This window comes from Nicotiana attenuata, unplaced genomic scaffold (genome assembly GCF_001879085.1).
Source record: "Nicotiana attenuata strain UT unplaced genomic scaffold, NIATTr2, whole genome shotgun sequence".
Lineage (NCBI taxonomy): Eukaryota > Viridiplantae > Streptophyta > Magnoliopsida > Solanales > Solanaceae > Nicotiana > Nicotiana attenuata.
The window spans coordinates 2,203-74,291 of NW_017672692.1; the positions used below are offsets into that span (position 1 = coordinate 2,203).

General features: G+C 40.1%; 2 protein-coding genes across 2 annotated transcripts; one reads left to right on the plus strand and one right to left on the minus strand.

Moving 5' to 3' along the window:
* Positions 1 to 18,998: 18,998 nt before the first annotated feature.
* On the plus strand, positions 18,999 to 19,475 carry LOC109214136. Its single transcript, XM_019378023.1, has one exon. It carries the CDS (start codon positions 18,999 to 19,001, stop codon positions 19,473 to 19,475), a length of 477 nt encoding a protein of 158 aa, XP_019233568.1.
* A 12,698-nt stretch (positions 19,476 to 32,173) lies between these two features.
* LOC109214139 (beta-glucosidase 12-like) lies at positions 32,174 to 38,903 on the minus strand. The gene is made up of 13 exons (XM_019378026.1): positions 38,567 to 38,903; positions 38,366 to 38,435; positions 36,435 to 36,493; positions 36,239 to 36,314; positions 35,909 to 35,986; positions 35,706 to 35,793; positions 34,891 to 35,146; positions 34,641 to 34,756; positions 34,336 to 34,556; positions 34,130 to 34,161; positions 33,766 to 33,868; positions 33,543 to 33,645; positions 32,174 to 32,710 (listed from the first exon to the last, which is right to left on the minus strand). Exons 1-13 carry the CDS (start codon positions 38,726 to 38,728, stop codon positions 32,542 to 32,544), a joined length of 1,533 nt encoding a protein of 510 aa, XP_019233571.1. The 5' UTR covers positions 38,729 to 38,903; the 3' UTR covers positions 32,174 to 32,541.
* Positions 38,904 to 72,089: the final 33,186 nt, after the last annotated feature.

A 72,089-nucleotide genomic window follows, 5' to 3' on the forward strand; every position in this document is an offset into this window, starting at 1 on the left:
GAGTATGAATTTTATTGCAATACTTGGTGCCTATTTGTTTTGGAGAAATTTGCTCGGGTTTTGCGGCCGGACTCGTTAATTACATGAGAGTGGCAATACGAATGTTTGCTTTTGTTGTGTGCGCGATTTCGTCAATAGAACTAGGGATATATTGAAGTTGATCCCTAAGGTTTTATTCTATTAACTGTTCAAGCATAATATACGTATAGTGGCCATAGTTTTGTGATAAATTGTTTGAGGGAGAAAGATTACTGAAACTTTGGTCATGAACTAAATTAATGTCCAGAATTTTTCCATGTAAGGAGGCTATTTGGTATGATTTGGATAATAAAGGTCTTTCATCTCGTCAGCCTTCATAGGAAATTCAACATATTTGACTTTGCATCAGTTATAATAGTTATATCACTAGGATAGTGGAACTGTGTAAGTAATTTCAAAGAATAAGTAAAAACCAACCAAGCCTTTTACGTTTTATTCCTATTGGTTTTGCAATGTAACACTGCCTATAATCTTCATATAACCAGTTCAGGTATGCATTTCATCATAGTTGCGGGTACGGTTCCCGTGGCGTAGTTGTGGTACTTAATTAGTCTTAAACATGAATATCAGTAGTTCATTTAGTTGAATGTTTTTCCTTCAATAATTCGAGGTGTGCCATTTAGCAAATTTCATGGCCCCCGCAAAGTTAAGACGTGTAGTTGCTTTAGGCGCGTATTTAATAATCTACTTTCCTAAACTCCAGTGCACATTTATGTGACCCAAATTCAAATCCCAACGAAGTTAAAATATGTCAAAAATCACGGGTGCATTTATGTGACGTGGTTCGAGACGTGTTTTAACGACGTTGCAATTCTCTTTAAAAATATGAATAAAAGCGGTTAAAAAGTTAAAATTTGCACATAGGTTCATAATTGTTTTAAATAAGATAATTAAGCCAAATATGGCAGTTGAGCAACCGTTCTAGAACCACGGAACCCGGGAATGCCTAACACCTTCTCCCGGGTTAACAGAATTCCTTACTCGGATTTCTGGTTCGCGGACTGTTAAACAGAGTCAAACCTTTCCTCGATTCGGGATTCAACCGGTGACTTGGGACACCATAAATCTCCCAAGTGGCGACTCTAAATCTTTTATAATAAATCCCGTTTCGATTGTCACTTCAAGTTGGAAATAACTCCCTTTATTATACCATCTTCCGGGGGTGTAGTAGAAAAAAGGAGGTGTGACACTAATCTAGTACAATATTACTCAAACAGTAAAGAAAAACGGATCAGGTGCTCTACACTAATACAACATAACCTAAAAATGACAAAAAGTTCTATTTATACTAAGCTGAAAATATCTGACAAAAATACCCATGCGGAGGTTTTGCGGCCGCACAATTCTGTGTGCGGTCCACAATCTGAGCTTGACTGGTCAACTAGGCCTTCTGTCGTCGCATAAAAGTGGGATGCGGTGGCACTCATTTGATTGTGCAGACCACACAATTCTGTGTGCGGCCGTACACTTGAACCTGGATTGGAATATCGCTCTCTGATTCTTCTCTTCTGCGGACCGCATAGTGCGGCTGCACAATTATTTGTGCGGTCCGCATACTCTAAAGGAAGTCTGACATTGCACTTTCCTTGTTTGCGGTCGCACACAGTATTGTGCGGTCCGGACTGTAGGCCTTTTTGTCTTGTTTTGGTCCTTGCCCACTTTTGAATCCTTTATGAGTTGATTTTGACTTCTTTGGCTCGTTTCCCAATATTCCTGCACGAAAGCACATTTCATTAGTTCTCGGGAATACCTTTAAGCATTTTAGAGCTAAAACGCAAGTAAAAGATAGCAAATAAGCGGTGAAAATCCCTACTTGTCAACTCCCCCAAACTTAAGCTTTTGCTTGTCCTCAAGCAATTAAGGTAATTCCCACCTCCATTAGAAAAAGGGATACTTCAGCTGGCCTAAGGTTAATCAATCACACATCAATTTGGACCAACAATTACCCACAACACATATGAATTATCAACAATGCAATGATTTGACTTTTTGAGTACAATAGTTCTAATGTGACACTAGAGCATCAAGAGTTGACTTTATTCATCAAGGAAGATCGCTCTTTCATGTAGATCATTGTGGATCCCAAACTCCTCCTTCTTTACTTTCCATTAGCAAATTTCACTTTAGAATGTAACACTCGAAGCAAGGATTGTGAAAAGTTCGCTCATCTCTCTCAAAAGAATGTCACAAGTCTGGCTCTAAGTACCATAAGCTTGCCCCTTATGTAAATCACCACTAATGCAAGCTCACTCAACTTGAAATCATGTAGGGCTTTTTTCGAGATGTAATGAAGGCTTTTTGGATTAAGGTAGGTCTTGATAAAATAGAATGGGTTCATCTTTCCTTAAGAACTCCATTTTCTCATTTTGGCTCATACTTTGTCGACTCTTTGAGTAAATTTCTTTTTCCTCGGGGGAACTAGAGAGATGTATCGTCACTCTTTCTTGTTCATGGCATTCATTTTTCTCTTTTTCTATTTACTCCATGCCTTTCATTATTGTTTTCTTTGAATCCCTTCAACTTTTTACCTTATTCACTTTCTTTTTGTTCTTTCTTTCTTTTCTTTGCCTTCCTTTTTCTTCATTTCTTTCTCTTCTTTGTACCTTTTATCACTTTCAAACTCCTCGTCTCTCCCCCAAACTTATGTTTTTCCAATTGTTTCTCAAGAATGCTAAGGAAAGATAGGGTGCCAATAGAGGGTCATTACAAAACGGATAAAGGCTTGTAACGTGGTTATTGAAAGAAAAAAGGGCTTAGGCTCAAATGGGTTGACTAGGGATATCACATTGGTAGGATATGGAAGATTTCAAACTTCAAATCGGATCAAGGAGAGCCTACATTCATTTTTCAAGCCAAGCTACACTTAGAATTTCGCCTAGAAAAATATTCGGGGCAAGTTCTAGACTATTAGCACAGGTACTTGGACTTGCAATTCAATACCTCACCTCTCATGCTGCTGGATTGCTAAAGAGAACGGAGTCGAGGGCCCACAACAACCCTAGTTAGAATGAGAATCACAAATGGCTCGACTGAACCACTCGATGACTGCTTAAGTCAACACAAGAGTCAAAAGGTCATAACTAGAGCTGTTCTCTGCCAACAACTTGTTTTTAACCAAAAGGTCATAGGTAAATGTGTTGGTACCAAGTGAAGCATGCTTGAGACCCTTTTGATTCATTACTACTATATTTGCCTAAACATAAAAGAAAACTGACTCGATCCCTTAAGAAGGTTGTCACGCCATTCATCATTGGGAAGAGCCACTCGGTTCGCACAAAATCCACCTTCGGAAAGAACCTTGGCATTAAGAAAACCAAAGGCTTATTGATCATATAAACGTAAAAAGAAGCTAACAAATCCAAAAGAAACTACTAAAGTAAATAAGAAGTTATACTACTAAGAAAGACAAACTAAAGAAGCTACGGAATAAACTATGGAAAGCAAGATAAATGAATATACAAATCGAAGTAAAATGAATATATACATAAGGGAAACTGAATATATACATCAAACTAAAGAAAAGAATATATACATACCAAAGGGAAATAAAGATAAAAGAAAAATTGTATAAGAGTTATTACAGGCCAATATCAATGTCAACCAATCAAAATAGACCACCCCCCCGAATGAAAATAAGCATTGTCCCCAATGCTTAACAAAAATAAGAACAGGGAAGGGTAGAGAGTTAAGAGATCTCCCTATGTGGTCTCAGTCTGCATGGCATCCAGAGCACCCTCGGTTTCCTCTAGCTGTATCTCATCATCACCTGGCTAAGGGACAGCAGGGTTGCTGAGCATCTGAATCATCTCCTCAGCGGTGTGGGCAGTCGCAACCGGCTCCTCAGACTGGCCGGCTGCTGCCTCGGGTACTGCTGGTGCTGCCTGTGCTGCTGGGGCTGCTGACTCCATAAGCAGGTCCAATGGTAGATCTCTGGAAGATGTAATCTTGGCAATCTCTTTTCCCAACTTCTCCACTTACTTCTTCGACGCCTGAGACCTCCGCATATTCTTTGTTTGCTTTTCCAACTCCTCAATGACCTCCGCATCTGCCACCAAAGTCTCCATAATGGTCTTTTGGTTGTCCAGAATCTTCTTCAATGTTTCCTCCACTGATGGAGGCACCTGTGGTGCTGCAGGGGCTGCTGACTGTGCTGCAACAGCACTGGATATGTTAGACAACTTTGAAGTAGCTGCCTGCATCCAGTTGTTAAGACTCGCCAATGTCTGGGAGACTCGCAGCGCAGTTTGTGGATAAGTGGATGAAGCTGACACTGAAAATGGAGCAGATGGTCTAGAAAAAGAAGGTGGTGGCACGGCTGCTGTCCCGGTGGAAGGACCAACTGCTGTGGAAGGCATGACATATGTGGAAAGCTCAGCAGCTGAATCAGTTACTACTACCGTTGGCTCCTCAGACTGGCCAGCGGAGGTAGTTGCCTTACCCTTGAACATTAGGTTGCCAGCACCCTGTAGGTGGTACCATGAGAAAGGCTTCTTTCCCTTTTACTTTAGTATCATACTGCCTCGATTCCACCTTTTGATCATTGAAGTACTCTGTGAGGAAGTTCAGGTAAGGGTAGGCTCTCTCATCCTTTTGGACAGCTAAAGTGATGTTGGTTGACATTATATCACCCACATTGATCGGGTACCCAGTCATAATTGAGGCTACCAAGACTGATAAGGGAAATGGGAGGTTGTTCTCATTTAGGCACGGATCAATACGACTGCACATGAAGGTCTGCCACCCTTTTGCTTCAAAGCTTAGGGTGACCCGGACTATGGGAACCACTATTGTGAGCCACGGAGGTGGTGGTCCTCGAGCTGCCAAGATCTCAGCTAACCACGGGCGAGCTGCATCACCTATAGCCAACTTTTCCATGTATTGGACTGCCTCCACTTCTTTAAATCCCACATATGCATTCAAAGCACAGGAGTCGAATCTGACTTTCAAGTTTCTCACTTTTGTAATCTTGGTGCCCTTCTTAATGTGAGCTACATTGGCATAAAACTCTTTAACTAGGTGCTCATTTGCATCAATGACACTATGGGTGAACCATTTCCAGCCTTTTGCTCCCGGAATTGTCTAAGGACATTAGGGTTATGAATGTCCAAATCCTTCATCAAGAATTGTCGCTCAAGTGTGAGCGATCTCTAGGGCCACCACTCTCTGAATGTGTTGAAGGCAGTGAAGCTGACGAATCTGTCTTCCCACATCTCTCTTCGTCGACCTCTCTAATCCCCCACAATGCAGTATCACCCCCTCTACCATCGTTTGGGACACCATCATCATCATCATCTACATTGATTGGTGCAGCCGGGGCATGTGAGGAAGAGGGCTCAGAATTTTGGCTACTCTCGGCCTCGCGAGGGTTCTGCCCTCCTTTTTGATGTATCTCCTCTACCACGTGATCTAACCATTGTCTGCAATTCATAATAATAAGAATCAGTTAGATTTCAGGTTCATATTACATAGATTTATGCATAAAAGTTGCAAGCCAGTTGTGGAAAGACAGTCTCAGAAGAGGCAGCGGGGACCGCACAATTTCACAGTGCGGCCGCACAAACAAAAGTGCGTACCACACAATTTTGAGTGCAACCGCACAACCCAGGTTCAGACTACTGGGTCCTCCAATCATTCGACAGTGTGGACCGTGCAATTTTAACTGCGGACCGCACACTTTCACTGCGGACCGCATATTTTTGGGTGCGGTCCGCACAATTCAAGCACACAGATGCCCTAACTTAGAGACTGCGGACTGCAGAAAAATGTGTGTTCGTCGCACAATTTGAATTTACGCAACACTTCTTTAGGGTTTAAGCCATTTTGTTCACACTTTAGACATGGTTTTAGAAATCAAACATGATTAGCTACTTACCCAGGCCCCAATTAACAATTAAGAGACTACCCACATGATTCTAAGCAAAAATGACTAACTATTGACATTTTGAGGCATGGAAATAACCCTAGACAAAAGAACAAAACTAAGAAAAGATAAAAAATCTAAAGATGAGATGAACATACCAGTAATGAAGGATGCAGGTGAGAATATACACAGATGAAATGCTTGAAGTTTGAGAACGAATGGGGTATGCACTGTGCTTTCTTAGGGCTTGAGAGTTCAGAGAGTGTAAAGTGTAAAAAGTTATGAAAAGCCCTATTTATAGGTTGACCCGTAGGGCCCAAAACTTACCTGAGCGCGGCCGCACAATTTTGAGTGCGGTCCGCACTCTTTACCTGTACCTTTGAAGAAGTGCTGCAATCCGTACAAAAGTGAGTGCGGCCATAGAGTTTGTGCGGACCGCACTTTGTTAATGAAATTTGACAGGCCAAACTTCAGAGAGCATGCATTTTTGGTCTTCCAGTTGTCAAAGAATTTTGCAGCCGCGGAGTGATTGTGCAGTCCACATAATTCTGGTGCACTCCACACTTTTGTGACACTTAGCCAATTTTCCTTGCACAGTCCATGCAATGCACACCCATTCCTGCATACACTTCAAAACTAGTTAGCACAAAACAAAGCCTATCTAATCTAAAGAAGAAAACCAAGAAAAAGAAAAAGAAACATGGGTTGCCTCCCAAGAAGCGCCCGATTTAACGTCGTGGCACGACGTAAATTACCAATCATTTGAAATGGAGAACCGCCACGATGTGACCATCATCAACCTTTCCAAGATGATGCTTAACACGGTGCCCATTGACTCTAAACACCTCATCATTCTTATTTTTCAAATTTAGAGCACCAAAGGGTGTTACGTTCACTACTTCAAATGGGCCACTCCATTTTGACTTCAACTTGCCCGGAAACATCCGTAATCGGGAATTGAACAATAGCACAAGATCACCTTGTTTAACCTCTTTGTTGTGGATGTACTTGTCATGGAGGTACTTCATCTTCTCCTTGTAAAGGGACAAACTTGTGTAGTCATGATAACGGAATTCATCAAGCTCATTCAATTGTGCCACCCTTAAGTTTGCGGCAACATCCCATTCAAGGTTCAACTTTTTCAAAGCCCACATGGCCTTATGCTCAAGTTCCACCGTAAGATGACACGCCTTCCCAAATACCAATCGATATGGAGACATCCCAATCGCCGTCTTGTAGGCCATCCTATAAGCCCAAAGAGCATCATCAAGTTTTCTTGACCAATCCGTCCTGTTGGCATTCACAGTCTTTTACAAAATAATCTTGATCTCCCGCTTGGAGACTTCAACTTGTCTGCTTGCTTGAGGATGGTAGGGGTTCAAGACTTTGTGAGTGACAACATACTTTGCGAGTAAGGTATCAAAAGCCTTGTTGCAAAAATGCGAACCCCCATCACAAATAATGTCCCTTGGGGTACCAAACCTCGTGAAGATGTTCTTTTTCAAGAAAGCCACCACACTTCGAGCTTTGTTGTTGGGTAAAGTCACGGCTTCAACCCATTTTGACACATAGTCCACAACTACCAAAATATAAGTGTTCCCACAAGAACTCACGAACGGTTCCATGAAATCAATACCCCACACATCGAAAATATCTATCTCCAAAATGGTGGTGATAGGTATTTCATTCTTCTTTAAGATTCCACCGGCTCTTTGGCATTCATCACAATGCTTGACAAGCTCACCAGCGTCCTTGTAGGGAGTAGGCCAATAGAATCCAACTCAACACTTTCGTTGTCGTTCTTGCTCAACCATGGTGACCACCATACGGTGAAGAGTGGCAAGCCTCAAGAATTCCCATTTGTTCTTTCTCAGGAACACATCGTCGGATCACACTATCGGTACATATCCGAAAAAGATACGACTCATCCCAATAATAGTCAAGGCAATCCCGTTTGAGCTTCTTCCATTGGTTTGAAGAGAACTCATTCGGTACAATGTCGCTCATAAGATAATTGGCTAAATCGGCAAACCACGGCATCCCGGTCATTGACACGGCTAGGAGTTGCTCGTCGAGAAATGAATCATTGATCTCAAGGCCGTCATGTGGCCTCCCCTCCTCCTCCAATCGGGACAAGTGGTCTGCCACTTGATTTTCACTACCCTTGTGGTCTTGAATCTTTAGATCAAACTCTTGCAACAAAAGCACCCACCACATTAACCTTGCCTTAGAATCTTTCTTGCTTATCAAATACCGAAGCACCACATGATCAGTGTGGACAATCACCTTTGTACCCATCACGTACGAGCAGAACTTCTCCATAGCAAAGACAATAGCAAGTAGCTCTTTTTGGGTCACTGTGTAGTTGACTTGGGCATCATTCATGGTCTTGCTAGCATAGTAGACCGGATGGAAATTTTGTTAATTTGTTGCCCCAACACCGCTCCAACCGCCACATCAGTAGCGTCGCACATGAGCTCAAAAGGCAAGCTCTAATCCGGTGCGGAGATAATAGGAGTAGTATTCAACTTGAACTTGAGCAATCCGAATGCCTTCATACAATCTTAGTTGAAATGGAACTTGGCATCCTTCTCCAAAAATTACACAAAGGGTACCACCTTGGAAAGTCTTTGATGAATCGGCGATGGAATCTGCATGACCCAAGAAACTCCTCACTCCCTTCACGGATGTAGGGGGGGGGGGAGTTTGGAGATCACCTCAATTTTGGCCTTGTCGACCTCAATACCATGCTTTGAAATTTTGTGGCCGAGGACAATGCCTTCCTCGACCATGAAGCGACACTTTTCCCAATTCAACACCAAATTTGTCTCCTCACATCTAGACAATACCCTATCTAAGTTGTTCAAGCAATCCTCAAAAGAATTCCCAACCACGGAAAAATCATCCATGAAGACCTCAAGAATATCCTCCACCATGTCGGTGAAAATAGCCATCATACACCATTGAAAAGTCGTCGGTGCATTACACAAACCAAATGGCATCCGCGAGAATGCGAAAGTACCATAGGGACAAGTGAAGGTGGTCTTTTCTTGATCCTCCGAAGCAATGAGAATTTGATTATAGCCGGAATACCCATAAAGGAAGCAATAAAAAACACATCCGGCCAACCTATCAAGCATTTGATCAAGAAATGGAAGCGGGAAATGATCTTTTCGAGTGACTTTGTTGAGCTTCCTATAGTCCATGCACACCCTCCACCCGGTGACAGTTCTTGTGGGGATCAATTCATTCTTGTCATTTGTTACCACAGTCATGCCCCCTTTCTTTGGGACACATTGCACCGGAGAGGTCCACGAGCTATCGGAAATGGGGTAAACAACCCCGGCATCCAACCACTTGATTATCTCCTTCTTTATCACCTCTTGCATTGCTTCGTTTAGCCTCCTTTGATGTTCAACGGAGGGTTTGGCACCCTCCTCCAAAATAATCTTGTGCATGCAAAAGGCGGGGATTATGCCAAGGATATCCGCCAATGTCCAACCGATTGCTCTTTTCCTCCTTTGTAACACCTCCAATGTGGACTCTACCTGCATTGTAGTTAAACAAGAAGAAAGGATAACCGGTAAAGTAGAAGAAGGGCCAAGGAATTCATACCTAAGATGTCGAGGCAATGGCTTTAACTCCAAAGTGGGAGGCTCCTCGATTGAGGGCTTTGTTGGAGGAGTCTTCCGATTTTCAAGATCCAAAGATAGCTTGCGGGGCTCATAAGTGTATGACCCCATTCCTTGCAATGCATTAACACACTCCACATAGCCTTCTTTCTCCTCAACATCATCAAGATTGAGCAAAGCGTCTTCCAAATTATCCTCAACATTCATTGTGGCACTAGCATCATCAATAATCACATCAATCACCAAATGCACGAACGAACAAACTTCATTGCTATTTGGTTGCCTCATAGATTTGCACATATGGAAGACCACATTCTCGTCACCCACCCGGAAAGTGAGCTCACCGACTTCCACATCAACAAGAGCCTTCCCCGTAGCAAGGAAAGGTCTACCCAAAATGATAGGCACCTCATAGTCCACTTCACAATCTAGAATCACAAAGTCCGCCGGGAGGATGAACCTGTCAAGACGAACCAACACATCATCAATAATACCCAACAGCCTCTTCATTGTACGATTCACCATTTGCAACCTCACGGATATGGGTCTTGGTTTCCCAATCCCCAAAGTTTTGAACACCGAGTAGGGCATCAAGTTGATACTCGCCCCAAGATCACATAAAGCTTTGGTAAATTCGGCACTCCCAATAGTGCAAGGGATTGTGAAAGCGCCCGGATCTTCCAACTTAGGAGCCATTGAGTGCACAATTGCACTCACTTGATGTGTCATCTTAATTGTTTCACAATTCATTGATCTCTTCTTGGTTACCAAGTCCTTCATGAATTTTGTATATCCCAGCATTTTTTTCAATGCCTCAACCAATGGCACATTAATGGACAAACTCTTCATCATATCAATAAACTTTTTGAATTGGTTCTCACTATTTTGCTTTGCAAGCCTTTGAGGGTATGGAGGAGGAGGTTTTGGCATTGGTGCCTTAGCCTTTGGCACTACCAGTTCCGGCATGTCAATCACGTGTTCCCTAGACGAGTTCACTTCGTCTTGCGTCTCCTCCACATTTTCATCAATATCAATTCTCACTTCTTCATTAGCTTGAACCACATTGCTTGGGGTTTCATCTTCTTGAACCATAACATCTTCATCCACAATTCTTCTTTGATTGGAGGTGGTTGCATCTCCACCTTTTCCACTTCTAGAAGTCATGGCCATAGAATGTCTCATATTATTCCCACCCTTCGGGTTCACCATTGTATCACTAGGTTGTGCCCCCTTAGGACGAGTGTTAAAAGATTGCGAGATTTGGCCTAATTGAACCTCCAAATTGCGAATTAAAGTATTGTGGGAGGCTAGTTGAGCATCAGAGTCGGCGTTCTTCTCCATCATCTGTTTAAACATGTTCTCAATTCTACCCATCTCATTGTTAGAAGAGCTCAGACCTTGAGAAGGATAGGGAGGTGGATTGCTCGGTTGTTGGAACATCAGGGGCCTTTGAAAACCTGACCCCCGCAGTTGTTGTTGTTGTTGTTCCACCCTCCTTGGTTATTACCTCCCCAATTGCTTTGATTGTTGCCACCCCAATTGTCTTGATGATTACCTCTCCAATTGCCTTGGTTACCTTGATTATTCTAATTTTTTTTATTATTGTTACCACCACTCCAATTGCCTTGGTGGCCTTGGTTGTTCCAATTTCCTTGTGACCGCCATGTTGTTGATTTTGTCCTTGAGCATTGTTTCTTTGGCCTTGATAATTGTTGACATATCGACTTCTTCTTCTTGCTCATTGAACGAATCACCTTGATCATAACCACTATCATCTTGCATGAATTTTCCCGGACGGCTTTGCATTTGTTGACCTTGTTGTCGTCGCTTGTTCATAATCATTTTTGCACCTTCCATTGCATTCACTTGTTTCGGCCTTGAACTTGTTGAAGCTGAGCTTTGGCCAATTGGTTCATTGTGGTTGTCAACTCGGAAATAGCTTGCCCATGATCATGTAGTTCCTTGTGTAGGTGAATGACATTAGGGTCACCTTGCGGAACATTGGCCCTACTTTGCCATGCCGATGAGGTATTCGCCATCTCATCAAGAATTTCTCAAGCTTCGACATAAGGCGTGTTCATGAAGTTCCCACCGGCAAGTTGATTTACCACACATTGCTTTGTTGTGTTGATCCCCCTGTAGAAGGTTTGTTGGATCATGGCCTCGGTCATATCATTATTCAGGCACTCTTTAACCATGGTACGATATCTTTCCCAAATCTCGTGCAATGGCACATTGGGTCCTTGCTTGAACGCGAGAATATCATCTTGAAGTGTAGCCATATGTCCTGGAGAGAAGAATTTGGCAATGAATTTTTCCGCCAACTCATCCCAAGTGTAGATGGAATGATTGGGCAATCTCTCTAACCAGTCCAATGCCTTTCCCCGTAGAGAAAAGGGAAATAGCCTCAACCGCAGCGCATCCTCAGAGACATTTGTTTGCTCGCTCCCCAACAAGTATCGACGAACCCTTTGAGATGCTTGCCGTTTTGACTCGGAGCCCCCGTGAAGAATCCCCATTGCTCAAGTAGTGTAAGCATCACATTGGTGATTTGGAAGTTGCCCGCCCTAACGCGGGCAGGACTATAGCACTTGTATAACCCTCCTTTGGTAACTCTCAGTGAGCTGCTGCTCTTGGTGGAGGTAGGGGAGGGACAGGAACATTATCCTGAGGCGGGCGACCTCGTCTATTTGCTTGAGGTTCAAGAGGAACCTCATCAACTTGGTCATCATCACATCCTCCCCCATTGGCAAATTCTCGATGGGCTCATTGTTGAGAGCCATTTTCGTACCTAAAATCAATTCAAAAACCAAGTTAGTAACTCGGAAGCAAAAGAAAACAAATCACACAAAAACCTAGATATATAGCTAAATCCGTTTAACTCCACGGCAACGGCACCAAAAATTGATGTCGCCCAAACTCACACCATAAATATAGGTAGTGAGGCGGTCGAAGAAATAATAAAAACCAAATGCAAGTCGGGGTCGAATCCACAGGGAGTGAGAATTGGGATTAGGTATATATTTAGTGTAATTGTATGATGTGCCTCAAATTACACTTCCACATTCTTGTTTGTTGTTTCTATTTCTACTTTAAGCTATTGATTGCAATTATAAAACTAGAAGACAATATTTTTCGTTTTGGTTGTTTTTCAAATGATAAAAGATCTAGGGTCGTGACTTCCACCTAGGTGGTTACCTAACGCGTTGTAAACTCTAGGGCAAGTTTGATTGGTCGGGGTTATAATATAGCAAACACACGTAATTACCCACTCTATACCTCTTGGTAGTTTGAGTGATTTTTCCCAATTTGGCTTTCTCCAGTCTAAATGGGTATTGCACAAAACAAGTGATATATGCTCAAGTCTGATCTTACTATCTCTAGATTTGACCCTTTAATTGGGGCTATCAATTTCTTGAGTTCACCCCAGTTTCTTGTTAGCCAAGCTTTCCTAGACTTATTATCTTTTTCTCAAGTAGAGACTAAGTCAATTAGGCATGAATCGATGTTCGCAACCATTAATTCTTGAATTCAAGCAAGAACTAGGCTAAATATCACTAACCCAATCATAAACAAGCCCTAAATCAAACACCCCTTAAGTACCCACACTAGGGTTGGGCCACAACCCTAGCTAGAAATTTAGCTACTCATGAAAAATGAAGAAATTAAGATAGAATGCTTTATATTTGATTAGGGAAAGAAAATCTAATGTTTAGAAGCTAATCTAGTACAATATTACTCAAACAGTAAAGAAAAATGGGTCAGGTGCTCTACACTGATACAACTTAACCTAAAAATGTCAAAAAGTTCTATTTATACTAAGCCGAAAATATCTGACAAAAATGCCCATGCGGAGGTTGTGCGGTCGCACAATTCTGTGTGTCGTCCATACTCTGAGCTTGACTGGTCAACTAGGCCTTTTGCGGTCGCATTAAAGTGGGTTGCGGCGGCATTCATTTTGTTGTGCAGACCACACAATTCTGAGTGCGGCCGTACACTTGAACCTGGACTGGGACATGGCTCTCTGATTCTTCTCTTCTGTGGACCGCATAGTACGGCCGCACAATTATGGTGCAATCGCATATCTTCAGCCACTCAAAAACCAACTCTCTGAATCTCCTCTTCTATGGCCGCACAATATTTGTGTTGTCCGCATACTCTGAATGAAGTCTGACATTGCTCTTTCCTCGTTTACGGCCGCACACAGTATTGTGCGGTCCGCACTGTAGGCCTTTTTTCCTTGTTTTGGTCCTTGTCCACTTTTGACTCCATTATGAGTTGATTTTGACTTCTTTGGCTTGTTTCTCAATATTCCTGTACGAAAGCACATTTCATTAGTTCTTGGGAATACCTTTAAGCATTTTAGAGCTAAAACGCAAGTAAAAGAGAGCAAATAAGCGGTCAAAATCCCTACTTATCAGATGCCCATTAATTTGAAAGAGAAGAGAACAGAAATAGTAGTACCATAGTTAAACAACCATTCACAAAAAAACAACTTAAAAGTACCAGTCATAGAAACAGACAAAGGAACGACTAAGGTAGGACAGACATCATTCAACTGGACACCGGGAAAGGATTGTTTTAAAGGGCAGTGGGAGAGGGAGGCAGGGATGCGGAGGCAAGGGTTCTGAGAAGAATATCCGTTCGAGCATTTGCAGACACTTGTTCGTTAAGCAACCGCTCTTTCAGGTCCTCGACCTATTTCCTGAGATCTGCATTTTTTTGGTCAGGCAAGCAACCTCTGTGCCTTGTGCACTGCTGGAACCAGGTGCCTCCTGGGCTAGACTAAGTTGCCCTTCAAGAATGGCATTTTGCGCCTTCAACCTCCTTATCTCCTCATTTGCAGCATTCTGAGCATCAATCAATTAAGAGATGGTGAAATTGCTGCCAATACCCCCTTTCTTATCTATACACTCGCATACATGGTCTTTGAGAAAGTTTGCTTGCGAGTTCCCACTGTTTCACTTCCCAAGGGGACCTTGAAGAAGTTAAACACTTTAGTGAGAAGGAACCCATAGGGCAAGCCATGATTGCCGTCCGTGAAGTCTACCCTTATCTTCATATACTCAATCATAAGACCAGGCAGATTGATGGTGGTGTAAGCATCCAGTGCTTCCATGAGAAATAGGTCTACTTTTGAAGTAATAGAATGCCTTTATGCATGTGGAAGCAAGACCTTATTCACCATCTCAAACAGAAGTTGATACACTAGAAGGAGGGCCTTCTTGTGCACCCGTTCCCCCTATTGCACAACATCATCCTTTAGAATGGCACTTCTGAAATTAGAGGAACAGGTCCCCTCAATGGTTGAAATTCCTTCAGTAGGCACTCCCAAAATATTTCCTAGCACAACCTCGTCCATCACAAAATCTACTCCATTGACCTTCAAGCAAATCTTATCATCTTCCACTATAAACATATCTACGTAGAAGCTACGCACCTCTTCCTCATATACCTTGGGGCTCTCATTGGTGAACAAATGTGTCCACTTTTGAAACTCACAGATTTCAACCAATTGTCTCATCCCTGACATGTCAAGAATGTTAGGTGCAAAAGTTCTTCCCCATAGCACTCTCTGCTTTCTAAGGTTTTCTTTGCCTTCATCCTTTGACACACTCACTTTGGACTTCTTGGAGGAACCAAGTTCCTCGTTGTCACCATCCTTCCTCTTCACAGACTTTCTCATATTTTTCTTCCGCTTTGCAAACTTCTCAGACGATTTTTCACCAGACTTCACTCCCTCAACATTTTTCACTTCCACAGTTGTCACAGATGGCTCTCTCTTGGGTTTTGGAATCACATGTTTCTTAGAGGATTTACGAATTAAGAAAGCAGGTTCCTCATTCACCTCTTCATCGTCAACATCAACAACAAGTGCTGGAGGCACCTCCTCCTTATTCACTAGTTTTCCCCCTTTCACCAACCTCCTCCTTGTCTTCTATTCTTTGTTTTTCTTCGGAATAGTTTCTAGGGTTTCCTTGTTTTGCAGCCTGGTAGTGGGTCTTTTAAGAGTGGGCTCTTTGGAAACTGCCCTTCCACTTCTAGTAGCAATGAAGCTTGCCACCGTCACATTGTCAAAGTCTTCCTCACTATATTCATTTTCCTCTTTAGATAGAGATCGCATCTCAGGAATGATAAAGTTCAACGACTCAACGTCGAAGTGAGGGGAAGTAGTAGGATCCATACTGACCTGGGGCTCTTTTGAGGAGCAAGGGGTTTCATCCCAAGTAGGAGCAGAGTGCTCTTCTTGGGCAGAGAGATCAGGTCCTTCTGTTGTTTCCCCAGTAGTACTGACTGATGCCAAATTTTTAAAGGGCACCAATTCCCCACCCTCAACTTTGTGACTATCACCTTCCCCCTGAGACCCAATGGTCTCACTATCACACTCATAACCACCAACCAAACCTCCCTCTACAGCAATCAGTAACATGTACTCAATGGCTTCTTTCTCATTTACCTCCAAAATAGAATCAGAAGATGCATGAGGAACATTACATGTAGGAGTGGCAACATTCAAATCAAAACTTGGAGTGGGCGCTGTTGAACCTTCACTACTACAAGCCATATCTTGTTGGGCTTCAAAACTTTCCCCAACTTTGTGGCTAAAAACTTCTTGTCCCTCATCTCCGTCTACTGTTTCGCCTTCTGCCATTTTTTTTGGCGAGGCAGAAGGAGAGGTCGCAACAACAAATCTTTTGAGGTTCTGAGTCTTACGACTGCGATGAGAACCAGAACTCGATTGGGTTGAAGAGGAAGTAGAAGGTGGTTGTTGATCTGGTATGGGGCATTGACTGGGTAACGGAGGGGACTCAGAATCTCGCTACTGTGCTTCGTGAGATGAAGATACAGTGGGGACGACACAGGAAACGTTTGAAACTTCTAGATTTTGAGACATAGTGGAGATTAGAAGTAAGGAAACGAGAAGAAGAGAGTTTGCTTTGAGAGAGAAAAGGGAATTTTTGGTTTTGATGTGGACAGTTGGAAAGAGGTGTCTTTTGTGGTTATTTAGAGGAGGTGAAGGACTGGTTACAAACGGGTATGAATTACTGAATAGATGAGTCGGTTTGTAACAGGTGTGACGTTTGAGTTCTAAAGAGATAAGAGAGAGAGAGACAGAGAAAGACAGAAATACTTAATGACATCACACTTTTATAGCCGTTAAAAATATGCATGAGAGTACAAAGGAAATACTAACCTTAGTCAAGGGAACCCTGACTTATGTTTTGTAAATATGAGCCTCATCCTTTTACCAAGATGCAACGCTATTGGCTGCTTGTTTTCTCTGTAGTTTCCATGCATGTTTACTTGTAACGGTATAGAGATGAGTTAAAACTTGCACTTTTTAGCAGTTTTACATGTTCATTCTTTCATAGCCTATTATTGAGGGACCTGGAGCTCAGTTTGATTTTATCAACCCCAATGCCAATTGATTCTTTTCAAAGTGATCTCTGATAAGTGCTTTGGTGAAGATATCTGCTACTTGGTCCTCTGTTTTACAGAACTTCATGCAGATAAGACCTTTTTCAACATTGTCTCTGAGAAAATGATGTCGCACATCAATGTGCTTTGTTCTCTTATGCTGAACGGGGTTCTTTGCCATATTGGGAGAACTCTTGTTATCACACAGTAATGGCACACAATCAGAAATTACACCAAAATTCTCCAATTGTTGCTTGATCCATAGCAGTTGAGCACAGCAAGAGGCAACTGCCCTATACTCAGCTTCTGCAGTTGAAAGAGCCACAGAGTTTTGTTTCTTTGTTCCCAATGAAATCAAACACGACCCTTGAAAATGTTCCATGCCAAATGTGCTCTTTCTATCCACTAGATAACCAGCATAATCAGCATCAGCATACCCAATTAAGTCGAAATTATCTCCTAAAGGATAGTAGAGAGCTAAGTCCTGCGTTCCTTTGAGATACCTTAGAATCCTCTTGGCACCTTTCAGATGAGATTCTTTTAGATTAGATTGGAATCTAGCATATAATCCCACACTGAATATTATATCAGGTCTACTAGCTGTGAGATACAAGAGTGAACCAATGATACCTCTGTACATGGTTTCCTTCATAGGAGAACCAGATTCATCCATGTCCAGCCGAGTAGCAGTGGCAATAGGAGTATCAAGGGTCTTTGAACTTTCCATCTCAAATCTCTTTAAGATATCTTTAATGTACTTTTGCTGACTTATCATCGTTCCCTTAGAGGTTTTCTTAACTTGCAACCCTAAGAAAAAATTCAATTCCCCCATCATGCTCATTTCAAGCTCGCTTTCAATAAGCTTTGCAAATTCCTCACACAGGAAATCATTTGTTGCACCAAAGATGATGTCGTCAACATAGACTTGCACAATGAGCAGGTTCCTCCCTCATTTTTTAGAAATAGGGTGTTGTCGATTTTTCTTCTTGTAAAGCCATTTTCAAGAAGGAACCTGGACAACTTTTCATACCATGCACGAGGGGCCTGCTTCAGTCCATATAATGCCTTGTCAAGTTTGAATACATGACAAGGCATTATATGGAAAGAAGCTGCTATAGCTAAGTATGTATGGCATATAGCAAACAAAGAAGATACACTGTGGGTCAAATGGATCAACCATATATACCTGAAGAGAGAGGACTGGTGGCAACATAATGCATTAGTACTGTTTTGTACTGTTTTGTAAAGGGGAATATAGCAGCATTATGCTAATGTTGAGAGGACTACAAACATTCTCAGAAACATCAGGTTTGAGTACTAATGCAGGGAAATCGAATGTATATAGTGCAAATATGGATAAACAATGCTTAGATGGGGTATGTGAAATAACTGGCTATACACAAGGGAAGCTGCCATTTAAATACTTGGGGGTACCAATAGCTGCAAGGAAACTGAATGCAGGTGATTGTGAAATGCTAGTCAACAAACTTAGTGCAAGAATACACTCATGGGGGTCAAGGAACCTATCATATGCAGGTAGAGTCCAGTTGATCAACTCAGTGCTAATAAACATCCACTCATACTGGGCAGCAATCTTCATCCTACCAAAGAAGGTGCTTAAGGACATCACAGCAATATGCAGGAACTACCTATGGGCAGGAAAGGGTATATCAAATAAGGTGCCATTGGTCTCCTGGGACCTGGTATGTAGACCTAAAAGAGGAGGATTAGGAATAAGGGAGTGCATCATATGGAAGGAAGCTGCTATAGCTAAGTATGTATGGCATATAGCAAACAAAGAAGATACACTGTGGGTCAAATGGATCAACCATATATACCTGAAGGGAGAGGACTGGTGGCAACATAATCCTTCTCAAGACAGCAGCTGGTATTGGAGGAAAATATGCTCAATAAGGAATATATATGCTGCAGGGTATACAGGAAATGGATGGCAAGCAAATGCAGGAAAATACACAGTCAAGAGTGGATACCACTAGAGAAGAGGGGAACTGGAACAATGGGCATGGAGCAGAGAGGTGTGGAATAAAATGAATATCCCTAAACACAGTTTCATTTGCTGGCTAGTAATGCAAAGGAAACTGCTCACAAAAGACAGAACAATGAGAATGAAAATAACAGAAGATAGTGACTGTATGCTGTGTGGAAGGAATACAGAAACAATAGATCACCTATACTTTGAATGCACATTCTCTAAGATGTGCTTAAAGGAAGTCTGCAAATGGCTAGGCATGAATATAAAGAACACTAAGGTGAATGGGATATGGAAAAGGATGGCAAGAAAAGCTAATGGAAGAATAGGGAGAGCATTCACAAGATCAGTTCTGGCAGCAGTAATCTACCAAATATGGAGAGCAAGAAATGAAGCTGTATGGAAAGGAAAAGTGCAAAGACCACAAGTAATGCTGAAGCAGGTTCAACATACATGCAAACACAGGAGTATGGAAGTTGTACAGAAGAAGAAGAATATGAAAGGAACAAGATGGATAGAGTCACTCTATAGCTAGAAAGGAAAGAAATGTATAGAAACAGTACATGAAAATGAACGTACAGATGAGATAGAGAAAGCTAGAAAGATAGAATAGAAGCAGGAAAATGATAAAATATGTATGTTTGGTTTTGGTTGATGAATAAAGATTTATTTTCCACCAAAAACAAAAGTTTGAATACATGTGCAGGATGCTCATGACACTCAAAACCAGGTGGTTGTTTGATGAAGACTTGTTCCTATAAATATCCATTCAGAAATGCACTTTTGACATCCATTTGAATTCCATATGAGAAGCAAAGGCAATGAGGATTCTGATGGCTTCCATTTGAGCAATTGGGGCAAAAGTCTCATCATAGTCGATCCCTTCTTCTTGATTGTAGCCTTGCACTACTAACATGTCCTTGTTCCTTGTTGTATTCCCAAATTCATCAAGCTTGTTTCTGATCACCCACCTAGTTCCTATAATAGTTCTGTCTGGGGGGTCGAGGAAGTGGGTGCTATACACTGTTCCTCTCAAATTGATGGAGTTCATCATGCATAGCAGTAATCCAATCAGCATCTTTCAATGCTTCCTTGATATTTTTGGGCTCAACTTGAGAAAGGAAAGCTGAGAAGGCAAGTGAACTTCTTGACTTTGATCTGGTTTGAATCCTTGATTCAAGAGGAGTGATCACATTTTGGAAAGGGTGTAAACTTTTGTGCTTCCAGTTAGACACCTGAATCTCATCGTGAGAAGACCCAGGAATGGGATCCATCGTTGGCGTTAATGGAGGAGTGAGTGCCACTTCTTAGTTCAGCAGGGGTTCCTTGCACGGCATCAACAACTCTGTTCTCTACTTCAGCTGTTGTGATAGAGGAACCAGGTTCCTCTAAAACTGCTGGAGATTTTGCTGTATCTTCTTCGTTGAGTTCCTTGACTTGACTCATCATGTCAGCCTTTCCATTTGCCATACCAATGACTTCTCCAAGCACCTTTGATTGCTCTGCGTCTTGATCAACCTTATCATGTAGATCTTTCCCACATGAGTGGTATGATTCATCAAAGATCACATGTATGCTTTCTTCAACACATTGAGTCCTTTCGTTGTAGACCTTGTATGCTTTGCTTTGTGATGAATAACCAAGAAAGATTCCTTCATCACTCTTGGCATCAAAATTTTCTTGCGCTTCCTTGCCATTATTAAGAACGAAACATTTGCAGCCAAAGGTTCTTAAGTGAGTTAGCTTGCGTTTCCTCCCATTCAGCAATTCATACGGGGTCTTGTTCAAGAGAAACCTAATCATGCACCTGTTCACTAAATAGCACGCAGTGTTGACTGCCTCCGCCCAAAACTTTTGCAACACTACTATCAATTAGCATAGTTCTTGTCATGTCTTCAAGAGTCCTATTTTTCCTCTCCACAACACTATTTTGTTGGGGTGTTCTGGGAGCTAAAAAATTATGACTCATACCATTTTCAGCATAGAATTCGTCAAATTTTGCATTGTCGAACTCTATGCCGTGATCAGGTCTTATACTCACAACATTGTGGCTCATCTTCACTTGAATCTGCTTCACAAAGGCTGTAAACATTGGAAAAGTTTCATCCTTGGTTATGAGGAACAAGGTCCATGTGAATCTAGAGTAGTCATCTACTATGACGAAAATGTTCTTCTTTCCTCCTCTACTTGGCACCCTCATAGGTCCATACAGATCCATATGGAGGAGATCAAGTGGCCTTGAGGTGCTTGCTTCCTTTTTGGGCTTGAAGGAGGACCTGACTTGCTTTCCTCATATGAATGCATCACACAACTTGTGATCTTTGAATCTTGACTTCGGCAGACCACGAACCAGGTCCTTCTTGACGAACTTGTTCGGCAACGAAAAGCTTGCATGTCCCAATCTTTTGTGCCACAGCTCAGCATCATCATCAACACCACTGAAGCATGTAAGATCCCCATTGTTCAAAGACTCAAAATCAGCAACATAGATATTTTTGTATCTTTTGCCAACAGAACCACTTCACCAGTTACAAGATTTGTAACAGTGCAAGTCTTTGATAAGAATTCCACTTTATTTCCTTTGTCGCAAATTTGAGAGACACTCAGTAGGCTATATTTTAAACCATTCACATAGTACACATTTTCAATTCAATGAGTGAGTGTCTTTCTAACTCTTCCTACTCCCAGAATGTATCCCTTTTTGCCATGTCCAAAGGACACACTCCCACCTTGCAGGGCTTTGAGTGAAAGGAAATCATCGGTGCTTCCAATCATATGCTTAAAGCAGCCACTATCCAATACCATCTTTGGATGATTCCTTTCACTGCTCCCTACATAAGGAAATCAAGGATTAGATTTAGGAACCCAAACAAGTTTGGGTCCCCTTGTAGTGAGGAAAATGGTGAATTAAACTTCTTCTGGTCCAAGCATGCATCACACATTTTTTTATTAGAGGGAACATGTCCTTTAGCAGTAGTTACTTTTTCAACAAAAACTTTGTTTCTCTGCTAGGACTGAAATCCAGCTTTATAGGTTTCTTTAATATGCCTGGTGTTACCACAGTGAGTGCAAAGGCAATTATCAGGGACAGTAACATACTTGCTACGTGGGTTGTAGGGAGTCTTTTCCTTTTGGAACCTGATTCTCTGCATATTCAACCCATTGTTTTTGTACATGGCAGTGATTGCATCAGAGGACCAGGTCCACTTTAGAGATTTTTCTAAGTCATTTTTAACTCTAGCTAGATCTTTCTCAAGTTGTCTGTTTCTTTCAAGTTCGGCGCACAGACTAGATTTAACCATTTTGCGCTCATTTTCAAGCTTAAAGTGTGCCTCATTTGCAACTTCCTTTCCCTTTTGGGTGTTCACAGAACTATTTTCCCTTTTTAATTCCTCAATTGTTTCTTTTAGATCCACAACTACGACCAACAGGTCATCTCTCTCATGCTCTACATTTTCAATTTTCTCATCTAGAGCATCCTTTTCTTTCTTTAAATCCTCAATGGTTTCTTTTAAATTAACCACCACGACTACTAGATCATCTCTCTCATGTTCTACCTCTCCCAGTTCTACAGTTAACACATTTTTGTCATTGATGAGATTATGATAAGCATCAGTTAGAACGTTTGCCAAGGATATAAGCTTCTTTTGAGAGTAAGACTTCAAATTTCTTTGAACGTCCAGAAAGTTTACCTCATCGTCATCATCATCTTCATCCTCATCAGATTTTGCCATCAGGGCAAAGATAGAGTCATATTCAGCTGCTTCGCTTCCAATGGCCATCATGGAGGTGTCACCTTGTTCATCATCTCCTTCAGATTCATTGGAGTAATCTCTCTATGCAGCAAGAGCTTGTTTCACAATATTATGAGCGGCATCTTTTCTCTTGAATCTCCTGTCAGGAACCAGCAAGTTCCTCTTGGCTATTTTATTTGTATTGTGCCTGTACTGATCTTGCTTGTGTAAAGAACAATCTTTGATGAAATGTCCTGATTTACCACACTTATGATACAAGTCATAGCCTTTTGGTCAGCTGGAGCTACCTCTTTTTGAAATGCCTCCATTTCTGTGCACTATTTTCTGAAATCTTTTTCCATGTCAGTATCCTCGCCACTTGAGTCATTGTTGTCCGCTTGGAGGACCAGGTTCTTCTCACTTTTGAGTTCTCTTCTTTCATGGTCCTTCTTTTTCTTCGTTTCATAAGTCTTGAGATTTCCGATGAGTTCACAATAGTCAACTTTTGCAGATCCTTTGCCTCCGTGATGGCATTGACTTTGCTTTCCTAGGAACCAGGTAAAACACTAAGTATTTTCCTGACAAATTTGTTCCTTGGAATGATCTCTCCTAGGGAGTGAAGCTCATTGATGATGGAGGTGAATCGAGTGTGCATGTTATGAATGGACTCATCATCCTTCATCTTGAAGAGTTCATACTCAGTGGTGAGCATGTCGATCTTTGACTGCTTGACTTGAGTTGTTCCTTCGTGTGCTGTTTGGAGAGCTTCCCAGATCTTCTTGGTAAACTGACAGGTAGAAATCCTATTATATTCGTCTGGTCCAATACCACAGACGAGGATCTTTTTTGCTCGGAAGTTCTTCTCTATAGCTTTGCGGTCAGCATCGTTGTACTCCTTCCTTGTCTTTGGAACTGTCACTGCTAGCTCGTAAATGGTCTTCATAGGGACGAAGGGTCCATCGCAGATAACATCCTAGAGCTCTGAATCTTCAGCCATGATATAATCATGTATCCTTGTCTTCCACCATCCGTAGTATTGTCCACTGAATCTTGGTGTTCTGTAGGTTGAATGGCCTTCTTCAAAGTTTGGTGGAGCAACCATGAGGGTCCTTTCTAGGTGTTAGCTTGATAGAAAGTACCCGCTCTGATACTAATTGATAGAAACTTAGGGTCCACCAAACTGTATAGAGAACCTGGTTCTCTATCAGTTTTCACAGAAACACACACACATAGAGCGATAAGTAAATGACACAGCAGAGTCTTACTCGGAAAACTCCCAGCTCACGGGATTAGAAACTACGACCTACACTAGTAGGATTTCAACTTCACTAACTGAGCAAACTTTAGATTACAAACTCTTGCAATCTAGGAATTAACATCTTAATGTCTCACCTACTTGTAATAACTCTATTACAAGCCTCTTTGTAATAACTCTAATACAAATCTCACACTTTGACTAACTCTAGCCAAAACACAAACACAAGGTTTATGATTTTACAAACAAATTCCTACAGAATGCTTCAAGCTAAGCTGAGTAGGAATTACAAATAGATCACTCTAACAAAGGTACAACAAAACTAAGGACATATGGTAACACATTGCTAGAGACTGGTCCTTCGTTCTATTGTGGCTTTGTTCTTGAAGTCGGTCAAAGATGGCAGCACACTTGAGAGAGAAATCTTGATAATTTCGAATAGTTCAAGAGTGTATTTTCCCTTGCTTCATGTTGGTAATATACAAGTGAGATCATTTGGGTGATGTAAGCAATTTAACCGGTACAAGGCATGCTCTAAAGTGACTGCTACACTGTTTTGCACTGTTGTGTGTGTACAGAGAAACAGTGCAGCGACTTTACAACTGTGAAGAGTTGACTTGTACTGTCAGCAAGGGAACTGATGTTCATTTGGTCCCTCTTCCGTTTCTTTGACTCGAGTTGTTAGAACTTGTGCCGGACTTGATACTTGTTCTTGAGCACTTTGGGGATGTGTAACAGGTTCCCGATCTGGTACTTATCATAATGTTTATTAGATTATCAAAATACAAAAAGGCACATAACTTATCAAGATTGATTATATTTATAAACCTTTCATCTGCGATTGGAATCCGTAATGCAGAGGAAGTGAAAACGGATTATATATCCTCTGTCCTATTTCTACTTTCTCTAACGAAGAATTGAAGTTGTGTCGATTAACTATGAGTAATATATACTGTATGTTTGATTAAATTAGTATCAAAGGCGGTGTATGGAAACAAACCAATTATTGTTTCTTGAATGGATCTATTTTTTTACTATTTATTTTTGGACATGAACTCAGTCTAACACATCAGCCAAAAGATAAATTAAATGGTAATAGCACTCCAGCTTTGATAAGTAAGCTATTTGTAGAGAAGGACTGTCTTGCCGTCTATCTGTATTAGAAAGGAAATTTTCGCAGTAAATTTTTTATACTGTGTTAGAGTTCAATATCTTTAAAAAAAATTCGTGGAGCTTGAACTGCTCCAGGAAAAAAACATAAAGTTTGAAATTTTGTTAGTTCACTTTTATATAGGTATCACTCATGAAATTATTCTATATATTATTTTCACCGTCTGACCTATGAAATCCCCCATTATAGTTTTCTTTGTACATTTCGGAGGGAATTAATTTCTCAGATACATCCAAAATTTTACCCATTATATTCTCACGTATCACTATAAAATTAGCTAATTATGATTGCATTTGTACATTTACTCGGTATGCAGAAGCTTTTGATGGTGCATCAAAAAGAAGAATAAATGACTTAAATAGAAGGGTTTTGGGAGATTCTAGGTTACCTAACAAACTAAGAGGTAACTTTTTAAAAGTTTGCTGATGGTATGGATAAATTTGACCGAATAATATAATGATAAGGTTAAATATAGACAATATTCGAAAGTAGAAGGCTAAATTTAGACCTTTTCCCCTTGTCTATTTCTCCTCCTCCCCCCCCCCCCCCCCCCCATTTTTTTTATTTGGCCTTTAGCATGTGCTTTCATCAAAGCTAAGTTCAATTAGTGGTAAAAATTCTTTAAGATTATATTATTCTAGTTAAAACTTAAAAATTCAAATGTACAAGTTATTTGACCGAAAAGTATCAGATTCATGCACCATATCCTATTAACAGGTTTTCCTCCTATGCCATTTATATAACCCGAGTTTGAAAATTATTTAGTTTCAATCTACCTCGTATAATTTAATTGACGACAACCCCTTTAATGGGAGAATTACATCCCTTATCACTTGGCCCAATAACTCATCAGAAAATGGCTCACGTTTGAGGCCCTTACCCAGTGTAGCCCAGATTATACATAACCTGAAAATTACTTTTCACTAGTTAGCCCACCCCTTTTTTCTTTGTTCTTCTTCTTCCTCCCGTGTCAGCCTTTGCACCACAAAATTTCTCCATTATTTTTATTCTCCTTCAATTCTTTTCCGAATTCCAATGGTTAACTAAGGATTAGAAAAATAAAAGTCACCATTACAGGTGGTTCAAAGATTCGATTTCAAAAATTGACTTTTCCGATTTGTTAGTTGTTTGGAATGGGTGTTGTCCCAATCGATTGGAATCATCAACGTGAGTTCAGAACTTATATTTCAAGTGACTTGGAGTAAATTTAGGCTATATTTGAGTTAAATTTCAGAAGATACCCAAAGAAGAAGAAGAACACGTGAAACTCCATTGATATGATGAGGTAATTCCTCATCTCCCTCTTGCTTGTATAAATGATAAATGTAACCTTTTAATATACAGCAACGGGTTTGTTTAGCATTTTCACAACCAAGAATTTTTTATTAACTAAAAAGAAAAATATTATAGAATCCTTATTGCACAATATACTTGTTTTAGTAAAATTTCTCTCTCTAGAATGAAATTTCCTCTCAGCGATAGCTGATATGACGAGGAAATCGAAGACTGGAGGAGGAAGGCAACAGAGTCAGGAGTGCATGCAACATACATCCTCCGTTCGAATTGGAGTCTCGAATTTGGCGGATGCAAAGAAAACTCGTAGCATCAATGTTTTACAGGGAATTACACCGTTAGATTTGCATAATAGTTTGACATCTAATGCTACACAGGAAACACCGGTGAAGACACTGCAAGGGGATGTTTAGGAACACAACTCGTCAGGAAAACAACCATGGGCCGACATGGAGGAGAATGAGGTAGAATGTGGTGAAACTCTGGGGGTAGAACAATACCTAGAACCTAAAATGAAGTTATGGAGTAAAATTGTGACCAGTAGCCCTGTAATGGAAGGTTTAGATCTGAAATCACAGGAACTAAAGAAGCAAAATGTCAAAATTAGAATGGAGGGTATCAAGGATTAAGTGGAATATTGGAACAATGTTGTCATTTGCTATGTACTAGGGTCTAATCCCCCACCGGCAGTTATGAATGGATATTTTCACAGAATCTGGGGGAAGATGGGAATTGACAAAGTCGCGCAAGTTAACAGAGGTGTATTTTTAGTACGATTTACACAAACGGAAAGTAGGGTGAAGGCTGTGGAAGATGGAGTTCAGATGTTTGATAAAAAGCCAGTAATTGTAAAGCCTTGGTCTTCAGAAATAGATACAAGGAAGGAAACTTTCAATAAAGTGCCGATATGAATTAGATTATCAGGACTTGATATTAAGTATTGGGGTAAGAATGCGCTTACAAAAATAGCAGGGCTAGTTGGTAATCCTTTGAAGGCTGATAGAACTACAATATGGAAGGAGAGGATGACATTTGCTAGGGTGCTTGTGGAGGTTGCACTAGACCAGCCTTACCCACAGAGTGTAATGTTTGAGAATGAAGTTGGCAAAATCATAGAGCAAAGAGTGCACTATGAATGGAAACCTACACTATGCCAGGAATGTAACAATTATGGACATGAAATGCAGGAAATACATTCAAGCAGAGAAGCAGAAGGCAAACATGAATGGGAAGGAGCCAGGCCAAAACAAGGCAGCTAATGAGAACAAAGTGAAACTACAAATCGTGGGACAGAATAATAAAGGGGTCAGGGAAAATGTAAATGCAGGTCAACAGATTTTGGCTCCTGTAGCATATGTATAGAAGGGTAATAGTGTGAAGATAAACAGTCCACAATGAGTCAAGGGAGGTCCTAGTTCTACACTAAACTTAATGAATTCATTTGGGGCATTGGGGGAGGCCAGTAACATGGAGATGATAGAGCAGGGGAAAAATACAACTAATCAGAAGCAATAAAGTGAGAAAGGAGACCCTAAACAGGAGAAGGGTGGGGGACTTCCCCCAGCTAATGAATAGTATAGGTTTCTGGAACACCAGGGGACTTAATAGGCTAACGAAACAGAGGGATGTGAACATGTTTCTGCATCAGTGTAAGGTTAGTCTGTTTGGTCTCCTAGAAACTAAGATTAAGAGATATAATGCTCACAAAGCTTCTCTTAATCTATATAGAGGGTGGTCACTTACACATAACTTGGGAGCTCATCCGGGGGGTAGAATATGGGTGGTTTGAAAGCCAACAATTATGTAGGTTCAGATAGAGTATGTGTCTGCACAAATGATTCACGGTGCAGTAATTCACGGGGGAACTGGTATGAAATACAATGTTACGTTTGTATATGGATTCAATGATCCAGCTATCAGAAGACCATTGTGGCAGGAGGTGAAGAAAATAAATGGTTATGTAGTTGGACCTTGGGCAATTATCGGAGATTTTAACTGTGTCCTTCATAAAGAGGATAGAATTGGGAGACCTGTAACATTGTCTGAAATCAAAGACTTCAGAGAATGTGTTGCTGAATGTGGATTGTAGGAATTGAGATCCTCAGGGGCATATTTCACATGGAACAACAAGCAAGTAGGGGAGGAAAGGGTGTATAGCAGAATAGATAGAGTGGTAGTTAACACAGAATGGATAACAACACTACCAGTTTCAGAGGTGCATTACATGAAAGAGGGGTTGTATGATCTTTGCCCAGCCATAATAAACTGGATTATGGCAAATACAAAAGCAGAAGATAATTTAAATACTACAATATGTGGACAATGGCACTTTAATACAAGGAGAAAGTAAAGAAGAGGTGGGAAGCTGAGATAGCTGGGGACAGGTTATTTCAAGTGGTAGGAAAAATGAACAGACTTAAAGCAGTATTACTTAAACTGGACAAGGAGAGATTTTCAGACATTGAAAGGAAGGTTGACCAAGCAATGGAGGAATTGAAGAAATGCCAACTAATATTACAAGGAGACCTTAGAAACAAAGCTCTAATTGAGAAAGAAATACATCTAGCCAAGGAGTGCAGAATATGGGGAGAAGCTAGGAACCAGTTCCTAAGGTAGAAAAGCAGAGTTCAATGGTTAACTCAAGGTGATCTAAATACAAAAAGAATTCATAGTGCAATAAGGGAGAGAAGTGACAAGAACAAAATAGATTCACACGGGGAAACAAAAAGAGACCCGGAGGAGATAGCACAAGCATTTATAGGATTTTATAAAAACCTTCTTGGGGAAAGAGCAGGAAGGAGGCAACATGTGTGTAGTGAACTGGTTAGAAAAGGGCCAACAATCAATCAGGAGCAGAGGGAACGGCTAGAGCAAGGGTTTCAGGATAAAGATGTCAAAGCAACAGTTTGGGCAATTGCAGGGGATAAAGCTCCAGTGCCTGACGGATATGGTAGTCAATTTTTTAAATACTGTTGGGAAATTGTAAGTAAGGATGTAGCTTCAGTGGTGTTGGAGTTCTTTCAAAAAGGAAGAATGCCAAAATGTCTTAATGCCACAATAATTACTCTAGTTCCTAAAACTAGTCATGCAGAGCAGGTGGGAGATTATAGGCATATTGCTTGTTGTAACACCTTATACAAAGTGATCTCTAAGATGCTTTGTATGAGATTAAAGATAGTACTACCAGGCATAATCTCATCCAATCAAAGTGCTTTTGTGGCCGGGAGAACTATTATGCAGAATGTGCTTATATGCCAAGATTTGGTGAGGTTATACAACAGGAAAGTTACTACTAAAAGGTGCCTTATCAAAATTGATCTGAGGAAAGCATATGATACTGTAGAATGGGAATTTGTGCAAGAAATGATGTATGCTCTGAATTTCCCAAGTAAATTCATCAAATGGACAATGACATGTATAACTACAACCAAATACTCCATAGCAATTAATGAAGGTTGTATGGAAACATTGAGGGAAAGAGGGGGCTAAGGCAAGGGGACCCAATTTCTCCACTAATTTTTGTCATCTGTATGGAGTACTTCACAAGAATCATGAAGCATGTTGCCACACTCCAGGGGTTTGCCTTCCACACAAAATGTAAAGGGTTACAACTGAATCACCTGTGTTTTGCAGATGATGTGCTGTTGTTCTGTCGAGGTGAAGTGCAATCTGTAATAATGATGTTAAGGGGGTTGGCTAGTATCTCAAATGCATTAGGGTTGAATACCAATGCACCTAAATCCAACATCTATAGTGCTAATATGGATAGGCAAAGTGTGGAAGATTTATGTGAATTGACTGGCTACAAAAGAGGTTCACTACCTTTCAGATACTCGGGGGTGCCAATCTTAGCAAAGAAAATTTCAGCTGTGGATTGTGAAATGTTAGTAGATAAGATGTGTGCTAGAATACAAAGATGGGGAACAAGGAATCTGTCATACGCTGGGAGAGTACTACTAGTAAACTCAGTGTTAATGCACATACATTCCTATTGGTCATCTATATTCATTCTGTCTAAGAAGATATTGAAGAGTATAACAACTATATGTAGGAATTTCTTGTGGGATGGAAAAGCTAACACAAACAAGGTACCTTTGGTAGCTTGGGAGCTAGTCTGCAGACCTAAACAAGAAGGGGGCTTAGGGATCATTGACTGTGATCTATGGAATCAAGCAGCGATTGCAAAGTATGTATGGAATATATCTAAAAAAACAAATAATTTATGGGTAAAATAGGCGGACCATATATACTTAAAAGGTGCTTCTTGGTGGGAGTATCAACCTCCTCAAGATTGTTGTTGGTACTGGAGGAAAATATGCTCCATTCGAGACCTATTTGCAGAGGGATATGTTCAGCAGGGTTGGTTGTCAGCTAATGAACAGTATACAATTAACAGTGGCTACAAATGGAGGCAAGGAACTGGAGAGAAATGGGAGATTAGCAGATGGGTTTGGAGTAAATACAACACCCCAAAGCATAGCTTTATCAGTTGGTTAGATATGCGTAGAAGACTTTTAACAAGGGAGAGGCTGGCTGGGCTGAGAATATGCCAAGAAACTAACTATGTCATATGGGAGGGGTTGTGGAAACAGTAGATCACTTATATTTTGAATGCCCATTTTCTAAAGCTTGCATTCAAGAAGTATTGGTTTGGCTAAAAAATGGGGGTGTAGCAATGGGAACTCAATGGAATATAGAGAAGAATGACTAGAAGAGTAAGTGGCAAAGAATGCAGACTAGTTACTATCGCAATCTTGCTGGCCCTGGTGTATCGCATATGTGGGGGGTGGGGGGGTAAGGAATGATGCTCTGTGGAATCAAAAAAATCCCTAGACCTCACATGGTAGTTAGCTCTATTAAGGAGGAATGCAGAGGGAAGTTTCATGACATCCTGGGTCGAAGATCAATAACAGCAAGGCAAAAACTGTGGATAGAAAGTTTAATGTAAATAGAATAGCTCAGTAGTAATAGTCTTGAATGTAAAGAGATAGTGAAATCTATAGTATGATCAGTAAGGGGAGTGGAAAATAGGAGGGATATACTTGTAAGGATTTGTACTGGTGATCAATAAAATTTCTTATTTCACCAAAAAAAAAAAAGGATTCATTTGTATAATAATGTATAATATTATATAAATAGTGTATAAACACCTCTTACACACTATTGTATACAAGGTTGATACATTATTTATAGGTATTTGGTGAATTTCTGTGATTATACATCTTTATACACTTTTATACAACTATATAAATATGTACCTCTTTGTATAAAAGTGTATAACATTGTATAAAAGTGTATAAGCATCTCTGACGAAATTTTTGTGCGATTTTCACTTGCAATTCTTGTATAAAACTAGTCTAAATCTCCAGCAAATAACTTCAAACAATACCCACTCCAAATTTCTCACAAAATCATAATCGAAATTTAACAAGATTAGTATTAAAGGAGATGAGATTTTTGGTTTCTCGCCTCTGTTTTTGCGTTTTGTAGTTGTGATAGGTATGTATAAACCTGAAGATATACAAAATAAAATAATAAAAAAAACAATTCGGAGAAGTATTGGTTATGGAAGAAGGCACGAATGAGTGTTGACTGAGTATCTCGATCAATGGTTACACTAAAAGTGGAGAACTGATTTTTATTTTCATTTTTTTTTGCATATGGTTCTTTCTTATTAATTAAATTAAATATTTATGGGTGAAAAATGAGGAGAGAGCTATAATAGAGGTAAGTAAGTGATGGGAAAATAAATGAGGTTGTTATAATTAGAGAGAATGGGAAAAGAAAAGATCTTATTGATATTTAGCTACACATTTGCAAAACTTGCAACTGAACTAAAATAGTACAAGATCAACTTATGGAGTGCATTATTATGTAATTTTGTCATAAAAAACAGAAACTACAAGTTCTCGTTCTTTCCCATAAGTTGCACAAATGAACACTTTTTTCTTTATCTAATTCCTTGCTTCTCCATATCACTTGAGATTGGTACAGAATACGAATTACACTGGCACAATTTTATTTCTTCTCCTTTTATTACAAGAGCACACCCCCTTTTACAAAAAACACCAGATAATGAATATAACAATAAGTGTACTTAAGCTTTTCAAAATTTGATCCAAATAACGAACAATCATGCATGATAACTTTATTTGAGAAGGAATTTCTTCATCCAAAGGGCAGAACGCTTGGGGTATCTTTTTAGGTTATTTTTGTAATCTATGAAATTGATGCCGAACCTCTGCGTGTATCCTGAGCCCCATTCAAAGTTGTCGAAAAATGACCATGCAAAGAAACCCTTAACGTTCACTCCGTCCCTGAAAAAGGAAAACAAAATTTTATGTCATTCTGCCAAATTTGAAAGGAAAAAAAAATGGAAGGTTTTATCTTTTCATGTTTTTGCTTTAAGCATTTGATGAATATTCAAAATCTAGTGATCCGACTAATCTGACTTCGTGTCGAGTAGGTCAACTAAGGAAGTAAAGTGTTCCGTATCAAAAGATTTTCCATTATTAAGGTTTGAAGTCTAATCACCGGTTAATAGCTTGTTTGGTCAAGCTTTTAAAATCAGCTTATTTTGAGAATTATTTTTATTAAAAGTGTTTTTCTCAAAAGCACTTTTGGTAAGAAGTAGTTTGTGTTTTGCTAATTAATTTGAAAAGTATTTCTGAGTAGCAATTAGTGTTTGGCCAAGCTTCTAAAAAGTGTTTTTAAGTGTATTTTTCTCAAAAGTACTTTTCAGAAAAATACTTTTGGGAAAAAGCTATACTTTTTTCTGCCTGTCCAAAACTGCTTCCGCTTCTGCTCAAAAGCACCCTTTTCTTTCTTCTAAAAGCTTGGCCAAACGTTTCAACTTTGAAAAAAAACACTTTTATTTTGAAAAAAAAAAGCGCTTCTATGCTTGGAGAAGCTTAGCCAAACAGACTATAATTTGACTTCGTGTGACGTACGTCACCTAAGGAATTAAAGTGTTGCGTATCAAAAGATTCTCCTTTATTAAGGTTTGCAGTGTTATCTCTTATTAAGGTTTCTAATTACTTAAGGGTGAAGGGATTTCAGCCATCCAACCACATCATTGTCGGTGGTAAAGGTTTAAATATACATAATCCTATATTATATATGATATGAACAAAATGAAGGAGGACTCACTTGAAAGCCCTATAAAGAGCCTTAATATGGCGTTGGTAGAAATCAACCCTCTGAGCATCATTGACACCTTTTGCAACTTTATTAATATCAGACTCACCCATTCCTGATGACAATGCCAAACGAGTTTCAAATTAGGATGAAAATCAGAGACGTTATTCAGTAATAAATACTAAAATCATGATCAAAATATATATATACGAGTTCAATAAATATTTTTGCTTACCACACTCTGTGATGTAAACAGTTGGATTCTTGTAATAATTCTTTGTGTAAACGAGAAGCTTTTGAAGTCCCATTGGAGCAACAAAGAAAATACTGACACCAGTCTGCAAACATTAAAAATTATGTAAATTGTGAAAGAGAACGTCGAAGAAAAAATCTTTTAAAAAGCCAGCCTTTTTATTATTTTAAATTACATTTAGTTCGAATTAATACTATCATAATTTGTTACCCAAAATTAACATTTCTACTTTCTGAATTCTGATTGTCAAGTATTTAGTCATTATTTATAGCAAGATTTGGAAATACACAATTAGTTAGAAATGGTATACTATAAGCTGTAGTGTCAATTGAGTGAGAAAACTTACTGGATCACCAATCAACCGTCCATTTCGCGAAGCTACAAAAACATAAAATAATATTAGAAAATGATTAAAAAAAGATCAAAAAGGCTAAATTATAAGATCAATTTTGCAGGTAGACAAAAAGAATACAAAAATGAAAATTCAAAAAAAGAACGGATAAAAGTATGCTTTAATTTTGAGAGTTAGAATGTATAATTCCAAAAGCTTACTTGTTTGATTGACTTGATTATCAGTTAGGGAGCTGATATTCACAGTATTTGGTGGCGTAGAAAGAGGAGCTGCAAAATTTGAGGTGTAATAATTCATTCCTAGGAAATCAAAGGAGTCTTTCACCAATTTAGATTCTTTTGGGGTGAATTTTGGTAGTCGCTTTCCAACCAGTTTCCTCATGCTTCTTGGATAATGTCCATAAGTCAATGGGTGCAAAAACCTGTCACCATAATATATTTCTCATTTTTTGTTTTATTATTTTCATAAACTATATTTTAAATTAAGTATATTAATTTTGTCTTACCATCCAAGCATAAAATCAAGAGCTCTTTTAGATGCTCTCTTATCCTCTGATTTGTTGGAGAAAGGCTCGAACCAATGTGACACTAATACAATTCCTATTTCACCTTTTTGAGTTGGCTGTAGTTGCATGACAATCAAAGATATGACTTATTATCCAAAAGTATAATGGTAGAAATTCAAATATTCAAAAAGTAAAATGGAAAAAAATATGACTTATTTTTAGTAGTTCAAGGATAAATATTAAAACTCGCCTTGTATTTTTCTCTGTATAGCTTGGCAGCAGCTCCATGAGCAAGAAGCATATTGTGTCCCACTATATAAGGCTCAGTGGCAGAGTTACCGGCGGAGCAGTTATTGTTCCTCCACGCTGAACACCGGCCAGGCGCCAAAGAACCGCCATCGTAACCCATTGTTGAATAAATCCATGGCTCGTTCATGGTTGCCCACAGCTTAATTCTATCTCCAAAATGTTTGAAACAAATGTCCACAAAATCTCGGTAATCATCCCTGTCAATATCAGATGTATGACCAGTAATCAGAGGCAGATTCAATATTTAAACTTGATGGATTAAGCTTTTCAAGTTCTTAGCACTAAACTCATTGTATATTTGAAATTATGGTTTTAGAACATAATATCTATTGAAATATTAGCATAAAAAAGGTGGTGTACAAAGTATCCTATAGGTCACACGAAAACAATTTGACCGTTGTTCCAGGGCTCCCTTCAAATTTTAGTATATATATAGGCCTTCCAAATGGGTTTAGAACATATTATCTTTAATTTCTCAAGTATATATAGTCATACAAAATGGGCCTTCATATATATCGAGACATATATATGAGTACAGATATGGAAAAGTGACATTGTATAGCCGCGATAAAAATAATAACAGAAAAATGTATAAAATTTGTATTTTTTTTTGTTGTATATACACTCTGTATGTTATATACAAAAATTATACAAATTTTATACATGTTTTTGGCTACCAAATATAAATAGTTTTTGGCGCGAGCTAAAAGTAATAATACCCCGACATATATTAGAGTACGCTTGGAGTAGACTTACACGATCTTAGGGCTTAGAAAGCCAAGATATTCATCATCAAGAGCTTGAGGAAGATCCCAATGAAAAAGTGTAACCAGAGGTTTAATACCTAAAATTGTAATTTAAAGTTAGTTTTAACCTAAAATTGTAATTTAGTTTTTGCTTGTGTATGTGGGTATGTTTTTGCATGTGGGGAAGAGAAAGAGGGAGAGAGAAGTAATTACCAAGAGCTACTATCTCATTGATGAGATTGTTGTAGTGATCAATACCAGCTTGATTTACTCCTTTACTTAACTTCCCCTCTGAAAAATAAATTAAAATAATATGCATAAGATTATGATAACTATAATCTGGAAATCACATAAATGAGAGTTGATATTTCTTTTAGAATTATAGGGATGGGAAAATAATCAACTATTAAGGTTTAATCAGTGCATTGATTACTTTCTAAAATTAATTTAGGTCACAGATTTATATTTATTTTACATTTTATACGGGTCAAACATAATAAAAGGGATGATTAAATCAACAAGAAAATTATTAAATCATTTTACGTGGTAAAATTCTTGTCCATGCGATAGAAAACCTGAAAGCGTCCAATCCTTCGAATTTTGCTAGCTTGATGTCCTCCTGCATTCGAGAGGCAGTACTATTAAAACAATAGTTCTTTACTTTTGTTATCATTAAGACAAAATAAGCAAAAAAAAAAATTCATCTGATTTTCGTTAACCAAATCAATTATTAATATACCTTGTAACGATGATAAAAGTCCAGAGCTATGTCTCCATTGCTACGGTCCAATATTTTTTCTGCATAGAGTTCACAATATTACTACAATCCAATGCTTGACTATAATTTCTTTTTCTGTCATAGCTAAGAAAAACAAAAAGCATATCCAAAAAGATAATATATTTTAAAGTTTTATGTTCATCTTCAAATAATTAAACGGGTCCCTTGGTTTAAATGATTAGTACTAATTTATGAATTTTCAAGCAAATTTTGTTAGGAGTTGATAGTAAAGGAAGTTCTAGAATGTTGATATAATATTTTCAAGTTGAACTTTCGGGAAACAGAAGATAGGACAAAGGCTGCTTGATATATACGTATTATTAATATACTTTGTTCCTCCAGGGACAAAAGTCTAAGCAAATTTAAACACAAATGAAGCACGCCATTTGAGATTAAGTTAATTATGTATAAATTAAGATTTATGGATCTTATGCAGTACCCTTAAGAAAATACTACCTATTGGCAGTATTAAAACTCATTTGACAAAACTGAGTTTAATAAATTACACGTCATGTAACGTATTATAAGCATCAAATTGTTTTTGGTCAATGATTATTGATTAATCTATGTCGGGATTTTAATATCAGAAGATGTGACGTTTACTTCAAAATCATGTGTTTACTTCACATGCTCACTATGAAGTTTACTCATTAATTATCTCTCAAACAAGTGTCACTTATTCTATTTCTTACGTTCAATGTTATTTGATTTTTAGCCTTGTTTTATTTGGTCTAGCAAAATTTCAAAAATCAAGAAACTATTAACTATTCTTTTTCAAAGTTACCCTTGGCAATTAATGATTTAAATGAAATTCTAAAAAGTTTTGGAATGAGATAAAGGTTAATTTAGTCAATAATGTGCTTAATTAATGTTCCAAAATAATTTTTTTAATATGTGTGCAAAAAGCTAAAAAGTCAATTAAAATGAACCGGAAGAAGTACTATCTTCGATCCTTTTTTTGTGCGTGTTTTAAGGTTTTGGTACATCAATTAGGAAATATAATTAACTACATTAATTAGAAAAAGGATTGGATTAAATTATCCTTTACTCCCTCCGTCTCAAATTATCAGTCATGAAAAATAAGAAAATTAAAGAAATGGATGGTAGAAACAAAAAAAAAGGTTAAATTAATGGTGGATAATTTGAAAAATATAAATTCTTTTGGTAAGAATATTTTATCTTGAAAAAATTAATTTTATGCTTCTGCTTCTTGGAAGAAGCTAGAATTTGTAGCTTCTTTCCAAAAGCAGGAAAAAAAAATTTGCTCGTGCTCAAAAGAAATTCTCTATGTTGGCCAAACTCCTGAAAATTCTAAAAAAGTGCTTTTTTACCCAACAAAAAAAACAATTTAATTGGCCTCCAGAAGTTTGGCCAAACAAGCTCTTACTCTACTATTCTGTCCCAGCTCATTGTAACTCTAATACCCTATTATTTACTCTAGGTTACTAACTAATGCTTATGATATAGGGTTATCTGCAATTAGCTTTTAAATAACCTGATTGTATAAATACTATTTAAAATATTAATGCACAAAATTAACTTAACCTCTATAGAAAAATGGTCCCCGAAAAAAATTAATTACCATATAGGAGTATCAAAGTAAGGCGTAGCGTGCATGGAAAGGATTTGAGTGATTTCTAGAGTGAAAGCCCATTCTCCAGTTTTGACCTCCTAAATCTAGGGTTTAAAAGGATTGTAGTTAATGCTTGAAAGTTAATTAAAGTCAACTCTGTGGTTAGTCCATAAAATCAAATGGAAGATAAAAAGTTAATAAGTAATAATGATTTAAGTTAGATATATAGGCATTATTATACTAAGTGAAAATATGATGAAAATGCATTAAAAATTAATGAGAAAGCGTTTTGAAGAGGAAGAAGAAGAAGAGGAGAGACCAGGATGAGTGTGGGTGAAAGTATCCCAAATACTTGGTCCTTTGCCATCTTCATTCCATGCACCTTCATACTGTAAACAACAAAATAATTAAACAACTCTTCATTAATTTCTATATAATATGTTAATTAATGTAAGCAAAAAACACAAAGAAAGATATTACTTTACTACTACTTTATTAGATGGAAAACATATATAATTACCTGATAGGTAGAAGTGGAAGCTCCAAAAAGAAAATCAGATGGAAAAATGGTACGATTAAATGGAATAGAAATATTTTGGCTTGGCACTTTTGCAGCCACAAAAAGCTCAGTCCTAGCCAAGAAGAAGAGGCTAATTAGCAAGAAAGAACCTTGAAAAGCCATAGCCACAGTTACTACCTGTGTTTGTGCTGAGTTTCTTCCCTTCTTTCTGCCCTCTTTATATAGAATTTAATTGGAGGTTAAGAATAATAAATAACACATATATTTCTTTTTTCTTTTTCAGTTTTGCAATGCGATGACTTAGTTGGGGGTGTGGAGATATTGATTAAAGCAAATGTATACTATCTCGTATTTTCTTGTAGATTATCAAGGATATTATCGTATTAATAACATGCTATGGGACGCGTTCTTTTGCTATAGTACAATCAGAAAATCAATTATGGCTAGCTGTATTTGTCAATTATTCAAACATTACTCACGTGTCCCCAAGTAGTGCTTGAGAAGTAGTAATTCGAATATAGAAGTTCTGACCTATCTCTATAAGAAATTAAAATAAGATAAAAAGGATCATATTGGATTCTCAAAAATTCTATATTTCCTCCGAAATTAATGGTTACTCATCTAGTATTCCACGTGTAACATTCATTAAAGAGGTAAACACTTTATACAAGAAAATTTTTCTATTTTCATAACTCGAACCTGAAACCTTTATTAACGGTAGAATAATTTTAGCAAATACTACAACTGGTAAAAGACGTTAGATAACTTAATTATTTATTGCATGGTGGCCATTTTAATTTAAACTTACAAGTACAACACTTATGCTAAATAAATTTTGCCCAATGATATTCAACTGCCATTGGATTAAACTACCTCATATATTTAGGAATAATTTAAATAAAGTAATTTAAAACTAAACTTCTATGCAAAGAACTAGTGAAGAGCACGGAGGTAGGAGATTAACATATTACAATGAAATTAAAATAATCCGGTTTTTGATGTTTGTTTATGTTGACAAGAACCTTATATTTTATTAGATTTATTTCGATTTGAATTAATTTTGAATCTGCATTATCGCATAACACTATGCTTAGAATCAAGTTTGATCATTGATTTTTTGACTTTTCTTGAGTAAGTGTAACACAAGCCTGCACGATGTATCTATTAGACCTAATTTGTTTTGTTTATTCATTGTTCTCTTCATCGAGAAGCTGCTGGCTTAAATTAAAATATTCTTGAACTCTGGTTTGTAGCATGTGCGATCAAATCACAATATATTAGCCAAATGCTTGTATACTAATCGTACAGTTGGAATTTGCAATTATTGCTTTTCCGTCTTCTCTATTTTTATTTTAATCTTACCTGGTGTATGTTTGTGTCCGAATATTGCATGACGAAATCAAATTACATAAATATTTTCGTTCTCATTTCAAAGGCTTGTCTCGCAAGGGCAGTCTCTATCCAGCTAAGCTATTGTTTTACCTTTTCTTTTTCCTATCTAGCTAGGCTATTGTTTGATTATCCAAACCCAGGGGAAGTTTCGGAGTAGTACCTTTAGATTTTATAGCTTGTTTGGTCAAACTTCTAAATCTATTTTTCTTTCGGAAATTATTTTTTTGTCAAATGTATTTTGCGAAAAAATATTTTTAGAGAATAATAGTTTGTATTTTCAATTTAAAAAGTATTTTTGTCAATATTAAAGTAGCAATTTGTGTTTGGCCATTGAAGTTTTGTGAGTGAAAATCATTATTTCAGCTTACTATATAGTTCAAGACTATTGAATTTTTACAATATGATGGTTGGGTTATTTACAACCTAACTATGCATACCATCTTTTTCTTTGGATCAATATCGGCAGTTTATCCAATTATAACAACATCTGAACTACTACTACCAACTCCACAAGAACCACCACTATGGACGCCATCACAGGGAAGACAAAGACTATCAACCCCAACCCCAGCCACAAATAACCAACTACTACTTCCAAACGACGATCATCCCCGTCCCCACCGTCATCAATCACCAAATGTACTACAACCAGATACACAACTACATGTGTGGCCTCATAAACCAGCAGTGGGCTACAACACACCACATTCAGCAGGACAACAACACCAATCACTCTCATGCAAGCCAGTGCCTGCCGACCTCCACCCAACAACAGGCGGCCCTGATACTGGAAACAACCCAAGAGCTAATCCAGATGATACAACAAGGCCTCTATACCAACAATCAAGCAACAGCAGCGCTACAGTCACTCTACACGCAGGAGATAGCAGCCTTGGACCTTGTTCAACAGATAGGCAACCACAACGAACAACAGTAGCAGGAACTCCCACCATGCACTCAAAACCAGGAGGAGGATGCATCCCCACTAGCCAACTGGTCGCTCTTGTTGCCAGAACAAGCCCTACTGGAGAACCTGGATATCGATGATACCCTAACACCAATAAAGCCATCGTCCCCTTTGAACATGGAGGAGGCAGTGGCTACGATACTCAAGCCAGAACAACTGGTACCAAACATCCTCGATCAAATTCTCCAGAACATCACGCTGCAGGAATTACTGTCCATGACCCTCAACGAAAACAAAGAAAAAATGTGCTTCGTTACTGTTCCAACAAATGTCCTAAGGATAGCAATGAACATCCGCACCTACCCACTCTCAATCCTTCACAAATATGCTATTCTGATAATTCCAACTCTGATAGTGGAGGACATTATGATGGACCAACATTTCAGGTAGTCAACACAACAGGAAAAATAGAATCCTAGGGCTAAATGACTCAGTAGGCAACCGGACTTTTGACCTACAAAACATACGAAGCATTATCTTAAAAAACTTTGCAGATCTCTACACTACTGAATTATCCTTTTGTTCTAAACATATTACCCATAATCCAAGCACTCTCAATATTCTCAGTGACAGTGATAGAGAGTTCCTTAGCAGAGATCTAAATACGCTCAAAATACACAAAGCTATTAATTCTTTTAAGCCACTTAAGGCACCTGGCCCAGATGGTATTCACCCGATTTTTTTCCAAAAATATTGAGCAGACACATGTCCCTCGATTGTTAACATCTGCTCACAAGCTTTCCAAACCCTCAAAATTGACCCTGAAATAAACAAGACTTATGTTTCCCTCATCCCTAAAATAAAAAACCCTCAATACATCACCAATTATCGACCTATTAGTCTTTGTAATACAATCTACAAGACAATCACAAAAATCATCGTCAAATAGGATACGACCTTTCCTTAACAAAATAACCAGCCCTACTCAGTGCAATTTCCTCCCTGGTCGACGAGCTATCGATAATGCTATTATAGTTCAAGCAGCAATCCACTCTTTCAAAAAGACCTCCGGTGGTAAAGGGAAGATGATTCTTAAATTGGACCTCGAAAAAGCGTTTGACCGCCTGGAATGGTCATTCATTAGAAATTCCCTACATGCCTTAAACTTCCTTGCCAAACTGATTACCTTAATTGTGAACTGCATCTCAACATCTTCTACTTCTATAATAGCTAATGGCCAACCAACAAGGTTCTTTGAACCCTCTCGAGGTATACGCCAAGGAGACCCACTATCACCCTACCTTTTCATCATTTGTATGCAATCAATTACTAGATGCATTGACCATGCGGTAGACATTTGTCAATGGAAACCTATCAACTTAGTCAAACAAGACCGCCCATTTTCCATCTACTAACTAATTCAATTTCAACATTTCTAATAATTCAGTTAAACGAAATAAATTACCTGGATCTATTACACTTCCCAAGGACTGGTAGTACAAATCATGAGCTTCTAAGAATAGAATTTACAAAGCTGATATGAAGAAAATATATCCTCTATTTTAAAAGTACATAAACATAATTTTGTAATCTAAGGCTACCGTGAACAAGAGGCAGCTACAGCAGGAACGCATGTACGCCTTCAAATCAAGCAACAATCGAACGCAACAACATCAGCATCCGGGATCTACACGCAATGTGCAGGAAATGCAGTATGAGTACAACCGACCCCGTGTACTAAAAAACAAACCTAACCTCAGGTTGAAAGCAGTCCAACACCAATAACCAATAGCAGTTCATAACAGTGTAAAGCAAGTACATAAAGAAACAGCTCGGTGATAGAATGCTCAGTCCTTTCATATTTTTCCAAAATAGTCCGCCTTTCAAGAATATCAGTGAAAAACCCAAATTCTTTACCGAAAACGTCACGAAATATGAGATAGTTTGTAAACTTTATTTCTTTTTTCAAAAAAAATTCTTTTACACAATAAGTAAGGTGTTCCATTTTTCTTTCCAGATAGATGGTGTGAGATACCTCTCTATGACCGCATATCAATGTGTGTAGAAAATGTCATGAATGATTTGACACCGTACTGCATGAGGAAAACGCGTCTCTATGCATGTATGCCATACATGCATGCCAATGCCATGTATCTCAGAGATGAATCATGTACTCACACTCTCAAAGTACTCAACCTCACAGCATTTCACTCAACCACTCGGTATGTATATGGCCCATACGGCCTAGGGAAATCCATCCCGGAACATATACAACATTGATTATAAGTCACCCAGTACCGAGGATAAAGGGTAATCCAACCCTGTGAAGAAATCCATCTCCAGGTATCAAGTACTTTGGACAAATCCATGCCCAGGGAAAACCATCCCTCAATAATATAAATACTCAACCACCCGGTACCGTATATGGCCCATGCGGCCCAGGGAAATCTATCCGGAACATACTCAACAATGACTATACGTCACTCCGTACCGAGGAAAAAGGGAAATCCATCCCTGTGGAGAAATCCATCTCCATATATCAATACTTCGGACAAATCCATGTCCAGGGAAATCCATCCCTTAAAATATCATCTGCGCTCACTGGTGGTGTGTTACAGACTCCGGAAGGGCTCCTACAACCCAAGCGCTATCATAATCATCAATATAATCACTGCGGCATGCAGCCCGATCCCATAACTGTCACTCATAATCAGGCTCTCGGCCTCACTCAGTCATCACTCTCCAGTCTCACCCACGGGCTTACAATGTCATGAAAACTGACATAGAACAATGATATGATGTATCAATAAGTAACAACTGAGACTGAGATATGATATGAATGCATGAATGCGACTGAGAACAAAATATCAATAAAATCAATGAGATGACAGCAAGAAACGGCCACTATGGCTCCCAACAATATCAGCATAAAGGCTAAACATGATATCCAGCATGATGTACAGCTCATTGAATTTATCACATGGTGAAAACACAGATATCAACAAAAATAGGGCCACTATTCAGTGCCTTGGGAACAACAGAGTCACATCACAGGGTGCACGCCCACAAGCCCGTCACCTGGCATGTGCATCACCTCAACATCAATCACATAGCACATAATTGGGGGTTTTATACCCTAAGCATTAAGTTTAGAAGAGCTACTTATCTTAATCAAGCCAAATTCCGACACCGAGCAAGCCAAGCGATGCTCCAAGAATGCCATCACGCGCGTAACAACCTCTGAACGGCTCAAAACTAGCCAAAACAGCTCAAATACATCATATGAAGCCCAATGAAACAATTACAAATGATAAAGATCGAATCCCAAGTCAAATCCCATTTCTCGCCAAAATTCACACCCGGGCCAACGCCTCGAAACTTGACAAATCTTGCAAAATCGGACAACCCATTCAATTACGAGTCCAACCATACTAGTTTCACTCAAATCCGACTCCAAATCGGTGTCCAAAACTCAAAAATTCATATTATAAACTTTAGGCCAAAAACACCCCAATTTCACTTTAAAATTCATCAACCAATTGCCAAAATGAAGATAGATTCCTGGAATATAACCAAAACCGAGTAGAGAACACTTACCCCAATATATATGGTGAAAATTGCTTCATGAATCGCTTAAATCCGAGCTTCATAGCTCCCAAAATGCAGAAATGGCCGAAACCCTCGAAATAGAGTAATTTATAATCTGCCCGGGCATTACACTTTGCGAATGCGGACAATTCCACGGGTTCGCATAGAACAATTGCCCACAAGCTGAAATTTCTCCTACGCGAACACATCAGCACAGACGCGAATGCGGTGAACAAAACCCCTGCAGCTTTGCGATCGCACACCACATCTTGCGATCGTATAGAACAAACGTCTGACACCCTCAAGCCTTCCTTCCTACTACGCGAACGCATCACCAAGCTTGCGAACGCAGTGAATAAATGCCTCAACCTTCACGAACGCAGCTCTGGACTAGCGAATGCGATGAGCAATCCTGCTTAGCCATCCAAAACCCTACGCGAACACGATCTATACTCCACGATCGCAATTAAGGAAACTAGAAGAACCAAGATTCTGCAGACCAGCAATGCAACAATGAAGGAACATAGTCCGAAATCGATTTGAAACACGCCTGAGCCTCCCGGGACCCCGACCAAACATACCAACAAGTCCCATAACATAACACGGACCTACTCGAGGCCTCAAAACACACATAACAACATCAAAACAACAAATTACACCTCAATTCAAAATCATTGAACTTTGAAACTTCAACTTCCACAACCGATGCCGAAACCTATCAAATCACGTCCGATTGACCTCAAATTTCGCACCCAAGTCACATTTGACATTATGGACCTGCTCCCACTTCCGGAATCGGAATCCGACCCCGATATCAAAAATTCCACTCACGGTCAATCTTTCCAAAATTTCAACTTTCGTCATTTCAAGTCAAATTCTACTACAGACCTCCAAATCACGATCTGGACGCGCTCTTAAGTCCAAAATTACCCAACGGGGCTAAAAGAACCATCAGAAATCCAATCCGAGGTCAAATACTAAAAGTCAAAACTTGGTCAAACCTTTCAAATTTAAAGCTTCTAGCTGAGAATTATTCTTTCAAATCAATTTCGACTAACCTGAGAACCAAAACCGACGACTCACATAAGCCATAATACATCATATGGAGCTACTCATGCCCTCAAACAACCGAGCGAAGTGCAATATCTCAAAACGACCGGTCGGGTCATTACATCCCCCCCCCCACCCACTTAAATATACGTTCGTCCTCGAACGTGCCCAGAGTAGTTCCTAAGCTGTCAAACCACCGTATAACCTTACCATGCACATACCCGAGGTCGATCCCACGTCACCCTATCCTATATATGTCTGATAATACAACATGATTGGAATTTCTTAATCCAACCTAGCCCATAAGCCTTAGAATCCAATTTCCACATCCGAAATTTTCTACAAGATCAGAATCTCGCATCTACACACTGTATAAGTCTGAACAAGCTGAATCAAGCCATAGTCATAACCCAAGATGAAATCACATGATATACCACATAACTCAAACACCCATAGCGATAATTTCTAATCACAATAGCTGTTTAAAGTATTCCAATGCCGGTAATAAACCTCTTATCAAACAAAGCCTCGTTCTAACACCTTTATATACTGCCAATGATGAAAGAAACATGCAAAAACTCATAACCATTCGCCAGATCAACGAGTTGTAGAACTCCCTCTCCTTCGATAGGAACTATAGCAAATTTCTAAGCTGATCAGCAACAATATCCTTCCAACCATGCTGTAACCAATTCCGATAGTATCCATTCTAGGTCCAATGACCCCATCTCATCCAACACGGCCACTCTAGTGACATGACCCATCAATACAATTTGAAGCCACAACCCGTGCAATCCGTGCACCAATAAGCAACAGTCCAAATGTACTCAAACATGGAAAATGACATCCAATAAGAGAACCAACCCGCAAGCTCAACGGGTATCACCACAACGCAATGCTAAGAACCCATCACACCCCGCAGAACCAAAACACACAAATCTAACACAAAGGATCATGTCTCAACACAACTTCACTGCAATGCGTGACCCCATCCAAATGCCAATCCATTTTATATTCCCCGAGCTGCCTTTCTCAAGATCAATAACCACTCGAAATTCGACATCAAGTACCCAAGGTGGCATTGTGTTATTTGCTCTACCCAACCCGCTAGGTAAGCCAACTAATAACTATCCAATTTCAATCATGCCAATAAGTCAATTAAACAAAATAAATTATCTAGATCTATTACATTCCCCAAGGACTAGTAGTACAAATCATGAGCTTCTAAGAATAGAATTTACAAAGCTGATATGAAGAAAAAACATCCTCTGTTTGAAAAGTACATGAACAAAATTTTTTAGTCTAAGGCTACCGTGAACAAGAGGCAGCTACAGCAGGAACACAGGTACGCCTTCAAATCCAGCAACCATCGAACGCAGCAACATCGACATCCAATATCTGCACGCAATGTGTAGGAAGTGCAGTATGAGTACAACCGACCCCATGTACTCAAAAAGTAACAAACCTTCCAACACCAAGTGTAAAGCAAGTACATAAAGAAGCAACTTAGAGATAGAATGCTCAGTCTTTTCATATTTTTCCAAAAGTAGTCCGCCTTTCAAGAATATCAGTGAAAAACCCAAATTCTTTACCGAAAACGTCATGCAATATGAGATAGTTTGTAAGCTGTATTTCTTTTTCCGAAAAATCCTTTTACACAATAAATAAGGTGTTCCATTTTTCTTTCCAGATAGCAGGTGTGAGATACCTCTCTATGACCGCATATCAATGTGTGTAAAAATGTTATGAATGATGTGACACCGTACTGCATGAGGAAAATGCGTCCCTATGCATGTATGCCATATATGCATGATAATGCCATGTATCTCAGAGATGAATCATGTACTCACACTCTCAGAGTACTCAACCTCACGGCATCCTACTCAACCATTCGGTACTGTATATGGCCCATACAGCCCAGGGAAATCCATCCCGGAACATATACAACACTGACTATAAGTCGCCAGTATCGAGGATAAAGGGTAATCCAACCCTGTGGAGAAATCAATCTCCGGGTATCAAGTATTTCGGACAAATCCATTCCTAGGGAAATCCATCCCTCAATAATATATAAATGCTTAACCACCCGGTACCGTATATGGCCTATGTGGTCCAGGGAAATCCATCCCGGAACATACTCAACAATGACTATACATCACTCGGACAAATCCATCTCCATATATCAATACTTCAGACAAATCCATGTCCAAGGAAATCCATCCCTACATAATATCATCCGTGCTCACTAGGGGTATGTTATAGACTCCAGAGGGGCTCCTACAGCCCAAGCGCTATCATAATCATCAATATAACCGCTGGGGCATGCAGCCTGATCCCATAACTTTCATTCATAATCAGGCTCTCGGCCTCACTCTATCATGACTTTCCAGTCTCACCCACGGGCTCACAATGTCATGAAAATTGACCCGAAACAATGATATGATGTATCAATAAGTAACAACTGAGACTGAGATATGATATGAATGCATGGATGCGACTGAGTACGAAATATTAATGAAATCCATAAGATGACAGTAGGAAACAACCACTATGGGTCCCAACAATATTAGCATAAAGTCTAAACATGATATCTAGCATGATGTACAACTCATTTACTTTATCACATGGTGAAAAAACAAATATAAAAAAAAATAGAGCCACTATTCAGTGCCCTAGGAACAACAGAGTCATAATTCACATGGTACACGCCCACGCGCCCGTCACCTAGCATGTGCGTCACCTCGACACCAATCACATAGCATATAATTCGAGGTTTTATACCCTAAACACTCAGTTTAGAAGATTTACTTATCTTAAACAAGCCGATTCCGACACCAAGCAAACCAAGCGATGCTCCAAGAATACCATCACGCACGTAGCGACCTCCGTATGGCTCAACACTATCAAAAAGCAACTCAAATACATCAGATAAAGCCCAAGGATGAAATTACAAATAATACAGATCGAATACTAAGTCCAATCCCAAATCCGACCAATATTCACACCCGGGCCCATGCCTCGATACTCGACCAAACTCACAAAATTCGACAACCCATTCAATTACGAGTCCAACCATACTAGTTTAACTCAAATCCGACTCCAAATTGGTGTTCAAAACTCAAAAATTCATATTATGAAACTTTAGGCCAAAAACCCCTCAATTGTCCTCTTTCAACTCATCAACCAAAAGCTAAAATCGAAGATAGATTCATGGAATATAACCAAAACCGAGGAGAGAACACTTACCCCAATTCATATAGTGAAAATTGCTTCAAGAATCGCCTCAATCCGAGCTCCATAGCTCCGAAAATGCAAAAATGGCCGAAACTCGAAATAGAGTACTTTATAATCACTGGGCGAATCTATGAATCGCGATTGCGGAAATACCCTCACAATCGCGAAGAAGAAAAATGCATTGGCCCTGAAAATACACTACGCAATCGCGTAAACACAAGCGCGATCGCGAATAGCTGACTCCTCAAAGATACGTGATCGCGTCCTTCCCACTGCAACCGCATATAACAACGCCTGACCCCAGCTCTTGCCTCAAATTCTCTACGCGAACGCAGAATTAGCCTCGCGTTCGCGAACTACTACATTCCTCAACTAAGCGATCGCTTTCCTACCTTCGCAATCGCATTGAACAAAAATGCCTCAGCCCCAAATAAGCCTACGCGACCACGGTCTGTACTCTGCGATCGAGATTAACGAAATCAGAAGAATTTTGCAGAACCATCAATTCATAATGAAGGAGAAATAGTCCGAAACTCCCCCGAGCCCCTCGGGACCACATCCAAACATACCAACTAGATCGATAACATAAAACGGACTTACTCGAGGCCTCAAAACACACATAATAACATCGAAATGATGAATCATACCTAAATCCAAAAATTAGTGAATTTGAAACTTCAAACTTCCACGACCGATGCTGAAACCTATCAAATCTCGTCTGATTGACCTCAAATTTTACACACAAGGCACATTCGATATTACGGACCTGCTCTAACTTTCGGAATTGAAATCCGAACCCGATATTAAAAAGTCCACTCGTGGTCAAACTTTCCAAAATTCTAAGTTTTGCCATTTCAAGCCAAATTCCACTACATACTTCCAAATCACGATCCAGACGCGCTCCTAAGTCCAAAATCATCCAACGGAGCTAACGAAACCATCAGAAATCCAATCCGAGGTCAAATACTATAAAGTCAAAACTTGGTCAAATCTTTCAAATTTAAAGCTTCTAGTTGAGGATCATTCTTCCAAATCAATTCCGACTAACCTGAAAACCAAAATCAAAGATTCACACAAGTCATAATATACCATACGGAGCTATTCTTGCCCTAAAAAATCGAGCGAAGTGCAACTCAAAACGACTGGTCGGATCGTTACATCTCTGAGGCAAATGCAACTAGTGCTGCTTCGATCATAAATATATTCAACACCATCACCCAACAATCTAGCTAGCAGATAAACTTCTCAAAATCAAAAATCATCTTCTCTAGGAATGTAAATAGAAATACACAGAGCACTCTATCCACAATGCTTAACATTAAGGTAACGAACAATGTTGGGAAGTATCTTGGCTTCCAAATCACTAATTTACAACCAAGAAGCTCTGACTATCAATTCATTCTTGATAGAATGGATACAAGACTTAAGGGTGGAAGGAAATATTGCTAACCCAGGCAGGAAGAACCACTCTCATCCAGTCGGTTCTGGCAGCTATACCTACTCACTACATGCAACTTAAATACCTGCCTAGGGCTACTAGAAAACGTGTAGACCGCATTCAAAGGGATTTCCTTTGGGGCTCAACCCCAGAAAAAAGGAGAGTCCACCTTGTTAACAGGGATACTGTGACATCCCCAAAACAAGAAGGAGGACTAGGTCTTTTTAATTCCAAGAGCAAAGATCTAGCTCTTCTTTGCAGCATTCTTTGGCGCCTGCACTATAGACCTAATAGCCTATGGGCACAGGTGGTTTGTCATAAATACAAAGCAAGACAGGAACACAAAGATTTCATTGCCAATGCAGTCGAATCCTATGTGTGGAAAAGCCTTGCTAAAGCTTATCCTTTCTCTACAAAAAGATTAGTCTGGAATGTAGCAAATGGAAACCACATCAACCTCTAGAAGGATAATTGGATCATTGCACGGCTGCCTCGAAGGCCTCTCATACAAGATCCACTAACACACACGGACTTAGGGACAAACCTCTCACACATATTACCACTAAATTCTTGGGATCTAAGCCAATTATCCTTTGAACTCCCTGCAAATATCCAATCATTAATCCATAACACCTACATACCATTTTCTGAAAATTTCTCAGATTGCTTCTTCTGGAAACTAACCAATGTCGGATCCTTCACCACAATGTCAACCTACTCTTTAGTTAGAAATTGCATATCTGCACAACCTTCAAGGGACTTCGAACACTATTGGATATGGAAATCCAAATTTCATAATAAACTAAAACACTTCCTATGGCTACTAACCATAAAGCGCCTACCTATAATATCCATGCTCTACTATAGGAAAATAATCCCATCACCCCTTTGTCCCCACTGCAATCTAGTGAAAGACGCAAAACACATCTTTCTCCATTGTCTACGCAACACCCCCATCTGGAACACCCTATGTATAGTGATAGGTTACAAGTACTTTGTTCATAAGTACTTTACTTTATGTTTGATGATCTAACAAAATTACTATCCAGAACCAGATAAGGAACTTGTTACACATCTATAAGACCTTAAAATCACGAGGTTCTAGGTTGGGATTTAGCGTGGGATATGATTCAACTCTTCAGAGAAGAAAGAACAACTGAGGGAACAGGTCCCTACCAGTTCCCGAGTAGACTGTATGAAGTCAACTATCCAGCTGGAAAGTTGCTGCCTGCACACGCTACATCGTAGAAACAGTGCAGTAGTCAACTTTCTGTGCAAGAATTTTTACCTACCTTGCTTACATCACTATAAGTGATGTCACACATGTATATATACAATCAAGGAAGGTAAAACACACTTCACTTGAACATTTGACAAGCTCACTCACGTGACTATCCAACAAGCAAGTTTCAAGTGCTTCAAGAACAAAGAACAAAATAACTACGGACCAGTTCCCACATCGAGTCATTGTATGTCCTTAGTTGAGTTGTAACTTTGTCAATGTTCTTACTTGTAACTCCTGCTTAGCTTACTAAGAAGCAGTGTGTAGGAAACCCTTTGTAAATCTTAAACCTTTGTGTCTGAGTCTTGGCTAGAGTTAGTCGAGTTTGAAGTCTTTGTAATAGAGGTATTACAAAGTGGCTTGTAATAGGTATGTTACAAGTTAGTGAGGGATTAAGAGGTTAATTCCTAGGTTGCATAGGTTGTAATCTAAAAGTTTCTCAGTAGTGAAGTTGAAATCCTACAAGGGTAGGTCGTGGTTTTTAATCCCGTTGAGCTGGGAATTTTCCACGTAAAATTCCTTCTATCATTTACTTACTGTTGTGTGCGTGTGTTCTAGTGCATCTGATAGAGATCCAGGTTCTCTATAGAGTTTGGTGGACCCTTATATTATATCAATTGGTATCAGAGCAGGTTCTTTCTATCAGGTTAACACCTAGAAAGGATCCTCATTGCTGCTCCTCCAAACTTCGGAGAAAGCCAGCCCATTACAGACCTCCAAGGCTCAAGGAGCAATATAATGGATGGTGGAAAACGAGGATGCACGACTTCTTCATGGCTGAAGATTCTGAGCTATGGGATGTTATATGTGACGGACCATTTGTCCCTACAAAGAACCTTGGCGAATCAGGTGTAGTCATCCCCAAGACCAGGAAGGAATTCAATGACGCTGATAGAAAGGCCATAAAAAAGAAGATTCGTGCCAAGAAAATTCTTGTTTGTGGCATTGGTCCTGATGAATATAACAGGATATCGAAATGTCAATCAGCAAAAGAGATCTGGGAGGCTCTTCAGACAGCACACAAGGGAACAACACAGGTGAAGTAATCCAAGATTGATATGCTCACAATTGAATATGAGCTCTTCATAATGAAAGATGATGAATCCATCCAAGATATGCATACTCGATTCACCTCTATCATCAATGAGCTTCACTCTCTTGGTGAAAGTATTCTGAGAAACAAGCTTGTCAGAAAAATCCTTAGTGTACTACCCAGTTCTTGGGAAAGCAAAGTTAACACCATTACAATGGCTAAGGACTTGCAGACACTGACCATGGATGAACTTGTTGGAAACTTGAAAACCTATGAAATGAAGAAGAAGAAGGACAATGAAAGAAGAGAGCCCAAGAGGGAGAAGAACCTGGTCCTCAAGACGGACAACAATGACTCAAGTGGTGAAGATGGGGACATGGCCTACTTGACAAGAAGATTCTAGAAGATGGTTCACAGAAATGGAGGCATTCCAAAAAGGGGAAGTTCCAGCAAGCCAAGAAATTATGACCTCTGTCATAAATGTGGCAAGCCAGGACACTTCATCAAGGATTGTCCCCTCCTAAAGCAAGATCAGTACAAGAACAACTTTGACATAGCAGCCAAAAGGTACCAGGTTCCTGACAAACGCTTCAAGAGGAAGAATGATGCTGACAATGTTGTAAAGCAAGCTCTTGCTGCATGGGGAGACTCCTCTAGCGAATCTGAAGAAGAAAACGACCATGGAGGTAGTTCAATGATGGCAGTGGAAAATGAAACAATTGAGTATGATTCAATCTTTGATTTGATGGCTCAATCTAATGACGATGAAGATGACGACGGCGATGAGGTAAGTTTTCTGGATGTTCAGAGAAATCTGAAATCTTACTCTCCTAAAAAACTCATCTCATTAACAAATGTGCTAATATATTGATGCATACCATAGTCTTATCAATGATAAAGATGCATTAACTATAGAACTAGGGGAAGCTAAACAAACCAGATATGACTTAGTAGTCATGGTAGTCGATTTGAAGGAAACAATAGAGAACCTGAAAAAGGAAAAGAATGCCTTAGAAGAGAAAATTGCCAGTATAGAACATGAAAGAGATGATCTAATGGTTGTTGTGGTGGACTTAAAAGAAACCATTGATTGGTGCAAGTAGAGAAAAAAAAACCCTGACTGAGAGAGTTTCTATCATTGAGCGAGAAAGATATGACCTAGTAGTGGTGTTAGAAGACTTAAAAGAAACAATTAAGGATTTTAAAATGGTAAATAGGCCTGGAAACTCTGAAAAGGGAAAGAAAGTTGCAAGTGAGGCACACATTAAGCTTGAAAATGAGTTGAATTTGGTGAAGACTAGTCTGTGTGCTGAGCTTAAGAAAAACAAACAGCTTCAGGAAGAACTAGGGAAGGTAAAGAGTGACCTTGAAAAATCGCTTAAGTGGACCTGGTCCTCTGATGCTATCACTTCTATGTACACCAACAGTGGGGGAAACAGGCAGGGGATTGGGTTTCAAAGGGAAAAGATTCCCTGCAACCCTCATAGCAAGTACGTTACTGTAACCGACAATTGGCTAAGTACTGATAAGTAGGGATTTTGACCGCTTATTTGCTCTCTTTTACTTGCGTTTTAGCTAAAAAATGCTTAAAGGTATTCCCGAAAACTAACAAAATGTGCTTACTTGCAGGAATATTGGGAAATGAGCCAAAGAAGTCAAAATCAACTCATAAAGGAGTCAAAAGTGAACAAGAACCAAAACTGGGCAAAAAGGCTAGCAGTGCGGACCACACAATTCTAGTGCGTCCGCAGAAGGGAGATTCAGAGAATAGTGTGTTGGCCTGCTCAGGGACTGCGGACCGTACCAAAATTGTGCGGCCGCATTCATCATTATGCGGTCCGCAAGATTGAAGAATCAGAGAGTTGGTTCAGGACCAAAAGAAGAAGAGCGCGGACCGCACCACTTTGTGCGGTCACATAATCACAAGTGCGGCCGCACCCACTTTTATGCGGACCGCAGAAGCCTGAAGTCCCAAGTTCAAATTCGCAAAGACTGCGGACTGTACGTTAATTGTGCGGCCACAGAAGCCCATTGTGCGGACCGCACCAGATTTATATGGCCACACAACCTTCGCAGGGGCATTTTTATCATATATTTTCAGCTTAGTATAAATAGAACTTTTTGTCATTCTTAGGTTAAGTTTAGTTTGCAGAGGTGCACCTGAGCCATTTTCTTTACTTCTTTGAGTAATTTTGTACTAGATTGACTTCTAAACATTAGATTTTCTTTGTTTAATCAATTACTATGCATTTTCTCTTTATTTATTCTTGTATTTCTTTATTTTTCATGAGTAGCTAAATCTTTAGCTATGGTTGTGGTTCAACCCTAGTGTGGGTACTTAATGGGTATTTAATTTTATGGCTTGTTTTTGATTGGGTTAGTGATATTTAGCCTTGTTTATACTTAAATTCTAGAATTAATGGTTGCAAACATTGATTCATGCCTTTTTGATAGAATATATGAGTCCACCAAACTATATAGAGACCAGGTGCTCTATAGGTTTCCATTATTAGTGCTAATGAAACAGTAAGTAAATGGAATAGGGAACTTTTACGTGGAAAAATCCCTGCTCAAAGGGATAAAAACCATGACCTACACTGGAAGAATTTCAACTTCACTATGAGCAACTTTAGATTACAACCTATGCAATCTAGGAATTAAACTCTTAATCCCTCACTAACTTGTTACACCTATTACAAGCCACTTTGAAATACACCTATACAAAGACTTCAACTCATGACTAACTCTGGTCAAGACACAAACACTGAAGGTTTATGGTCTACAAGGGGTTCCTAATTAAAGCTTCTATATAAGCAAAGTAGGAATTGCAATGAAGAACAATTATAAAGTTACAACTCAACTAAGGACATACAAGATACTTGCTGTAGGAACTGGTGCGCAATAGTGTTGTACTTTGTTCTTGATTGTACTTGAGAATTGAATGCTCGACTGAAGAACGGTTGTAGCTCTTGAATGAATTCTCAAGTGTTCAAGTGATGTTTTGTTGTAATACTCGTTGTTAATACAACTTGGCTGACATCACTTGAATGATGTAATCACTTGGTTGGTCAAAAGGGAGTGACTGTTGTACTATTTGCGTGTACAGTGCAGGCAGTCACTTTCCAGCTGTAGACAGTTGACTTCGTACTGCTGTCAGGGAAACCCAAAGGGATCAGGTCCCTTTGTTGATTCTTTATCTTCTGAAGCCATAACAACTCATCTTAGCTTGAGTCCATTGATTGAGCCGAGTCAGGTCCCTTATCTGATTTTTTGACAGTAAGTTTGTTAGATCATCAAAACATAAAGCTACTGTAAACCCATCAATTTCCCCCTTTTGGATGATGAAAAACCTAGAAGTTGACAATCATGTTTAGAACAACAAAAGACAGATAGAGTACCAGGAATTTCACAAGTTCCCCCTGACTTTGTGCTTTCCCCCTTAATCAGATCCCCCCAGCTTCAATTCACCATATTCTTTTTCCCTCTTTTGGCATCATTAAAAATACACAAGAAAGCAAACAACATAAAGAAGTCTAGACTAGTTAACTCATGCCATATATATGCACACAACATGATAGAAAAGAGAAGTAGAGAAACAGAAGCATTAAACAGCAAAAGAGGAGAGTCTGCATTGATTTTTATAAAACATAAGCCTTTGCCATTATAGCAAAGGCAGATTTGGACTGTTATCAGCAGGATCGGTACAAGTGAATTCCATCCATACCACAAAAAAAACTACCATAGAGTCATCAAAAACAGAAGAGATAAACTGGAAACTGGTCACCGGTCACTAGTGGATTAGCCTAGGGGACACTAGAGGGAGAGGGCTTAGAAGCTGCAGCAAGAGTGTTGAGAACGAGATCAATTCGAGCATTGGCCGACATTTGCTCTGCGAGCAATTTCTCCTTCAGGTTCTCAACCTGTTGCCTGAGATCAGCATTTTCTTTGGTCAGACGAGCAACCTCTGCATTTGACCCTGGTGCCTCTTGAGCCTGCTGATTCTTCAGAATGGCATTCCTTGCCTTCAACTTCCTAATCTCCTCAATAGCACTGTTCTGGGCATTCATAAGTTGGGATATTGTTGAAGTACTTCCTACCCCTCCACCTTTTTCAACACATTCACATTCCTCTAGAGTAGTTTGCGAGAAGGTCTGCTTCTTGGTCCCCATCTTGGGCTGTCCTAAGCGCACATCAAAGAACTTGAAGACATGCGTGAGAAGAAATCCATAAGGAAGACCGTGGTTTCCATCTTTGAAAGCTGCCACCTTTTGCATGTGCTCAATCATTATGGCTGGCAGATTAACAGATCGGAACCCATCCAGTGCTTCCATCAAATACAGATCGGACTTGGAAGTGATGGACCTCCTCTCAGCACGGGGTAGAAGGACCTTGTTTACCAACTCAAACAGGAGCTGATAAATAGGAAGTAGAGCTTTCTTGTGCACTCGTTCCCCCCGCTGGACTGCTCCCTCCTTTATTATACCATGCGTAAAATTTGAGCCACATACATCCTTGACAAAAGACATACCATCAGTAGGAACCTTAAGTATGTCTCCAAGCAGAGCAGCATCAAAAGCAATATCAACTCCGTTGACCAGAGCACAGATATGGTTAGATTTAATAGTAAAGAGGTCTGTATAGAAACTTTGGACCACATCCTCATAGACCTTGGGCACATACACTTTGAACAGATGTCCCCACTGTTGAAATTCGACCATGTCAAGTATTTGCCTCATACCAGCCATCTCAGATATTTCTGGGTCAAAAGTGCAACCCCACAGAACCTTCTGGTACCTCAACCTTTCTTTACCGGACACACTTTCACGTTTCACTTTCTTCATAGAATCGGGTTCCCTCACAGTTTCCAACTTTCTTTTACCAGACTTCACACTCGACTTACCCTTTCCACTTGATTTCACTAGAATATCCTCATCAGACTGTGACTCTTCAGCCACCACTTGTTTCAACTTGTCACTACTTTTCACTGACTTTGTACTTGGCGTTTCAACACCCTCCTCTAAAGCATTTTCAGCAGATCGCTTCTTTCTCTGAGATCTCTTGACCAAGGAACTTGGTTCCTCTGTTGCTTCCTCATCCACTTCCACTACAGGAATGTTCTTGTCACACACAACCTCTTTATTTTTCACCAGCCTATTTTTCTTCTTCTTGCTACTCCTTTTACTCTTCTGTAGTCAGACTCAAGAGCTTCCTTTTTTTGCAACCTCGTAGGAGGTCGCTTAGAAGAGGGCTCAGGAGTGGCCACTGGCCTCCTTCTGGCAATGAACGCATATAGAGCAACATTATCTTGATCTTCATCATCACTGGACCTCATAGCAGGAGCCAAAACTTCCAAAGGCTCAACATCAAAAGGAGGAGAAAGAGCAGGGTTGAAACTGACCTGGGAAGAAGATCCTTGACCTATTTCCTCAAGAGAGGGGTCAGGTCCTTCAAGAAGGGTCCCAGTAGTTTCTTCTGGTGCAGGGTTTTCAAAGAGCACCACAGTTCCTTCTCCCACTAACGACTGAGTCTCTTTCCCCTGAGACTCAGGCATAGTAGAGGTGACCCAAACACTATCCCTTCAGTAGATATGGTCAAAATATTTTCTATGTCCTCTTTCTCTAGAGATTCCATGGGTGCAACAAATGCCGAGACAGGAGTACTTGAAGATTGATCAACACTAACCTCAGAAACCTTTTCTGCCTATGGAGTCTCACTATGTTCTCCATCTTTGTTTTGTTCTGTGAAAATCTCAGGCGGCAGAGACGAGAGTGTAACGACCCGATCGGTCATTTTGTTTTTTAGAACCCCATTCCCCTGAATAAGACTTCCCGTACTTGCTTTAACTAATTTATGACTTGCAGGGATGGTTGGTTCGGGATTTGGAAGAGTTTGGGTTGAAATCCGAACACTTGGTTCCTTAAGGTTGGCCTAAAAGGCCAAGTTTGACTTCGGTCAACGTTTTGAGTAAACGACCTCAGAATCTGGATTTGAAGGTTCTAGCAGGTTTGTATGATGATTTTGGACTTAGGCGTATGTCCGGATCGGGTTTTGGATAACCCGGGAGCATTTTGGTGCCTAATAGTGAGAGTTGATTCCTTAAGGATTTTGAAGTTCTTTAAATTTGGTTTGGAGCGGGTTTTTGAGTTATCGAGGTCCGAACGGAATCCCGAGATCAAGAATAGTTTCATAATGTCATTTAAGACTTGCACGCAGAATTTGGTGTCAATCCGAGTAGTATAAGTGTGTTTCGTCACATTGAAAGTAGATTGAAGAACTTGACGTTCATAAGTTTGATTCAATTGATTTTAGGGGATGGTTCTTAGATTTAGCGTTGTTTCGGGTGTTTCGAGGGTTCAAGCGAGTCTGTTTTATCATTCTGAACTAGTCGGTATGTTAGGGCGGGGATCCGGGGGGCCCAAGCGTCAATCGGACGAGGCTCGAGCTTAGTTGAAAATATGGGAAGGAGCTGAAGCTCCAGGCATCTGTCATAACCGCACCTACGGTTGGCCAGTCGCAGGTGCGAGCCCGCAAAAGAGGCTAAGCCATCAGAGATGCGGCCATGAGTGGCCAGCCCAGAAACTGCAGAAGCGGAACCACAAAAGCGATTGGCTTCTCATAGATGCGGCCCAGCCGGCCCAGTGGAGTTCCGCAGAAGCGGACCCTTTTCTGCATATGCGGTGGTCACAGGTGCGGCCCAGGACCGCAGATGAGAAAATCACTGAAGGTAGTGACCTTCATTTATTTCGGGAGTTGGACATTTTGGCTCATTTTTCACTCCATTGTAGACGATTTTTGACCTTCTTGAGAGGTGTTCTTCACCAAGCTTCTGAAGGTAAGAAATTCCTGCCATATGTGAGTTAAATACTTGGATTTTGGGTAGATTATCATGTGTAGATTAGTGAAAAATCATGGGATTAGAGTAAAATCTAGGGTTTTGGTAAAAACAAGATTTAACCACGAAATTCGTCGTGGAATGAAGTAAAAATCATATATCCTTGATCCTTAGGTTATGGGTAACAACTTCCTTCGAAAATTTTCGGAATCCGAGCACGTGGGCCTGGGGGTGAATTTTAGGAACTTTGCCTTTGGGATTGGATAATCACTTTAATAGCTAGAATATTAATTTGTAAGCCTATAATGATTGGTTTTTGCACTATTGGCATAGTTTCGGATTGTGCGGCTCCGGTTTGAGAGTTTGAACGCGTTCTTGAGTTGGAAGTAGGCTCGAAATGAGGTAAGTCTCTTTTCTAACCTTGTAAGGGAGAAATTTCCCCATAGGTGAACTAAATTAATATATGATTAATTGTGGGGGCTATGTACGCACGAAGTGACGAGAGTCCGTACATAGCTACTATTCCTGTTATGTTCGGGTAGTTCTAGGATTACATCATGCTTTGCGGCCGCTATTAATTGCCTATATATGCTAATGGTATGAAAGAAATTAGGTTGAAGGAAATCTAAGGATTTACAGGCTTCAAGTGAATTGTATTCATTTTTATTAAAAGGAATTAAAGAAGTGTTATGTTTTAAATGATGGAAATTATGTTGACTGCGTCGCACGTATGATTCGCGAGCGGGGTTATGCTTTTACCGCGTCGCATGTATGATTCGCGAGCGGGGTGAATAGATGCATCTATGGTTCGTGCCATTCGACCCTCGGCAGTGCACATTTTACTTTTATGTTGGATCGGGCCGAACGTCCTCGGTGGTAGTTTTGTATGATAATGGAATCGGAACCCTTATAATTAGTTTTATTGCTTGAAGGGTCACTTATTTTAAATGAGAAAGGCGCCTAGTCTTATTAATTAGATGAAAGGATTTTCAGTAGTTATTCTTATTTGAGCCTGTTATCATTTACGTACATTGTGAATTAAATATATTGAACTTCATATTATTATATTTGTTGGCCCTAGTAAGTGTCGGAGTCGACCCCTCGTCACTACTTCTGTGAGGTTAGGCAAGATACTTACAGGGTACATATTTTTATGTACTCATGCTACACTTCTGTACTTGATTGTACAGGCTTTGAGGCAGGTGCATCTGGCCATCGGTACGGCGCGTAGGGTGGACTCCTCAACTTGAGACTTTCTGATGAGCGGCCCTTTTGAGCCGTTCTACAGCAGCTGGAGTCTTTCTTTTGTCTTTATGATTCCTGTCTAATCCTTTTCCAGGCAGTAGGATAGTATGATTATGTATATACTACTAGATTGTCCACACACTTGGGACACCAGGTCTTGGCATACATATTAGTAGAATTATGATGTTTTGGCTTGTCTTCATGATTGAGATTCATATTTATTTCTTTCATTTAAATATGCTTAAATTTTTAAAACTATAAATTTCTTAAATCTATAATGGGAGTTATCACGTACTAACTACGTAAATGAGAATTTACTATTTGATTAGTGTTGGCTTGCCTAACAACGGTGTTGGGCGCCATCACGGCCTAATATGGAATTTGGGTAGTAACAACATGGTATAAGAGCACTAGGTTCATGTAGGTCTCACAAGTTATGGGCAAACCTGGTAGAGTCTTGCGGATCGGTACGGAGACATCTGTACTTATCTTCGAGAGGCTATAAGGTGTTAGGAAACTACTCTTTATTCATCTCTTATCGTGCAGTTGATAGTGTACTAAGTTTGCTTATTCTTTTCTCTCACAGATGGTGAGGGTGCATACGAAGGACGTTCCAGACCTGGGAGGAGCTTCTCCCCCTGTTGCTAGAGGCCGAGGCAGAGGCCAGGGGAGGGCACCGGCCCGATGTAGGGGACGAGGGCATCCCAGAGCTGCCCTAGTTGCACCACCGGCGGATCCAGTAGGGGATCCCATTATCGAGGAGCAGGGCGAGGTGCCCGCAGTAGAGCCTACCTCGGCGGATTTCATAACAGCACCGGGCTTCCAGGAGGTCATGGGCCGTAAGCTGCAGTTCATGGACTCGATGACTCAGGCTGGTTTATTTCCAGCAGACCCAACCACATCTCAGGCAGGAGGGGGAGCACAGATCCCTACTGCTCAGGCTCCTGGGCACGTAGCTGCTGTATACCAAACTCTGGGTACACTACCCGCGGGCGGTGCCCAGCCAGTTGCAGCAATGGCACCTGAGCCCAGACCAACTGCGAACGGCGATTCGCAAAAGTTATTGGACAGATGGACTAGGCTAAACCCTCCTATCTTTGGAGGTGAGCGTCATGAGGATACCTAGGATTTTATTGACAGGTCCAGGGATAGACTGCACAATATGAGGATATTGGAGTCCCATGGAGTGGATTTCACCGCCTTCCAGTTAGAGGACAGGGCCCGTAGATGGTGGTAGTCTTACTTTCTCAGCAGACCAGCAGGTTCTCCTCCCATGACTTGGGATCAGTTTACACGGCTTCTATTGGACAGGTGTATTCCACCCTCTAAAAGGGAAGAGTTGCGATGTCAGTTTGAGCACTCGAGCAGGGTCAGATGTGTGTGACCGACTATGAGGCAAGATTCTCTGAGTTGTCTCGCCATGCACTCATGATACTTCCTATGGATGCAGAGAGAGTGCGGAGATTTGTTGCGGGGTTACACCCCGGTATTCGGGCTAGCATGGCCCGAGAGGTTGAGATGGGGACTGAGTATCAGCTAGTGCTAGAGATTGCGCGGAGGATTGAGGGTTACCACCAGAGGAGTAGAAAGCAGTTGCAGCAGGAAAAGAGGGCCCGATTCTCTAGAGAGTTTAGAGGTGCCCAACTAGGGGCAGAGGTCAATTTGGGAGGGGCCATCCCAGCAGGCCCCCATATTCAGCACCACCACCACCTCTTCGAGGTGCTATAGTAAGGCCTTATTTTAGTGCGATGCCGGAGAGTTCTTACCGCCCACCAGCTATTCAGGGTTCCTTCGGCGGGTATTCTGGTCATTAATGTTCCTCTAGTGGATATTCGGGCCATCAGGGTCAGGCTTCAGGACATTAGTCTATGGCACCGCGGGGTTGTTACGAGTGTGGAGATCCGGGTCACATAAAGAGGACCTGCCCCAGATTTCGGGGCAAGGCAGTACAGCAGGGTCATCAGCCTATGATTGCAGCACCAGTCCGGCCGCCCAGAGGTGGGGGACAGGTTGGTAGGGGTCGTCCTAGAGGTAGAGGCCAGGCAGGGGGAGTTCAGCCAACTACTGTTCAGCCAGGCGCAGGCCAACCAGCCGGCGCTCCAACTAGATTCTATGCTTTTCCGTCCAGATCAGATGCAGTGGCCTCAGATATCGTGATCACAGGTATTATTTCTGTATGCACTAGGGATGCTTTGGCATTATTTGATCCAAGGTCTACGTATCCATATGTGTCATCTCTATTTGCTCATTTCCTGGATATCCCTCGTGAGTCTTTGGGTACTCCTGTTTATGTGTCCACTCCTGTGGGCGATTCTGTGGTTGTGGATCAGATCTACCTGTCCTGTGTGGTTACATTCTATGGTTACGAGATTAGAGCAGACCTTCTATTACTTGATATGATCGACTTTGAGATCATCCTAGTCATGGATTGGTTATCTCCATATCATGTCATTCTTGATTGTCATGCCAAGACTGTTACTTTAGCGATGCTAGAGTTGCCGAGATTGGAGTGGAAGGGTTCCTCCGTTAGTGCATCTAGTCGGGTTATCTCTTTCCTGAAGGCTCGACATCTGGTCGAGAAAGGTTGTTTGGCGTATCTAGCATATGTTCGGGACACCACCGCCGAGTCTCCGACGATTGATTTAGTGCTAGTAGTCCGGGAGATCGCCGACGTGTTTCCTTCTGACCTTTCAGGCATGCCGCCGGATCGTGACATTGATTTCTGTATTGATTTGGCTACAGGTACCCAGCCTATATCCATCCCACCATACCATATGGCACCGAAAGAGTTGAAACAGTTGAAGGAGCAGCTTGAGGAGCTGTTAGCAAAGGGGTTTGTGAGACCTAGTGTATCACCTTGGGGTGCACCAGTGTTATTTGTGAAGAAGAAGGATGGGACTATGCGGATATGCATTGATTATCGCCAGTTGAACAAAGTCACCATCAAGAACAAGTACCCGTTGCCTCGTATCGATGATTTGTTTGACCAGTTGCGGGGTGCTAGGGTGTTTTCTAAGATCGACTTGAGATCGGGGTACCACCAGTTGAGGATTCGGGACTCAAATGTTCCGAATACTACCTTCCGTACTAGATATGGTCATTATGAGTTTCTAGTGATGTCCTTCGGCTTAACTATTGCCCAATGGCATTTATGGACTTGATGAACAGGGTGTTCATGCCTTATATTGATTCTTTTGTTATTGTCTTCATTGATGACATCTTGATTTACTCACGTTGCCTGGGGAGCATGAGCAGCATTTGAGAGTGGTGCTTGCATGTTGTATCAGGAGAGGGTATTAAGGTGGATCCCAAGAAGATTGAGGCAGTTCAGAGTTGGCCACGTCCCACTTTGGTGACTGAGATCAGGAGTTTCCTGGGGCTAGCAGGTTATTATCGCCGATTTGTGCAGGGCTTTTCCTCTGTTGCAGCACCTTTGACTAGATTGACCCAAAAGGGTGCTCCCTTCCATTGGTCCGATGATTGTGAGGCGAGCTTCAGAAGCTCAAGACAGCTTTGACTACAACATCGATTCTAGTGTTGCCTTCCGGTTCGAGGATGTATACAGTGTATTGCGACGCTTCACGCGTTGTCTTGGGCTGTGTATTGATGCAGGAGGGGCGAGTTATTGCATATGCTTCATGTCAGTTGAAGATTCATGAGAAGAATTATCCTGTGTATGACCTAGAGTTAGCAGCGATTGTCCATGCTCTTAAGATATGGAGGCATTATCTATATGGGGTGTCATGTGAGGTTTATACTGATTATCGCAGCTTGCAGCATTTGTTCAAGCAGAGGGATCTCAATTTGAGGCAGCATAGATGGCTTGAGTTACTAAAGGATTATGACATTACCAATCTTTATCACCCGGGCAAGGCGAATGTAGTCGCGGATGCCTTAAGCAGGAAAGCAGAGAGTATGGGTAGCTTGGCATTCATACCAGTAGAGGAGAGGCCACTAGCTTTGGACATTCATTCCTTGGCCAACAGACTTGTGAGGTTGGATATTTCAGAACCCAGCCTGATTCTTGCGTGTGTTGTTGCCCAATCTTCGTTATTGGGGGAGATCAAGTCCCAACAGTTTTATGATCCGCATTTAGCAGTCCTCAGAGAGACCGTACTACAGGGTGGTGCCAAGGAGGTTTCTATCGGCGAGGATGGTGTTCTGCGACTCCAGGGTCGCCTATGTGTTCCTAATGTTGACGGTTTGAGGGAGAGGATTCTTGAGGAGGCACACAACTCGCGGTATTCTATTCATCCAGGTGCTACGAAGATGTATCATGACCTGAGACAGCATTATTGGTGGCGGCGAATGAAGAAAGACATAGTGGAGTATGTAGCTAGGAGCTTAAATTGCCAGCAGGTCAAGTATGAGCACCAGAGGTCAGGAATATCCTATTTAGCAAATTTTGCTTTGGTTGAATAACTCATGATATAGGGTGTATTAAATTTTGCAGATGTATAGATTGCTCATGCCTTTTTTATTTTTTATTTTTTTTGACTTGGATCCTAAAATGTAGTTTTTTAGCTTTTTTTATTTATTATGACAGAGTAAACCTAATAATATAATGAATGAGTATCTGCCAATTTTGTTTTTTTTTTGGTAATTAAGACATATATTAAAACACATACTAAGAGTCATTACATATTGCATTACAAGCGAGAATTGTTCTAGGCCACATAGTTCCTAGCTTGTCGCTTTCCAAAATAGAAATAGCAAAAGTAGGAGGACTAAGATAAGTTGTTAAGCTTCCAAAAGTTGTTAAGCTGCTTCCGTTCTTCGCCATTGAATCAGCCGCCTGGTTTGCCTCTCTGTAGACGTGCTGTAATGGCGGGTCACCTGCTCTACTCAATAGGCATCTGCAATCATCAATCAGATTAAAGGCACAGTTCTTGTTATGGATTAAGTTAATGAGCTCCTTACAATCTGTTTCAATGGTGAGGGTTAGGTAGTTGTTTTCTATAGCTAATTTCAAACCATGCAGTAGTGCTAATGTTTCCATGTAAATATCGGTTGCATGTGAAAAACCCATGTTGTATCCCAAAACCCATTCCCCATTGCCTTTTCGTATGATTCCCTCTATTCCGCCTTTACCCGGATTGCCACAGCATGAACCATCCACATTCAGTTTATAGTTGTTTTGTTCAGGTGGGTTCCATTTGATGAGAATGGAATCTCTATATGTGACAGGCCGATTTTGATTTGTGGCCAGGAGTTTATATTCCATGGCTTTGTTAACGATGTTTTTTAATAGGAGAGGTTTGTAATTATTTTTGAATATCGTCTCATTTCTGTGCAGCCAGATGTGCCAGAGGATAAAAGGGATAACTTCAGACCAGACGAGATATTCATTAAAATTAGTACTTGAGCTACTTTGAGTTTTTAGCCAGTGGTGCAATGTGTACTTATCTGGTGGCTCCGGAGGTAGCATGCTAAAACCTTCTTGAGCCCAGATCGTTTTGGAGTGCTTGCATCTAAAGAGCATATGCATTGTATCTTCCCTCTCAGTGCTACAAAGGTGACAGTTTGGAGAGTTGGTTATATTCCTGTTGAAGAGCATTTGTGCTGTGGGGAGCTTATTGTGGATAGCCGTCCAGAGGAAGAATTTTATTTTATTAAGAGTTTTGATTCTCCATAACCATTTATAGTCTTGAGTATCCCCCTCTTCCTTACCTTGTAACATTTCATAAGCGGATTTGATGGTGAAGGATCCGTTAGAGCTCTTGCCCCAGCTATAATTATCTTGGATAGGTTGAATTTGCTTGATGTAAGTGCTATAGATTTTATTCTTTACCTCGGTGGGGAGTTGGAAAGATAAATTGTTCAAGTTAAAGGAGTTGTTGTCAATGATGTCTGATAGTGTTTGTTGTTGTTCGTGTTTCATTAATGGTCCTTGGATTTGGGCTCTTAGTGATTCCTTGGTTCCTAGCCAGCTGTCTTGCCAGACCCTAATTAATTTCCCATCCCCAATTTCCCAGTGTCTGCCTGTTTTACAGATGTGGGATCCCCGGACTATGTTTTTCCATATATGGGAGCCATTTTTCTCCTGAAGATTCCAGCTTTGCTTTGTATTTTTTTTATCATATCTGCTATGAAGTACCCTACTCCATAGACTATTATTATCTTTTTTATATCTCCAAGCTAGGCTAGCACTGAAGGATTGGTTTTTCCATTTTGTTTTGTATAATCCCAACCCCCCATCTTTCTTTTGCTTTGTGGCCGTGTCCCAATTTATCAAATGGCATTTCCTTTTTTCGGAAGTGCTCCCCCATAAGAAATTTCTTTGTATTTTATCAATGTTCTTTATAGTAGCTTGTGGGAGATTATAAATTTGCATTACATGGTTAGGGATTGCAGCCAGAGTTGATTTTATGAGTGTGGTCCTTCCAGCTATATTAAGGAAGTTGATTTTCCACCCTTTTAGCCGGTTGTTCAGTCGATCGATGATATACTGGAAGTCTTTCTTTGAAGGGTTGGAGAATCCTATAGGGAACCCTAGATACTTTCCAAATTCTCTAGTATGATTTATAGCTAAGACTAATTCCTANGGGAGATCTTTACTGGATCCCATCTACAACAGTCGATTTCGTGGTGGATTAGTCGTGATAACATTTCCATGCAGATGATGAAAATATATGGGGATAGTGGGTCGCCTTGTCGGATACCTCTGGTTGGTTTAAAGAATTCCGAATTGGAACCGTTGACTATGATAGAGGTGGACGTAGTAGAGATACAGGACATGATTAGGTCAACTAGATCTTGGGGGAAGTTTAGGGAGGTTAGCGAGAATTTTATAAAGGACCATTCCAGCTTGTCGAAAGCTTTTTCCAAATCTATTTTAATCAGCATTTTCCCTTTTTGTCCTTTTATTTTTTTAAAGTGGTTTAGGGTCTCGTGGACAATAATAGCGTTATCTGAAGATCGTCTTCCCTTCATGAAGCTAGTCTGAGTTGGGTGGATTAGTTTGGCCAGCAAGGGTTTGATTCTGTTTACAATAACTTTTGTAATTACTTTATAGGCTGTGTTACACAGGCTTATAGGTCTATATTGCTTTATAGTTTCAGCATTTTGGCACTTAGGGATTAGGCATATATAGGTGCTATTCATGTCCTCCGCCATTTTCCTCTCCCTAAATGTATTTTGACAGAAGTTAATTAGTGCTTCTTTGGTTTCATTCCAGAATCTTTGGTAAAAGAATGGATGAAGACCATCCGGCCCAGGGGCTTTGTAAGGTTTGAAGGAGTCCAAAGCGCTTTTAATTTCACGGACTGTGATATCTTGGCACAGGTCTTTTTGGTCTATGTTATTTAGGGTTGCATAAAAGGACATATAATGACTCGTTTTATGGGACTTGTTATGGCTTGTGGTGAAGAGTTTGTTGTAGTAATTATAAATGAGAGATTTCACTTCTTTTTGGTCGTAGAACCAATTGCCCACTTCATCTTTAAGGCTAAGAATTCTATTTTTTCTTCTTCTTTGTATTGTAGTAATGTGAAAGAATTTTGTGCTCGCATCCCCTTCATTTAACCACTGTATTCGAGATTTGAGTCTCCAAAATTCCTCCTCTAATTTTAGGGTTTCGTTTAATTCCTTCAGGAGATTTGTTTCAAGATCTAGAAGGAATTGACTTGTTGTATAGTTAGGGGAATTTTGTATCCCGTTAATTCTAGCAACTAGTATATTTTTTTGTGGAAAATATTACCAAAGGTACTAGTGTTCCATTCTTTTACGTTTTTAGTAAAGTATTCAATTGCTCCTAGTATATTATCCTGGTTGGTCCATGATTCCTTAACAAGGTTTTTAACTGAAGGGTGAGATAGCCACATGGATTCCAACCTAAAAATGTTATTGCTATGGGAGAAATTCTTGAAGAGGTCTAGTTTTATAGGACAGTGATCGGAATGAATTCTAGTTAAATGAGTAACGTGAGCTTCTTTGAAAAGATTAATTCAGTTTGCGTTAGCTACATATCTATCTAGCCTTTCCATTATTAGAGTTCTAGTATTTTTCCTTTTATTAGTCCAGGTATATTTTGATCCCTTATACCCTAAGTCCGTAAGTCCACAGTAGTCTAAACAATTAAGGAATTTTAAAACCCTAGGGTAACTAATAGGGAGGCCTCCGAATTTTTCATTTGATTTGTTGACTTCATTGAAGTCTCCTGTGACTAGCCAGGCCCCCTTAAAGCTATTTGCAACTGTTTTTAAATTATTCCATAGAATAATTCTTTCTTATTATAAGTTACTAGCATAAACAACAGATAGTAGCCAAGGTTCTAAGTTAGAATTGTTTACCTTGATCATGGCATGAATCTCTTGGTCAGTTGTTCCAATTTGGTCCACCAAAATATCTCCTGCATTCCACATCATAACCATGCCTCCCGAGGTACCTTGTGCTGCTACTTGTGCCATGTTAGTGAAGCCGAAACTGTTCATGAGAGTTCCATGGTCCGCTAATTTTGTTTCCAATAGTGCTACTAGGAAAGGCATGTTATAATCTAGCATCGACCTGAAAGTTCTTCTAAACTCCTCATTCCCCGCTCCTCTACAGTTCCATACAATCATACTCATTGGTCTAGATGGGGGTGGGGTGTTCTCCTCCGCTTGTGCATGGGGTGGGCTCGCCATGTTCATGTTGGCGTACATCGTCGGGATTATTACTATTCCGTATTTGTAGATTGTTGGTGCTGTCAATTCCCTTATATTGATCGAGCATTTCCTCAAATTCAGCGGGCAACGTAAGATTACCCTTTTTTTCTCTTCTTTCCTTGAACACCAGTGTTTTTGACGTGTGTAGCATAGCATATTCCACTCTTCGTACTGTTAATGTTCCTTCCCCTTCGCCCTCCTCGTCCGTCAGTTGCATTGTGGGAGTTGGGACAGTGTTGTTTTGTGCTTGCTCGACGTTGGAATAGTTCATGTGTGGAGGGTTGTTGAGGATAGGGTTGTTAAGTAAAAGAGGTAGGTTCATGCTTAGAGGGATGAGGGTGCTTGGGGTGTTCCTCTGGAGACGGTTCCATGGGGATGGGTTGGCCCCCATGGTTGGGAGTTGGTGGATTGGTTGGGGCTGTGGGTTCATTAGGGTAAGCCATGGGTGGTTGGCTACATTTTCCAACCCAATCCGTAGACCCTCCGTTACAATTTGGGCTAGGTAACTTGGATTCTCTATTCTAGATGTAGGTTCATGTTCAGTGAGAATCCCGTTAGGCCGTATTCCAGCCATGAGAGTGGAGTGTGGTTCATTGCTAGCGGGGGAGTTGCATACACTAGTGGTTTGTTTTGACCTAGGGTTTGGTTGTTCATTTGTTGGGTAGCTTGGTTGCGTGACCACACATTCCTCCTGTGGTTTCTTTGATGCCTCCTGTAGAAGTTGTTGGTGGGTAGCCTTGGCATCCTTGGTGAGTTCTTGATGATGGTGTCTTTGATTATTTTTGGTTGGTTCTACGATTTTGTTGTCATTGGCTATAGAGCTTAAATGAGTTGGTGTTTTAGTTCTTAAATTTGCATGGTTCTTTGGGGCAGGGGGGGGTAACGTATAGAAGGAGAGGGGTTGGGCTTGTACTATGATTGTTGGAGTTGATTTGAGATTTGGCTGCTGAAGATTTAAAATCTACATTGCTCAGATTTCTTTTGTCAACATTAAATGCCTTCTTGACCTCTTCTTGGGTGGAGCAAAGGTCAACTTCCATTGATCCCTCAACATAGGTATTAATATCAATTACCTTAGCTATGATTTCCGTTGGATTTGATGAGTTGGTACGAGGTGTAATGTTTCCTTTGCATGGACTGTTGGATATTGCTGTGTTAGGAGGGCTGTCGAGTGCATTGAGTGTTCTGGGCTTTTGGTTAATAAAGGAGTGTAGTAAATTGGTATGGCTTAAGGTCTGATGGTCAGTGTCCGATAGGTTTTGTGGCTGAGTTGATTGGGATTGTACCGTGTCCATTTGGTCATTTTCCAGCACATTTAATGCCTTGAATTGATTACTGTTGCTTTTGTCTATGTTTGTGCTATTATCCAGTGTGTTTTGTTGTGTATCCTTCTTCCTAAATTCCTGCCGTTTGTGAGACGTTTGGCCGACGTTTGCGCTCCTGGGTTCATCGTGTAGCTTCTGTTCATTTGGCATTTTTGGTTCCAGTTTTGAATGTTCCAGTTTGGACTGTCTTTGTGGAGGTGAATTTGGCCTTTCCATTTGGTCGTGTCTAGCCTTAGTTCTTTTGTGTGTAACTATGGTCCAATGATCTATTTCTTTCGTTAGGGATTCAATCCCATCGTCCTTTTTTTGAGTCCCTTTTACTGCATTAGACTTTGAGTTCGATGGTTGAGGGCAGTTGGTTGGGGTATGACCCAATCTGCCGCAAAAGGTGCACAGCATGTTAAAGCCCTCATAAGCAATCCTTTGATAATGGCGTCCAATTATAACATGAGTTTTTAGAGGGCTTTCTATAGGTGCTAGGATACAAACTCTCGCGTATTTGCCCCTAGTGGCTGAAGCAGTACATGCATCGATCCTGAGTAGCTTCCCTAATTTAGATCCTATTTTTTGAAGTATTTCATAGTCATAAAATTCCGTTGGTAGTTCTGGTAGTCTGGCCCAGATGGCTGAGTAGGTTTGCGGGGCTGTTGACGCTACAAACTTTGGTTCCCATTTTCGGACAGTGAGAAACTAGTTTCCTATGAACCAAGGTCCCCCATGGAGAGCTTTGTCGTAGTTTTCTGAGTTTATGAACTTAATTAGGTAGTAGTCGTTTCCTAGATCTATGAGGGTGATGTTCTCCGTTGGTTTCCATATGGCCATTATTTTGTTTTGTAAGAATGCATAGCTTACCTTCCTACCAAAGAGTTTAATAATAACAGCATTGGTCCAGTTATTGTAAATCCTTTCCTTGTCTGCGTGTGTTATGGGGATGAAATTGTCGGATTCGTATTGGTTCTCAGTTTCATCAGAAGTGTCATGGCCCTCCACAGACTTTTTCACTGCTATTTGATTTTGGTGTTGTGCTTCAGCCAGATTTCCTTTCAATTTGAGCAAAAAGGAGCTTGTTTGGTCATGGTGTTCCTTAGCTAAAGTCTTAGTGTTAAGGATGTTGGTAGATTCGTTAGGTTGATCTTGGTCCATCTCTATTGCTAAGTTCTTATTAGTAGTTCGTGTGTTCTTGTTTCTTGTATGGTGAAAGGGATTTGGTGAAGGGCAGAGTTTTTGTTCCTAGAAAGAAGCAAGAGCTTCTCTTTCTAACTTCCCTTCATCGGTTACTTCATGTTCTAAAATATTATGGTCTGCCTGCCAATTTTGTTACCATTCTCCATGATCGCAGATTTTGGGAGATGTTTTGCATTTTAATTATTTGCTTTTAATGTCCACTAGCTAAGCATTGAATCAGAAATATGAGTCTACTTGTCAAAAAACAAATTAGCCTCACATAAATAATGTTGGTTATGTAACTCGTATAGTAAAATTTCTCTTTGCATATGAATGTCATTTCGATCGGTTTCACAGCATGCATCAATATTGTTCAAAGTTATCAACC

Excerpts from the sequence above, each read along its gene's own strand:
- LOC109214139 (XM_019378026.1), bottom strand. The coding sequence starts at position 38,728 with ATGGCTTTTCAAGGTTCTTTCTTGCTAATTAGCCTCTTCTTCTTGGCT. Across the intron at positions 35,987-36,238 it reads ATGGACAAGAATTTTACCAC|AGGGGAAGTTAAGTAAAGGA; the intron begins GTAAAATGATTT and ends TTTATTTTTCAG. Across the intron at positions 34,162-34,335 it reads TAATCAAGTCAATCAAACAA|CTTCGCGAAATGGACGGTTG; the intron begins GTAAGCTTTTGG and ends ATGTTTTTGTAG.
- LOC109214136 (XM_019378023.1), top strand. The coding sequence starts at position 18,999 with ATGAATATCCCTAAACACAGTTTCATTTGCTGGCTAGTAATGCAAAGG.